The sequence below is a fragment of the Pyrus communis genome, chromosome 11 (genome assembly GCF_963583255.1).
Source record: "Pyrus communis chromosome 11, drPyrComm1.1, whole genome shotgun sequence".
Lineage (NCBI taxonomy): Eukaryota > Viridiplantae > Streptophyta > Magnoliopsida > Rosales > Rosaceae > Pyrus > Pyrus communis.
Genome location: NC_084813.1, coordinates 25,302,287 through 25,365,806, shown reverse-complemented (window position 1 = coordinate 25,365,806; position 63,520 = coordinate 25,302,287). Strand labels below are relative to the sequence as shown.

Here is a 63,520-nt window from a genome sequence, read left to right as displayed (position 1 = left end):
ACGTGGCCATTTGCCATGAAATTGGACTTTTCAAGCTTAAACGAACAAGACGTCGGCATAGAGCCATTGACGTCGGATATCACTTTGCTCAAGTTTGGAGCCATTGAAGAACGTATAACTACGAAACAGGGCGAGAACGATATATATTTGTGACGAGATCGATCTTAGGCTTGGGTTTTAGTGTGAGATGGATAGAAGAGTGGGTTTATATAGAGAAATGGATTAGGGTTTTTGAGAGCGGAGAATCAGAGAAAGATATCGGAAAGAATCTGTGATCAATTGCTTGTTTGTGAAGGAAAATCCAAAACTTGCTACTTTAGTGACGGTGCATGGATGAGTGAATATTTAGGGTTCATTTATAGGCAGTGCCAAGTTGGTTGGTCTCAATGGCTCCCATTGAAATGGCAAGTGTCCAAGTTTTGGTTTGAATATTTAATAATTTTGTATATAATTTATCAAAGTTGTTTGCCTTTTCAAACTGAAAATTAACTAAATCAACCGAGTGATATCGATGTGGGGTATACTTTTGTTTAATTTAAATAAATGAAGGTTTTAATAAGGTTTTATGTGATACTTTTTTTAGTGGGATTTTCTTAGATTATCCATAAGAGCCTCCTAATTTTGAGAAAACTTTAGTATTCTTACAACACGAGCTGGTATACCACATGTTTTTACGTAAATAGAGGAAGTTTTATTTTTCAATTGTTCCTTCACTTGTATAATGACACGTGATGTACCACTCTGTATTAGCACACTTAAAATTCTCTTCCTAATTTTGGAAAAAAAAAAATTCAGCATACAAGGAGCACGGTTTGGTACACTAAGTTATAATACAATTGATTAGAAACTTAAAAAAAAAAAATCAACGAATTTTGTTATGACACTTAATGTACCGAAGTCTGTTCCTAACGCACTGAAAATAATCGATCTCGTATGCATTGAATTAAAAGTAACAAATGTAACATCAATCAATGCCATAATTAGTGTCTTCTTTTATGGATTAAACGGTTTATCGTCCAAGAACTTGTCGCTGCTTCACATCAATTTCTTGGCGTAAATATTTATTTTATTTTAATATAAGTCCATATTTCATCCTTAATTTGTCTTTAAATTGCCATCAAAGAGGGAAAAAAAACATAATATACTGTCTTTAAACCGTTTGTGCGTAACGATCTAGTGGCAAAATGGGGTCAAAGTTTCTAGAGACATAACGACAATGTAACTGCAACGATCGAAAACATAAATAATATGATTTAATGTAATTGAATACGGTCGGCATTCATTCCATATGTATGCATATTTGATTATTTTCTGTTTTTCCATGATTGAGGAACACTATTTTTTTTTTTAAATGATTGAGGAACACTTTGTGGACAACAACTGTGACCCTCAACTAGATAAGAAAATTATATAAAAAGTGTAGCATGCCTAAATCTAATTAGAGCTCGCAGTGGTGGAGGGACTATATCGGAAAAGAAAGAGCTTCAAGTTGTAAGATATTTAAAGAAATTGTCGTTAGAATTGAGATCTTGTTCAAAGAGAAAGATATCAATTATCTGGAGTTTCATTTTATTACAGTGTCGTGTATTTTAATTTCTTGATATAAATTATTTTGGGGGTGGATCTGTGGCATTCTGTTTTTACACAACTTTTGATATGTGTTTTTGTGAGACCTACTCCGTGATGAATTTTAACAATTCAACTCTCTATCTTTTAGAACATCATTCATAGATCATCCTTGCAAAAAAAATTAGACAAATCCAAAACCATTAAGACATTCACTTGTTGTGAATAAAATGGACAAATACGGTTCTACAAAGAAACTTTAAACCCTTAATCGAATTGTCATATGGTTTCAGATTTGAGTCATTTTTGGTAGAGATGATCTTTGAGGGAAGATCTAAAGGACAGACAATTCGGATCGTTGAAATGACATGGGCCCCACAAAAGTGTATGTAAAAACTTGTTAACAAAAAATAGTGTCACTAATCGGATCCCATTATATTGTTATTTAATCAACTTTTTCGAGAAGATATTTAGTGTAATTGTGACATTATCATGCGGTATTATTAATTTACTCGTGTAATAGAGTTTAGGGTTTAGGATCTAACCATTGTCTATATAACTCTCACCCACATTAATTATAACACGTAAACTAACAACACTTCATAATTTTGCAACCAGTCTAGTCAAGAATATATCAAATTTAATCTTTACGAATCTCTCTTAAACCATACGCCTCCGGCAGAAACAAAAAGAAAATCTTTAGTACCCTTTTTAAGGTAATTATGTATTTAGAATTCTTGACTTCCAAGTTCCAAACCCTAATTAAGCATCGAGATCTATTGCTTGACTGTCGCTAACAAATGGTAATCAAAATTCGAACGAAGATCTCCATGAAAAAAAAACGAGAAGAGTATATGCATGGTATGATAATGCTGAGAGAATTTTGCATGTCAAGTGTTAGGGGAACAACGAGAATACGTGCCTTGTAGAACTTTTGTGGAAACTGGAAAATATTCTTCATTGTTTTTGCTTTTAGTTTTTGTCCTGGGTTATACTTTATATACTTTTACATTTTGTGCTTTTGCGGTGCTGTATGGCTGGAAATATGGAGTTGAGATTCTTTTCGGATACGTGTAGAGGATATCGAAATTTAGGCCATTTAAGATAGAGAGAAAGAGATCGGAGCTGTTTAAGTTTTTGGGTTTTATGAAGTGGATAGATCGATGGGCTAATGGAGGCTTTATGATTAAAATTATGTGGTCCAGATGGTCCTTGGGATTCCAGACACAAAGATCTAGAGTGAATCTCAATTTGGAAACTTGGAGTTTAATTTGTCCTGGGTTGTACTGTCTATACATTCACATTTTGTGCTTTTGGCATGATGTATGGTTGGAAATTTGGAGTTGAGGTTCTCTCCGGATTTATGTGTTAAAAGCCTAAACACTCCAAATCTAGGTCCTTCAAGAGAGAGAAAGAGATTCGAACCGTTCAAAATTTTCAATTTTTTGAGGTGGGCACTAAGATGAACTAATGGATACCATGCATAAGTTTAAAATTAAGTAGTTCAGGTCTATCGGTCTTCCAGATCTGAATATAGATGTGGAGTGAATCTCAATCCAATGGGCCCAGCATATACTAGAAGATGTGATTAGGCTCTAGAGTTTGCAATATACTAAACATTTGGATTCCTTTTGTTTTTCTTCTTCTCCTTTTTTCCATTTACGTTGAAAGGTAGGTTTCGAATTTTAAACTTAGCTTTCTATGCATCACCGATCGCTCTATTTACCCTCATCACTAGGCTAATAGAACTCCGTTGATTTTTTTTCCGTTTTTCTTTTTCTCGAAACTTAAGCATATTTACATAGTTTTTCTTTTCTTACACTTAAATTGCACACAACTCACAACTTTCTTTTTCTTTTTTTTCCCTTTTTTAGCACTCATTACAAACATAAATCCGCAATTATGTACCTACTTTAATTACATTTTTACTTATTACGAATGAATTTGAAATAATAAATATTATATTTTTCACATCATATTATTTATTCGATCCACAAACCACTAAATGAAAAAACAAGTGAGTTCCACACTAAATTTAAATATGACATATCGAAAAAAAAAAACAAAAAGTATAAATTAACTAACAAGGTTTTTATTTCAAAATTTACGATGAACCGGAATTTTAAACAGTTAAATTATTTGGACTTTTCGAAAAGAATAGAACAGTGAAAAATCTAGGCCCTCTTTTAGCTTTTTTCCGAATAAAGTACAACCTTCGTTCCATTTTTTTTTTCCCGATTCTTTTGATAGTGCATGCCTTTATCTCGCCATCTCTTTATTTTGTTTTCACAAAATTAAAATTAAAAAGTAAAAATATTCTTACTGAAAGCGCGTGAGCCGCCCCCTTCTATTCAATCCCGATGGAGTGCCAACTGTCCCTTATTGCCACGTGTAAACATCTTAGGCGGTAGCTCCACCGACCTTAAGCTCCTATATGGTTGATTGGTGCCACGTGGGATGTCTAGACTCTGCCACCGTGGACGAACTTCCTGAGCAAGAAATTGAGGTTGGAGAAGCTACGTCGTTTCTGGAGAATCCGGAATTTCTGGAAGGACCGCCGACAGTCTCCCACGTAAATGGTCTGGTTTGGTAAACGCACTTTTGGAAATAGTTATTCCATTCCATTCCGTCTATTATCCAATAAGCAATAGTTACGTATAGCGTCCACTCCATCTCTCATCGGAAAGTTGGAGAGAGTTGTGGACTACTTATCCTTGCAATTAGTTTCGAGTTGAACTTTAACTTTCTTCGTGATATTATAACATATTAGTTAACATGTGAAGTTTAATAATCTTATGAAACGCATGTTTACGTGTTTGGTTTGTAATACACGTTGCATAAAATCAGTGTTTAATATTTCTCCAAAAAAAATTAAGTATTGATAGAAATGGGGTGAAACGTAAACTTCCTTATATATCAAGGAGATATAGGAAAATCAATAAATATCAACGATATTCAACAATTTTGCCATAATTCATTGCAAATTTCAAACTTTTGAACTTTTTAAGAAAATTTTCTCTAATTTTGACTAAATTTGAATGAGTTACTCATTGCAAATTTCCATAATTTCATTCGTAGACAACTAATATCAATATCAATTTATCCATCGATATTCCCATCTAAATCGTTATTTTGAACACTGCATAAAACTTATAAGATAAATAGCTTCTTTTGGCTCTCAACACCTAACTTCTCCATATAAACAAGCTTAGGCTGGTTTGCATGTTTTTAAAATGACTGAAAATGACTTCTAGAGAAAATCTTTTTGGGTTCTAAAAACACTTGAAAAGCTTTCAGCAAAAAACATCAATTATATGCTTATTTCAGGAAACACTTTTAAGATTTACTTTCCTGTGTTACTAAAGTTGGTTTAAAAAGCATCTTCAATAAAATAATTTTCTACTATTTTAGAAGTACTTCCAAATAAATTCTATAATTAAACAATTTCACCTACTTTTTGCATAGGTGTCACTCGTTACAAGTCGGAAATGGGGAAGCAATGCCCCAGCTTATCCGTTGTTTTATATATATATATATATATATATATATATATATATATATATATATATATATATATATATATATATTAAAGTTTAATAAATCAAAACAGTGGATTCTGAAGATTTCATATGAAATGAGTCGGTCAAAAGTGATTAGTCCACACCGACCAGCTTCAACAAACTTATCTTTGCCGTCTCAGTCAAACCAATTCTCTTTCTATATCGATCTGCTGGTTTTGGTTGGCAGACAACTAATTAACACGTATCCAATTAACGGAGGCCAGAGGCAAAAGTTCGTGGTAATGGTCAATGGGGCAGGTAAACAGGCTTAAGACTTACACAAATGAGACTTTGCGGCGTCTCAAATCTATACTCATTGTCGTTTTAACTTCCTCACATCGCGCCGTTTGCAGTTTGAATTATTAGTTTGAGACATCGCCACTTTAAGCTGTCCCGGTCTCATGTACAACAGTACAAGTCATTCTCGGAAAAAGGAAAACTAGTGAGGCATACAAACACTTGCCCTTTCAATAAAAATACAAGTTATTCGGGTTAACCGAGTACAAGGAATCCACGGTGGCTCCGCAACTGCAGGGCTGCAGAGGCGGAATCTCGTGGTGGGTTCTATTGGGGAAGATCCAAGGAAATTGAAAGAGAGACCAAACCCTAAATATATACCATTACATCTGAAATAGGGAGAGTTGTAGTTCCTACTTAACAAAAGAATGAACTGGTTTCCTTTTGTTGATTCTATTCAATGGGATTCTTATTTTCCTTTTTATTTTGTACGATAGACACTCCCCCGACCCTCGCAAAGCGGGGAGTCTTTTTGGCATGGGTCGTCCTTTCTTGTTTCTAAAAAGAATACATACCACAGTAAACACCCTTACCCCCACAAAATTTACACCACCTCCTCTTTCTTTTATTCCTCTCATTGCAAATCTAGTCAATATTCCTAGCATATCCACTACACGGTTTAGCAGAAAATAACTTAATCATTGCTCCGGTTAAGTTCCAGTGCAGTCTGTAAAATCGGAAACACAATCATGTTGATGAGGATGAGTATTGGCAAAGTAAAGGTCGAGGAAAACCAACATGATCACTACGACTTAATTCTGAAACGTACCGTGTTAAGAAGCCTGAGAGCAGCAGGCCGGGTAAATTTTCGAGCAAAAAGAAAGCACTGAGATGGTTTTCCCTTGCTGCTACACCATTCTCTCCGGTGCTCAGTCTCATAGTAGACATTATCTATCTCCTGAACATAAATCCGTCAAATCAGCTGCAAAGCTACTATGAAATTCAAATGATAATCGGGGAAAAATCTCTACGGATATCAAAGATGTGCATACATTTAGACCATTGCATGAGTTTAATGGTCTCAAAACTTGTGAAAGAACGACAAACATTTGGATTCCGTTAGTCTCGTTTAATTTCTTGTGAAAAATTAGTGAATGAACAGGTTAAAAACTTTGTCGGACAACCTTGTCCTTTCCGTCAACTTGACTGTATTATTTTCCTGCCATTAAGCCAGGTAGTAGAATAACTTTGTGCCAGATAACTACCGCTAAAAGGTTTCTTAATGACTTGGATGGTTTAACATAATGGTTAGGAATGAGATCCGTCATTGTGTCGTTTATCCAACCTTTACTATGTAAATGCTAATGAACAAGAAAAACAGATATATACCTTTATAGATTTAATAAGCATGGGAGTAGCATCTGAAAATTTGTAAGTCAAAGGGTGCCATCCACGGCGTTCACGGTTTCTAGAGGATGATAAATCCCATGCCGTGTGTGTCAGCGATCTACGTGTGAGTTCTCCCTCAAGGCCTTGTTGCTGAAATTTAAAATATAGCTTTCTTAGAGAGCCAAACTATTATGGCGATGAAAAGAGCTACCATCACCGCTTTTTTATCTCTCCAAAAGAAAGAGTGGGAAATTTATCTTACAGCCAGTAATGTCTGAACATAATGCTCGTCCGGGATACAATTGTGCTGCTTGGATGTATCAGCGGGCTGCATAATTGCATAAATTATCAGATTACAAAATCAAACTTCATCTCTTGAAAGCAGTGTCTGCAAATTTACATTAGAATTTTTGGTATTTCAAGAAGTGAGTATTGGTGCCATACTGCTTTGACCAGGAAGCAGATGTGGTAGTCGAATTAAAAGTTTAATTGTTTCCAAGATGAATAAGAGCACTTACAATGGGACGATTCCGCCAAAACTCAGGTAGCGATTTTGTCTGCATGATTTCCACACATAGAACATGTCAAATACGAGAAAAAAAAACAAACAGAAGCATCAATGTTTAGAAGGAACTTGATAAGATTACAAAGAAAGGAAAAATAGGGTAACGTGTCAACTGGTAACGCAGAAGCTCATTGAAGAATGTCCTTCCAACACAGAGTAAAGCTTACGTGTCCATTAGGAACACTCGTGTAGGTGACTTTATTTGAATTTCTTTTTTAGAATGGAAAGTTCAACAATATATACCGACTTTTCTAGTTGATAAAAAGCAGTAATTGTTCTATGATATTTACATTCTGTGATCGTATATGATATATCTAATATATAGATTATCTCACAATGATACCATGTTTACGGGAATAACCAAGAAAGCTGTAACTGCAAATGGTCATACAACAATTAAAAGACGAAGTACCTTGCAATGCAATTGAAACATAGGAAAGACTGTTTCGTCTTTCACTACAACCTGTGCATGCTTCCTGGTCAAGACAACCCACTGCAGTGGGAAAAATAAAACGACAAAAATAAGATGAACTGTAGGAAACTTGCATAACAGAAATAAGCAGGTTTTCTATTTAGTGTTGCACTGAAATTCAAGAGGCAATTAATCCATCATACGATCTGTACCTGTGATCCTTTTCTCCAGTTATGAGCAGGAATAACAGGATGCATTTTTGGATTGTAGCGGGCCTCTTTCGTATCAGCAAAGCTGCTCCCAAAAGTTAAAAGTTAAAACGCTTTCAAAACTTTCTGTCATAAGTAAGATACAAACATACAGAATCGTACAAATTTTTAGGCGATAACAAAAAATGATTCATTACAAAATAGATTCACATTGAGATGCAGCTCACGTATACTATGTATACACTATGAAGATGAAACCCAAGTTTCAATTATATAAACGCAGATATTGGTTGAGAACCGCAGACCACAGACAAGCAATTCTTTCAAATATACATAATGCATATTTGATTTGGTTTATTCACCTGTCTACAAAACTGGTTCTCGTTGACATGATGTAGTCATATATGTAGCTGAAATTGTAAAGGGGAATGCAGCTGAAAAGTGATCAAGTAACTGAAATATTGTTAGACGATAAAAAATCACCATATTTATGAAAAGAAACTAGCAGACCAAAATTTATGCGACCGCAACCTAGTGGGAAAAAACGTCAAGACAATCTTCACCTATCAGAAACAAAGGCAAAGCGTTGATTAAGAGGATCCCCGAGTGCATGTCTTAGTAATATGCGTTCTGCCTCAATCATGCTTGCTTCTCCCCAATCTACCTGGTATGGAATGAAATAAATATAACAATCGCAATAAAAGTCACGAAAAAAGAAATCATCTGAATTCACATTGCTCATAAAGTCATACCTATCTAATCTCAATCCCTGTAATTTATCAGTTATTCGATAAGAAGCCAAGAAACAAATTCAAACATTTCCGGCATCCAACAAGCATGGTTAGGACTGTGCTTCTGGAATAACTAAAGACACTATAAGCGCTTTTGGGTCAGGGTCATAGAAGCACTTCCAGGAGAGGTGCTTCTACAGAGGCACTTCCACGTGCTTTTTCAAGAAGCACTTCCACTTGGAGTTTCAATTAAAATTTCAAGTTTTTCTAATAAAAGTGCTTTTAGAAAAGCAATTATGATACACACGACATTGTATCTAACAAAAGCACTTCTAGAAAAAGCGCTTATGATACATATGACATTGCATTTCCAAATTAAGAATTCAAGTTAGGAAATAGAATAGTAACTCCCACCTGTATACTATCATTGACTTGACGATCCAAGAAAAAAACCGATCTTGTGGTGGCCTTGTTGAACAGAAACCCCGGCCTTGAGTGAACATAAATCGAAAACCTACTCTCCCCTCCCTGCAACCAAAAACAAAAACAACAAAAGCTCTATCTTTAATACAAAACGCCAGACTAATTACACTCCTAATCACGCAATTAGATTAAAAAAAAAGTAATTAATAAATTAAGTACCTGAAAGAAAACATCCCAAAGAATGTCCAACGGAATGCGATTGCGAGCGATGAACAAGAAGGCGATCTTGGGCCGTTGATTTTGCTGAGAATTTCGCAACGAAGCGAGCTTCATAATCCGACTGTACTGAGTGTGCATCAGCAGCACCAACATCCCGAAGCAGATCCCCACCAGAATCAAAGTGAACAGCTTCCTCTTCCATTTGTGCTGCGCTTTCTGCGGACCCGCCTTCCGCTTCATTAATCACTTAACTAACAAGCTGCTTTTGCATCAAGCACTTTCTCAGCTCCCAAAGGAAAAGCTTCAGAAGTAGCTCAAGCTCTCATCTTTCGTTCTTCCACGTGAAACCCAGAATCCAGATCCGCTTCCTTCAAGCTCTGGATTCTGGGATTTCGTAGCGGTGGAGGACTATCAACGTAATTAAGCTAAATTAAGCTGCTTAATGCTTAAAGCTCGTAGCTTTGAAGAGAATTCTAGAGACCCAGAAGAAGTAGAAGTAGAGATTAAGCTGAATTAAGAGAGTGAATGGGATTTCAGCGTTTGCAAGTGGAAGGTGGGACTTCCATTTTTGTGATATTCTTGGTACGCAGGTCGTTGTCATAAAGTTGGGAAGTGTTAATGGTAGTTGACAGGGTTGCGTGCGATGTGGGATGGAATAGCAACACTTTATTGTGCCTTTTACATTTGTTTGATTTCTGCCAAAGATAGTGTTTTCTCCTTTTCTGTTTGCCTAAATTGTGGATTACTAGTTGGTTTAGCGATATCTCGTCTTTACTTGATTATCTTGTTACGAGAATTATTTCATTAGTTACATGTACGAGAACTATTTCATTGAAAATTATGTCTGAGTTCCTATGTGATTAGTCGATTTGGTAAATTCTCATCTTCACTTGGTTACATGTGAAAGAACTCTTTTATTGAATTTGTCTCTGAATTTGCATGTGATTAGTCAGTTTGATGAAATCCTTGCATTTACTTGGTTACATGTGTGAGACGCCGAGAACAATTTGTGTTTATAATGAGTTTAATACTAAATCGTAGTTCATTGCAGCTTGTTGTGGTCATGTCTCCCGCGGATGGTTTACTACCTAAGTTTGATATTTAGTTAAGATTCATATGATTACAAATAACAAGTATCTTCTTTATTAATATCTTGTTGTTTGCCAAAAATAAAACGCTTTTTAGACAAAATAGTAAAGATTGTCATAACTTCTCATTGAGATTTAAAATCGATAGAAGTAGTCTTTAAGATTGTCTACCGTCAATCAATTCAGTATTTTTGTGTAAAATTTCCGTTAAATTGAAGAAATCATTAGTTCAAGTTAAGGAGTTGATTTTGATAAAATAAAAACTGTATCTGAATTCAGATACTACTTCACCAAACCATCAAGTTAATTCGATAAAAGCATTATCATAAGCAACAAATTAATTGAACCAAAATAATTATAGTATAAGTTAAAACATGAGTCAACTATGAATATGCTGCAACCGATAGCAAGGCGACGGCTGCGAGTCGGTGACAATGATTTTTAAGCCCCTTTTAGGCTGCACTTTACAAAAAAAAAAAAAAAGTCATACTTTCTTGTACAGACGTTAAATTATGAAGTGAGGCAGTTTAATTTGGTACCGAATTTGTCATTCACGAGATTTGAACTTAAGACTTCTTACTTTTAAGCGAATATGAATAACACCAGATCGTAATACTGAATAACCAATTACGTAGTGAAGATTTGAACTTAATATTTCTTTCGTATTATTTTTTTTTTTCTAACAACGTCAAAAGATGATATGATTTAAGTGTCGTTTTCGATTAAGAAATGAGATTACTTTTGTTTACATTATCCATGAAAATATACAAAAAATAAAATAAAATAATTTAAGGTGACAAAGAAAGTGGGAAATGCAATAATATTATTAGGGTCTGTGTGTAAATGAATATTGACTAGTGAGACCGTGAAAGAAACATAACAACCACCAACCAAAAGTTGTTAGTTTCAATAATGATTTATTTGGTGAGACTTCATCATATGCACGGGTAATGGAAGAATATTTTTGCCACCATTCTTTTGTAATGGTGATGTTAATCATCTTTGATAATGTAAATTTCGAGATTCATGTAGTTGATAGGTATAAATCTCAAAATTTAAACTCGTTTAACGATAATAAATATCGTGCATTTTTGCTCACCACCCTATTTATCATCGTTAGATGAGTCTAAAATTTGAGAATTGTGTCCATCTACTATACGGATCTCGAAATTTAAAGTCATCAAACGATGATAAATAGGGTGGTGAGCAAATATGGACCCAGAAATATTCTCTTACTAATATTACGCACATATTGCTTCTTTTTTTTTAGTACATCGATATTTTTACATTAAGGGATGGGGAGTTTGGCTAAGCCATACAATAGGCAGCCTAATTTGGTATCGAATTTGCCATTCACGAGATTCGAACTTAAGATCTCTCACTTCTAAGTGACAAGGAATACCACCAGATTGTAATACTGAGTGTCAAAAAATTCATTTTGTAAATGTAAGCAACTAAGCTGCTAAATAATAGTTTCTTCTTTTTCTTGATAAGATAATAAAATAAAGGTATATTTGTCGATTTGCTCCCTAAACTTGTATAGAGCAGTTAATTTACCCCCTGAATCCTTAATAGTACACTATTAGTAGAAGCCGATGTCTCAGGGTCCCGGGGACTCATTCTGACTGAAACAAGGGGTGGGTCTTTACCAACTTAAAATAGCTTGTTACCCTTTTTACTTTTTATAAATAACCAATTTTCCCTCTAACACTAGATTTTAAAATTTTCATTATTTTTTATCCATTTTGATCCGAGGACAACACATGACAACTATATATGAGCAAAAGGAATGAAAAATTGGATGGATGAAAATTTAAAATCTTAACACTAAGGGGGGCGAATTGGCTATTTATAAAATTTTAGGCGGATTATCGGCTAAAGTTAAAGTTCAGGAGGAAAATTGGCTAATTATAAAAGTTCGGGAGTAATATATTAAAATTAAAGTTCAAGAAGAAATTGACATATATATACAAATTCAGGAAAAAAAACCGACAAATACTCTAAAATAAAAAAATAAAAAATAAAAAATAAAACCATTAAATTACAGATTACGTGGTCCTTTTTGTTTCCTTCGACACTTATTTCCACGAGCCCAATAATAATCGGGCTTGGGCTTTATGAGCTGAGAGAAGTCTCCAGGTCCAGGAATGTTCTTCTCGGTTACGAATTTAAAACGACGCCGCCCCGCTCACTGGTAAACTCTGTCTTCCTGTCACTGGACCGTTGAAGTTCTTCGGCTCTTCGCCCCCAAAACATGTCGGTTAGGTCGTTATCCATCAGCCCCCAATTTACCGCCAAAAGGTACAAATCTCAAATCCCTCCGTTCTTTTCTTCCAATCCGCGTCGCATTTTGTGTTTTTACATTTTGTTTTGCAGTCGAAGCTCGCCGGCTGGCGAAATCGGAGCAAGCCCTGGCTGCGCAGTCCTCAACTTCTCGAATTTGCAGAGAGGTCCCTCAAGAAGTAGAAATTTGAGTTTGAGGTTGTGTATGGGTAGCGGCAATGGAGGATTCGGACAGAACCCTCATGGGGTCGGCGACAAAGATGGCGTCATCATCGTCGACCATGGTTCGCGCCGCAAGGAATCAAATCTCATGTTAAGTAAGCTAATCAAAAATTAAAATTATGGGTTGTTAATGGTTAATTATTATTATTTTTTTTATGATTAATGTAGAAAGTTTGGATTTTTAAGCTTGTTAATTGGAATTTGAACCGTATGAACTTTTTTCAGATGAGTTCGTGAGCATGTTTAGAGAGAGAACTGGGTACCCAATTGTGGAGCCTGCTCATATGGTACAATAAATAATTAATTTTTATTAATTGATTTCCATAGTTTCAGTTGAATGTTGTTCACAATGCGTTTCTTGATCCTCTTATGTTGGTGAAGTCCTCATTGTGTTGGTAAATTTTCGATGATTAGGAGTTGGCGGAACCATCAATTCGGGATGCATTCAATTCGTGTGTTGAACAAGGGGCTGATCGTGTAATTCTGAGCCCGTTCTTCCTCTTACCGGGAAGACATTGGAACCAGGTAGCTCAACTAACAACATAATATCCTATTGACGGGGGGGTTAGTGATTATTAATTATTGGGCGCAGTTGAATTTTGTTTTCGACAATGTCTCTATGAATGATTAAGAAAACATGATAAAATGGGTGTATTATTTCACAGGACATTCCATCCCTGACAGCTGAAGCTGCAAAGGAGCATCCTGGTGTCTCGTATATAGTAACTGCACCCCTCGGCCTCCATCCGCTACTTGTGGTATGACTATGGAGTTCCCTTAATATTTTTTTCTTTTTGTAAACGTCACAGATATTCTGAAGCTTTGGCTGTCAATCAGTGGTTTTAGAAACAGATAGATTTTTCGGTATAGAGTGTCCATTAAAGGGAGATTGTGCTTGTTATATTTTGGAGAACTTCTTGTGCACCATATAATATGAGGTCCCTGACTCTCTGGTTGCAGGATGTTACGAATGATAGGATCAATCACTGCTTAAGCCGTGTTGCTGGAGATGCAGAGGAGTGCGCCGTTTGTGCTGGAACAAACAAATGTCAGCTCCATTGATTTATGCAAAGCGAACAAAAAAATAGGATGGCACACGCAATCAAGGGACCATTTCAGCTTTAAACCAGGAGAATGATTCCTCAACTTGGCTAATCATATAACTTAGCTAAGCAGTTGTTGTGGCTGGGATTTTGAGGGCGTGGCATTGCGTTGGAGGACCCGGATTCACTTAACAAACTCCTCACTTCCCAAATAGTTGGAACAAGGCTTTCTGGACCATTGATTGTTTGATGGATGGCAAGTCGATTTTTTTCATCAAGGATCAAACGGAAAGATCGATGATCTTGCAACATAAAATGATGTAGAGATGTTCCAGATGTTATCTTAGGACCTTAATTATGAATCCCTTCTATATATTTTGTCAATCTGCATGTGTTGAAGGCTGCGTTTTTGTAATTTTCAGCAGTATAAAGATTTTCTTGCAATCCAATCACAGAAAGAAAACGTCTCCAGACGTTACGCTGAATCTGACCGTGAGATCACAGAAGAAAACTGAGTAGCTGCTATTACCAGTGAATATGATGAATTCTATGATGTATATACAATATATATGCACAAATGTTCACTAGCTGCTAATTGTAAGTATAAAATGGTTGCTTCTTATTCCCCCTTTTTGCCCCAGAAAGGCTTGTTTTGCCATTGCCAGAATCTTGAGAACCCTTCCATGTTTATCTTCCTGCTCGCGTCCTCCCGAGCCTTGGCTTGCGCAGGGGTTTCTTCTTCAGCAGTCGCACGGGCTGCAATTCATTATTTTGTGTGTTCAGAAAATGGTGGAACATAAGTTCAGGTAATTTATCAGAGTCAAGAAAGTTCTTACATTTTCTTTGATTGTTTTCGTTTTCGGCTTCGTCCTGCCATTTTTGTTGTTGTTTATTGTAAGATTTAGCAGCCATGAAAACATTTGCAGGTCTTTCCCACCCTCCTCCGAATATGCCATACCCTTCCGTCGGCTGAGGCTGACTCAGGAACTCGAGCACCGGCAGCTCTTCCTTCTCCACCCAATGAATGCAGTTCACAGGACACGAATCTACTGATACCTGCAGTAAGTTTAATTCCCACTTATCCTCTATCGGTCATCATAGAGTAATTAGCGCGATACTGACGGGTACTTTACCTCAATCTTTTGTTCATCGTCACCATATTGAACTTTAACCCTAGCACATCCGAGAGCATCATCGAACATGAAGGTGCTACTTGCATGGTGTACACATTCTCTGCAACCTGCCGGAAATTCAGTTGCGATTCAATGTACTTAGAAACTAACACGAATCTAGGTACGTTTTTACGCGAATTAGACATACGAGTTGAATACCTATGCAGGCGTTTTCGTCAACAAATAGAGCTTGGGGTCTGAAAGGTCCATTCCATGAAGAACCCAAGCTTGACGATGGTGTGTTTCCTGCTCTGAATCCAGCTACTCTGACTTTACCAATGGATGCATCGTATTCCTTCCTCAGATTCTCTCTCATCAGAACTTTATACGCTTCATTCAACTTTAGCGTATACTCGTGGCCCTGCTTGGCATAAAAGACTTAAAAGCGTTTCTTGATCATAGAACCGCTTTCTGAATAAACTCAGGAATCACTTCTAAGTACTTTTATAGGAATCATTAGCGTATACTCGTGGCCCTGCTTAGCATAAAAGACTTAAAAGCATTTCTTGATCATAGATCCGCTTTCTGAATAAATCCAGGAATCACTTCTAAGTACTTTTAATGGAATCACTTCCAGTTTTTAATTTTAATTTTGACGTGTTTATAACAGAAACACTTATGAGCAAAAATGCTTCCTACACAAGCAGTCTCAAACGGACCCTTGATTGGATTGGGATTATTACCTCTTGGCCTGCAACATCTGGGTGATATTTCTTCTGCAATTTCCTATAAGCTTGTCTGATTTTCTTCGGATTTGAATCAGCAGAAACACCAAGCAATTCATAGTAATTGTACTTCTTTCCCGTTACCATTTCCTCTGCTCCCTCTTTCTTACATCGGATTCTGCTAAATATTCAAGTATTCCAACCTCAAAATATCAGAAATTACTATGCAACTTTCAACTTGTTAGAAAATTTAAAATCTTTTTAATTTGATTTAATAAACTTCAAGTAAGCTTAATTATGAGTAGCATGAGATTAAACTAATTACCTCCAGATGGGCTTCTTGTTCTCATGAACTTGGAAAGCTTTTGGTACTGGAAATCTGGAAATGGAGGAGACTGCCCAGACAGCCATGTTGGATATTCCAATTGTAACCTGAGTCTCCAATTTCTAATATTTTCAATGAAAATATAAGTAAAAATTCTGACAGATATTTCTGTCAGATATTTTCTTAACCATCCATCCAGGACTGATAAGTGTCTTTCTCGGATATTGTCCTGAGCTAACCCCCACCGGATGGAGGGATTTTTTCAATGTGACTGTCACACGAGGTGGTACATTACGTGTCATTATATAAATAGTTGGATTTGTGTGTTAAAAGGTTAATAAGTTAAAAAGTAAAAATTTCCACTACTTATATAAAAACAGGTGATGTACCACCCGTGTTCCCGTCAGAATTAAAAATTTCTCTACCGGATGACTCAGTGATTGAGACGAATTTTAAGGCCGTATTTTGCATAGTACGTATTTGGTTTGATTCTTGCCATTGGTAAATTAGTGGCTAGGAGAGTCTAAAGGGGTGTCTTAAATTGGAGAAAAACTTGTGTAGAGCTTGGCATGTCACTGGACTTTGCTAAGTAGTACTACAATCCACTCAAAAATCACTACGTGACAAGTCTTAAATATAATTATTTTTTTCACTAATTAATATGCATCAATTTAATGGCTTATATTTTTTTCGTCCCCCCCCCCCCTTTCCCAAATATTCCCTCCGGTTTATGTTGCAAGGCATGCCTGCCTTCTTTAACTTCCCAAACAATCTCATTGTGTAATATTATTTGATTTATCTCTTCGAATATGCTCTTTACGAAGACTGAACCCTTTCCTCATAGCATAAGCATTGCGTACTTGAAAGGCTTCAATGTCATAATTCACCAACATTCTAATTTTTACATCTTCTTAAAACTTCATTGTCTCAGCAGCAACCTACCAATTGAAATATATATATATATATATATATATATAAAGAAAAAAAAGAGAAGACTACCACATTAATAAAATACTCATAGTAAAGAACGGAAAAAACTATTGTATAAATATGTGGGTAATTCGTATCAACATATTAACCATAACATTGATTGACATTTGAGCCCAAATATTAGATTAACATGTTAACGAAAACAAATAAAAAATTAGGCTAGCCCTAATACACCTATATATGGGTTATTCATGTCAAGTTCACATGATCAAATCAAGTATTGTATAAATAACGAAAAAAACTTAAAGATGATTGATTGATTTCCATGACAAAAGTTGGAGAAAGTGATTTTGTTTAGGGTACAGAATTTTTTCTGAAGAACAGTGAGAGAAAAAAGTCGGAGAGACAAAGAAGTGGGAGAGAGAAGAAAGTGAAAGAGTACTGCAACATAAATTGGAGGGAATATTTGGGATGGATAACCGTATCTTGTCACCAATTGTTCCTCTTTTTTTTAAAAGAAAGAAAACAAAAAAAATATCCATTAGATTGATGTATATTAATTAGTGAGAAATATAATTATGAGAATCCTAAATATAAAAGAATGGGGAAAAAAAATTACATTTAAGACTTGTCACGTGACGATTTTTTAGTGGATTGTAGTGTCACTTAGCAAAGTACAGTGGTAAGCCAAGCCCCACACAAGTTTTTCTCATTAAATTGGGAATTTGATAGATTTTAATAGATTTATAAATCCATGGGTTTTTATCGAGTTTAATTGATTTGTAGAGATTCTATGTAAAATTTTGATTCAATTCACTTGAAATCTCATGGTAGATATGAGATTTGTGGATTCACTTGAAATCTTATGAGAGATGTGAGATTTGTGGATGCTTAAAATACACTACCAAATTTCTCTAATTCCTCAACTTTTCCAAAATTTTTAAATTCAAGTTCTAATTGAATACACCTAAAATATTATAAACTTCTTTAAAATTCTGAATACATTCGGATTTCTAAGGATTTTAATAAACTATCTTAAAATCCTGATTGAATACACATTAAATTTTAGATAATCACTTAAAATCTTGATTGAATACCCATAGATTCATTAAAAGAATTAAAATCCCTCAAAATTCCAATTGAATACTTGCATATGTGAGTCGCTGTGGTTCTTGGAAGAGTGGCATGTGGTGGCAAAACTACCAGTCTATTTTTTTATATAAAAAAAAAACATTGTCCTGAACTGCAAAAGGACCAATTCGCAAATAGAAAATAATTTTAGACAAGACAAACGACTTTGGGGTAAATTCGTGAATACGAAGAATACATAATGTCGATTCCACCCTTAGAGATCACGAACAACATTAAGGGCATTATTGGCTTTTAGCATTTCCTTCCTGCTCAAAGTCGTCACTCTATTTCGGAAGATGTCGTCCAGTTTTTCTTAGTACGGCGCCGCGCCGCCGAGGAAAGTAATTTCAAAGCAAAGCGCCGTCGTCTCCTCCACTAAAGCGCCCATAGATGGTAGTAGCTTCGTAGCAGTGCAAAAATGGCGTCCGCTACAAAACTTCTTTCTCCGTTTCGGAAATCCCTAAGTTCACTAATCTCTTCCCGCTCAATCTCTCCTTCCAGGCAATTCTGTAAGTATTTTTTTGGATGAAATTTTGTCTAATTTTGTATTTAATTACAAATATTTGATTATTTGGGTGTAATTAATTGTTCAGATTATGCCAAGTTTGAACCGATACAGCGGATTCGCGCCTCAACGTTTCATCGTTCCTTGAATTTGCAAAACAATTCTCTTCAGAAAATCTGGTTTTCAGGTTCGATTTTGCTTCGAATTGAACTTCATACCGTAAATTCGATTCGGAAGCTGTAAATTATTGGTAATTGATCATCTTTTATGGCGCCAATTTTCGGTTTTGGTTGTTGAAACTTGAACACGTTTGATGGCATTCGGTAACGAACCCAAAAGGAAACCAACATTACAGTTTAGAGAAAAATACTTCAAACCGAAAATTTTAGGAGGAAAAATAACCAAGCTAACTTTGTAATGGGACGGTATTTCAGTGCTACGAATCAATTAGAGCGTCGCGAGTGGATAGATGATCGCGTTTTTCTATTTCTCCAATTGAGCTCTTCAAGTGTTTTCTCTGTAGCTTGTATGGTGTTTAATTGGTAATTTCCATAATTTTGCTTTCAGGAAGTAAGTTGAGATATGGAAGCATTCTTGGTGTGACAGTTTTGTTTTGGTCAGTCAGCTTCTTGCCAAATGCTGCATATGCTATGGAAGGTGAGGGAAAAAGAACCAAGCACCCGATTTTGATGTTGTAAATTCTTTAGACGGCGAAGCATACCTCTTTACTAACTTCCCTGAATTGAATTTCGATTATGTAGGCCAGGATATGTTGGTGAATGATCATAATTTGGAAGCGTCGGGTGCTTTGGATGTGGAGGAAGATCGACGGGAATTCAGGAAGTTTATGAGGAAATTATGGCTGCCTTTCTTTTTCTGTATTACTGTGTTGGCGTGCTGGGATCATCATATTACACCGCTTGGATTGAAGCTTGCTCTTTTCCTCCTGAGCACCAAGCCTAATCCTTTGTCAGTTTATGTTTTTGTGGAAGAGGTAAGGAACCATCCCACGGTAATTTTATGTGTTTACTAATCTCTTACCACCTAATCAATTGGGGTTTGTCAACCTGCTACCCTATTCGAAGACAAACCATGTCTCGTGTTTGCCATTGAAGAATTGCAGGAGCTGCTTTCTTTTAGAATCGGATTGGGGTGTGTGTAGTTTAGATGGTAAGAACTAACGAGTCTCCTATTTTTCAGTGACTATAATTCTCAGAGTGGTCACTTTGTTTATGGGTTTATGATTACTGCAACATTTTTTACAGTGACCAATGCATTATATTGGTTAATGCTTTAGCGTTGATGGTAATAGTAGTTCTTGTCAGGAAAACCTTATTCGAAACTTGATGTTTTGCAGTTATGTCATCGGCTCAAGCGCAAAGATCCTTACTTGCATAACAAGGCAAGTGTCCCATTACCATTACAAAAAACTAGAATACTTAAGTATAACCTACTTCTAAAAGCTTCTGCTTCTTTCCTCTACAGCCATTGTACGCGCGTAAGGTTGAAGTTGAAGACTTTAAGCTTCTATGTCTTGCTAAAGTTGAAGTGCAAGACCAGAAGTTCACATTGGTTGGAATTCTTGGTGGTTGGTGGTCTGTGCCAACTTTGGACGCAATCAAGGATCATCTTGTATGTTCTCATAAAGCGGTCACTAAAGCATATATTTGAAAGGCAAGAAAACCGTGTAAGTTCAGTGTCATTTTATCGGGCTTCAGGGATCTCAGTCGATCACACATGCAACATTTTTCTGGTTTTCTTCCACCCCCTCCCCCAAGTGCATAGAAAAATTCAGTGCAACGAAAGAGGCGGTATGCCAACTATAGTATAGTAGCTGCCAAATTGTAGTCTTATTCAGTACTTTTAGAACAACAATGTACCCATAAATGAAGGCCAGTCATATTCTGCAGAAAGGCTAATTTATGTTACAGGGCTTCTTGTTTACAAACTTTTGCTTTCTCCATGGAACTCGAGGCTCGTATCAATTCGAGAATTCTATTCGATCAAGTGATAATGGTTTGTTTCAGTTTCTGGTCCGCTGAGATGATCGCCATAGCTATAGGAAGGGCCGCAGAACATTCCACCCCACTGAGGGAAGTAGATGAGGGAGACCGGGAGGGTGCACACAATCATCATCACACCCATCAGAGAAATGCTCGTCTGCTTGGAGAATTCCGTGCCGGAAAACAACAGCAGCTGGGTTACCACCGCCCCCATCGTACCTCCGCCGCCTGTGATCCCTGATACCACTCCCAGTGACCTGCATCGTTAAAGTTTGGATTTTCAGTCATTAAACTGATATGTTTACATGGTAATGGTGCTAAGCACTATAATTAGTCATTTTGTTTCTCTAGGGAAGTATCTAGCTAGTCACTCCAATAGAGTTGTGCTACGTCAATCGTGATCCTTGCGTTTATGGGTGTTTTTTTGCCCATTGGTGTGAGATGATTGTTGGTGTTGACGGGGCATGTCACCAGCAGCTCCCATCAGCACCAACAATCATCGGCCACTCAAGTACGTTATCAATTGATCTTAGCGTGAGTGATTTTTGACCATTGGTAAGATGATTGTTTGGTGCTCGTGTGTCACCAACGGATCCCATCAACACCACCAATAATAATCATCGCATTGGCGACTGATCTTAACAAAACCCTTACGGGAATGACTAATCATCGTCTCGTCGCGTCATCAAGAATCAAACGGTAGAAGGGGGACCAACACATAGAGGGGAATATGACTCATAAATTCTAATTAATTACTAGACAACATGTGGAGTGTCGTTCCATCGCTACGTACCTTTTGGACACAAACGGCACCACGCCAAACGTGAGGCCAGCAGCAGCTTGTACAAAGATAGAAAACGCACACATGACGAGTATGGATCCCCAGAGCGAGTTGACTCGCCCGAGTAACAAACACAACAACCCGGCCACCGTCTGCGCCACCCACAACCCCCACAACCTCCCCCTTATCCCGAACCTCTGCGCCAGCTTATCGGAAACCAACCCGCCACTCGGCCTCGAAAAGAAATTCGCCATTCCGAAGCTGGCCGCTATGATCCCAGCCACCTCAAGATTCACGTTAAATCTGTCGTAGAAATATTGAGCTATGATATTATCAGTCGTCAACTCCACTCCAAAACTGAAGGCATAAGTCAACGCCAAAATCCATGCTCTATAATTCTTGACCCCGTTAGAAATAACACTTAACAAGCTCTCTGTGGACTTATTGTTGACCTTCTGAGAGCGTTTGTAGCTCCCAGAAGGTAGGTCCTGACCAAACGTCAGAACCAATATGGCCGTCACAACTTGAAAAACTGCTGGCACGATAAATGCCAGCCTCCAAGCTGCGAAGGACGGCACGTTGAATGACATGATGAGAGAATAAATGAGTGGCATGACCAGCTGGGTGACGCCAGAGCCCATGTTGGCCCAGCCGGCGGAGAAGCCGTTGGCAAGGCCGACTACGCATCCCGAGAACATGCAGCTCATCCAGAACTGGTTGGCGACGAAGTTGGCGAGGGAGAAGCCGGCGATGAAGCGGATGGCGATGAAGGAGTTAGGGGAGGAGACGAGGGATGTGGAGAGGATGACGGGGGCGGTGAGGAGGGAGAGGGTGGCGATGGCGATACGGGGACCGAGGAGGTCGCATATAGGGCCCATGGCAATGCGGGAGAAGATGGAGCCGAGGAAGGCAGCGGTGCCGGCGTGACCAGTGTCAGTGTCGGTGAGGTTGAGGTCGTCGCGGATAACGGCGAGGAGGGGAGGGATGGAGAAGGTGGAGAAGAAGTTGGAGAAGAGAGAGAGCCATGCAAGGTGGAAGGCCAGCATGTGGGGTGGCGCTATTGAAAATAACCTCAACTCTGTGGCCTTTTGATCAGCATCTACTGGTAATGCAAACATACTACGATGATCTTTTAGTATTTGTTCTTCGTCAGCATCTTCAGTTTCCATTGCGGCAGCGGTTGTTAATTATTAAGGCAGCGGTTGTTAATTATTAAGGCAAAGAAGGAAAAAGAACCAGAAGCATTGCTCGCAAACCTGTCTGATATTTCTTGGGTGCTTTAAGATGTTGTGTCTTTTGCTTGTACTTATCACAGTTATATATTGGGTTATCCACACACCCATTTTTCTTTTACACACACTCCTTTCAGTTTTTGGTTGTTCGATGTAATGGATTGAAGAAGATGGATGGCCATAGATTAACAAAAGTGTGCGAGGTAAAAATAAGTGTGAATAACACTATTTTATATATTAGTCCTTAGCTAAAGTTAAAGACATTTTTATATCAAGAGCAACTTTTACATGCAACAAGTTTATCGTCTCATGACATTCTAATTTAATAATACAGTGACATGTAGAACAAAAATTACACGTACCATTATATTATTAATTTGAACACCAGAATGTCAGTGAACTCATTCTATATAAGTTTTTCTTGTTTCAATCCCTCACGTATACAACAACAACAAAGTCTTTTCTTACTAAGTGGGGTCGGCTAGATGCAACACAAGGACTTCCAAGGAAGTCATCCATCCTAGTACTACTCTCGTCCAAGCTTGCTTAACTTCGGAGTTCGGATGACATCCGATGCATGTGAGTTAGTATGATCACATCTTAAGGATTCAACGTAACATAGGAGTGCCAGCTGTCGACTACCTAATGCCCTCCCCCTCCTCCTTTATCCGGGCTTGAGACCAGCAATGCAAGATAAACTTTCAATCCCTCACGTATGAATTTGCAAATTAATTTGCCTTCACTGGTTCCACCCTACGCTTTCAAAGTGTTCAATTCGTTCTCTTGGAATTATGAGGACAAGGACAAGAGAAGAAGGGGCCACTCACTTCCAATAACAATATTCATTACGTTTGTCCAACCATCGTATAAAGTTCAGTTGTGTCTTGTTAAAATCCTTTTTTTCAAATTTACGAGGTGGAGAAAATCTTGCATCCGACAATTAAATCAAACACAAAGAAACAAATTATTTATGTTTAGGTACCACTTAATTTTAATCAGGTACAAAACACAATGCAAAGGAAGAAGAGAAATGTTGCGGAGACACTTGAATTGGGATTCTTCGTGAATTCTCTGACATCTTACAGTTTAACGTCAATTTTCGTGCTAATATTATAAAATATTGTGCAAAAAACATGAGGCAATAGAAATTTCATGAAGAGTTTCACTTTTAAGAAAATCTCCTTAACTTTTATTGAGGAAGAAAATAAGTACAAAGCCCCACGCAAAGTTTTCATTCCTTTGTGAGTGGATCAGACTTTTACATAATCCGACCATCGGACACACAAGAATTTTTTCAAGACGATAGTTTTAAGCTCACAACCAAGAGGAATTGATTACTGTGAGACAAACATGTATTGAATAGCGCGTTTTATCCTCTCAATTGGTGACAGAATTTTGACTTTGTTTGGTCAGTCTCGACCTTGATTTCTAATCAGGACGGTTCTATATACAAATTGGAATTTTTATAAAGGCATGATTGTGGTCTTGTTTTTCTTCCGGGGAAGGTTGCAACTGCTCTTGTTTTCTTAATTTCACTTTCAATTTATGATTTATTGTTTTTTCATAAAAAGAAACAAGACATAACAACATTGTAATTTTTGCAAAGAGCGTTTATCTGTGTAATCGAGATTTTAAGTTCAATTTCTCTCATGTTGATTGTGTAAAAGATGAAAAAGATGTAAATTGAGGATTCTTAATCATAAAATTCTTTGCATAAAAAAATCATATCTTAAGTGAAAGTAAGATGATTGATTCTGTTGAGAGTATCATTCCACATCGGGAAAAGCGGGATCTTGCATGTGCTTATAAGTAGTTAGGTTACTCTCCATATTACCAATTGGTTTTATGGTGAAACTCCATGCTTCATTGTATCATAGCAAGTTATCTCGCGTGTGAAGCTTAATAGTCACACGTGTTAGGTTGAAAAATTCGTTACACGTGAGGGGTGTGTTGAGAGTATCACTTTCACATTAGGAAAATGAGGGACCTTGCATGTGTTTATAAGTAATTGAACTACTCCCTACATTACCAATTGGTTTTATGGTGAAACCCCGATCTTCTTCAGATTCATAAATGTTCTCTCAAACTCTAGAGTCTACAAAAAACTTGATCACTCACTGTTCAATTTTAATTTAAAGATAGCTGATCATTTATAACGGTCTTCCAGGGTCTAAGAAAAATTTAAGGGAAAATTTGAAATAGATCCAATTTTATAGATTACCTTTTGAAATATGTCCAATTTTTAATGACTTTTGACTTTTGAAATAGGTCCAATTTTTAGTTACTTTGGACCTATTTCAAAAAACCCCAAAATTTAATCACTCCTGTTTGATATTAATTCATAACTGTTCTCTCAAACGGTAAATGAACACGGTCTTCTAGGGACTTACGATTGATCAAAGTAAAAGATACATTCGAGTGATATTGATTTGTGGTCATTGCCGACATAAAATATGTGTAGAAGAATGATACAACGGGGAAAGATTACTGTTTGGCATTTCCTTTCTTGCGACACCTCTATTGCGTCCAAATTATGATCTGAGATTTTTCAGTAAATGGAAATTTCATCACATCATATAACAGCGACAAAATTAACTAAGAAGACTAAAACACCCTTTAAATCATTGAGCCTTGGTAGGGATCGACAACTAACTTTGTCGTGTTAGAGTAGAATTAGCGAAGGTGGCAAGAGTAGACAAGCATGTGTAATGCAAACAAATTCGAGGTTGGTTAGTTACTTCATCACGTTTTTGAGTGAGAAACACTCACATAAATATTTCAACATTTTTCTAACACATAGTGTGATTCACCAGCGTCAGGAATCGAATCTTAGTTGTGCCGTGTAGAATACGAGTTTGCAATTCTTCTCCAATCAATGAGACATCCCGTAGTGGTTAGTTTGAAATTGGGTTGGATATAGATATATTGCTTGAATCCATTATGTAATGGTTGGAGTTGGATGTGAATGTATTGCTCGGTTTTAGATTGGGTTGATGCAATGTGCGGACTTGGTTCTACTGCTGACGTCCTCCAGATAAATTCGATATGCATGCGCCGAAATTGTTCCTCCATTTTGGTATATTTTGCCGAAATTCGTCAAAGGGTTCAGCTCGTATCACCGTACAACTTTTCTATTTAATAACTGAACCCAGATCCTCTTTGGATCCCAAAAAACTGAGCTTAAAGATCAAATGATCCATGCCGTTGAAATTTGATTCAACGGCTACAAACAGGGGTGCTCCTAAAAGTTATAATAATTGAAACTGTTGGATCAAATTTCAACGGCCCGAATCATTTGATCATTAGACTCAGTTTTTTGGGATCCGGAAAGGATCAAGGTTCTTAATAACTCAAGCTAATTCGAAACCACGTGTCATGGAGACACTTGTCGAAACTTCACAAGTACACGTCAACCATGGTCCGAGGTTTCTCTCTCCTGTCTTGCCTACTCACTATATAAGTCTGCTGATTTGAAGTTGGCTCGCCCGCTCGCAGGATGAGTAAGTGCCATCAACTTCAAAACCCTCTTCGGCACTCTCGCAAGCAAAAATCTCAGAACTTACCTGCAAACATGCGGCTCCTTCCTCAAAACCCTAACCGAAAACCGCCCGAGTAACAAACACAACAACCCCGCCACCGTCTGCACCACCCACAACCACCACAACCTCCCCCTCATCCCAAACCTCCTCGCCAGCGTATCGGAAACCAACCCGCCGCTCAGCCTCGAAAATAAATTCGCCATTCCGAAGCTGGCCGCTATGATCCCCGCCACCTCAAGATTCACGTTAAATCTGTCGTAGAAATATTGAGCTACGATAGTATCAGTCGTCAACACTCCACTCCAAAACTGAAAGCATAAGTCAACGCCAAAATCCATGCTCTATAATTCTTGATCCCGCTAGAAATAACACTTAACAAGCTCTCTTTGGACTTATTGTCGACCTTTTGAGAGCGTTTGTAGCTTCCAGAAGGTAGGTCCTGGCCAAACGTCAGGACCAATATGGCCGTCACAACTTGAAAAACTGCTGGCACGATAAATGCCAGCCTCCAAGCTGCGAAGGACGGCACGTTGAATGACATGATGAGAGAATAAATGAGTGGCATGATCAGCTGGGTGACGCCAGAGCCCATGTTGGCCCTGCCAGCGGAGAAGCCGTTGGCAAGGCCGACTACGCATCCCGAGAACATGCAGCTCATCCAGAACGGGTTGGCGACGAAGTTGGCGAGGGAGAAGTCGGCGATGAAGCGGATGGCGATGAAGGAGTTAGGGGAGGAGACGAGGGATGTGGAGAGGATGACGGGGGCGGTGAGGAGGGAGAGGGTGGCGATGACGATACGGGGACCGAGGAGGTCGCATATAGGGCCCATGGCAATGCGGGAGAAGATAGAGCCGAGGAAGGCAGCGGTGCCTGTGTGACCGGTGTCGGTGTCGGTGAGGTTGAGGTTGTCGCGGATGACGGCGAGGAGGGGAGGGATGGTGAAGGTGGAGAAGAAGTTGGAGAAGAGGGAGAGCCATGCAAGGTGGAAGGCCAGCATGTAGGGTGGCGCTATTGAAAATAACCTCAACTCTGTGGCCTTTTGATCAGCATCTACTGGTAATGCAAACATACTACGATGATCTTTTAGTACTTGTTCTTCGTCAGCATCTTCAGCTTCCATTGCGGTGGCGGCAGCGGTTGTTAATTATTAAGGTAAAGAAAGAAAAAGAACGAGAAGCATTGCACGCAAACCTGTCTGATATTTTTTTGGTGCTTTAAGATGTTGTGTCTTTTGCTTGTACTCATCACAATTATATATTACGCTATCCACACACCTATTTTTCTTTCACACTCTTCTCAATTTTTGGTTGTTTGAACAAATAAATTAAAGAAGATCAATCGTAAAAGATTAACAAGACTGTGTGGTAAAAGTAAGTGTGAATAACACCATTTTATATATTAGTTCTTAGTCAAAGTTACATGCGTTTTCATATCGAGAGCAACTTTGACATGTAACGAGTTTATCATCTCATGACGTTCTAGCTTAATAATGCAATGACATGTAGAAGGACAATTATACGTACCATTACATTATTAAATCGAACACCACCATAACAATAACTCGTTCTATATAAGTTTTTCTTGTTTCAATCTCTCAAGTATGAATTTGCAAATGAATGTGCTTTCACTAGTTCCACCTTTTGCTTTCATAGTGTTCAATTCGTTCTCTTGGAATTATGAGGACAAGGACAAGATAAGAAGGGGCCACTGATTTCCAACAACAATAATCATTACGTTTGTCCAACCATCGTATAAAGATCAGTGTGTCTTGTTAAAAGCTCTTCTTTCAAATTTACGAGGAGGAGAAAATCTTGCGTCCGACAATTAAATCAAACACAAAGAAACAAATTATTTATGTTTAGGTACCACTTAATTTTAATGAAGTACAAAACACAATGCAAAGGAAGAAGAGAAATGCTACGGAGACACTTGAATTTGGATTTTTTGTGAATTCTCTGACATTTTACAGTTTAACGTTAATTTTCGTACAAATATTATAAAACCTTGTGCAAAAAATACGAGACAACAGAAACTTCATGAAAAGTTTCACTTTTAAGAAAATCTCCTTAGCTTTTCTCAAGGAAGAAAATAAGTACAAAGCCCAACGCAAAGTTTTCATTCCTTTGTGAGTGGATCAGACTTTTACATAATCCGACTATCGGACACACAAGAATTTTTTCGAGACAACAGTTTTAAGCTTACAACCAAGATGAATTGATTACTGTGAGACAAACATGTATTGAATAGCGCGTTTTATCCTCTCAATTGGTGACAGAATTTTGACTTTGTTCAGTCTCGACCTTGATTTCTAATCAGGACGGTTCTATATACAAATTGGAATTTTTGTAAAGGCATGCTTGTGGTCTTGTTTTTCTTCCGGGAAGGTTGCAGCTGCTCATGTTTTCTTAATTTCACTTTCACTTTCAATTTATGATTTATTGTTTTTTCATAAAAAGAAACAAGACACAACGACATTGTAATTTTCGCAAGGAGCGTTTATCTGTGTAATCAAGATTTTAAGTTCGATTTCTCTCATGTTGATTGTGTAAAAGATGAAAAAGATGTAAATTGAGGATTCTTAATCATAAAATTCTTTGCATAAAAAAATCATATTTTAAGTGAAAGTAAGATGATTGATTTTGTTGAGAGTATCGTTCCACATCGAGAAAAGATGGATCTTGCATGTGCTTAGAAGTAATTGAGCTACTCCTCATATTACCAATTGGTTTTATGATGGAACTCCATGCTTCATTGTATCATAGCAACTTGTCTCGCGTGTGAAGTTTAATAGTCACACTTGCTAGGCTGGAAAATTCGTTACATGCACGTGAGGAGTGTGTTGAGAGTATCACTCTCACATTAGGAAAATGTGAGACCTTGCATGTGCTCATAAGTAATTTGACCACTCCCTATATTGCCAATTGGTTTTATGATGGAACCCCGACCTTCTTGAGATTCATAACTGTTCTCTCAAACTCTAGGGTCTAAGAAAAACTTGGTTACTCACTGTTCAATCATAATCTAACAATAACTGATCATTTATAACGGTTCTCTAGACGCTAAGAAAAATTTAATCACTCACCGTTTGATATTAATTCATAACTGTTCTCACAAACGGTAAATGAACACGGTTTTCCCCTACTCATGATTGATCAAAGTAAAAGATACATTCGAGTGATATTGACTTGTGGTCATTGCCGACATAAAATATGTGTAGAAGAATGATACAACGGGGCAAGATTACCATTTGGCATTTCCTTTCTTGCGACACCCCCTTTGAGTCCAAATTATGATCTGAGATTTTTCAGTAAATGGAAATTTCCTCACATCATATAACAGCGACAAAATTAACTAAGAAGACTAAAACACCCTTTAAATCATTGAGCCTTGGTAGGGATCGACAACTAACTTTGTCGTGTTATAGAGTAGAATTAGCGAAGCTAGCAAGAGAGGACGAGCGTGTGTAATGCAAACAAATTCAAGGCTAGTTAGTTACTTCATCACGACATTTTATATTTTTTAAGTGAGAAAGATTCACATAAATATTTTAGCCTTTTTCTAATCATATCGTGTGATTCACTAGCGTCAGAAATCAAACCTTAGTCGTGCCGTATGAAATACGAATTTGAAATTCGTCCCCAATCAATGAAACTTCCCGTAGTGGTTAGTTTGAAATTGGGTTGGATATAGATACATTGCTTGAATCGATTATGTAATGGTTAGAGTTTGGACGTGAATATATTGCTTGGTTTTAGATTGGGTTGATGTAATGGGGACTTGGTTCTACTGCCGAAATCTTATCAACAAATTCGATATGTATGCGCCGAACTTTTTCTTCGATTTCAGTATATTTTGCCGAAATTCGTCTCATATCACCGTACAACTTTTTTATTTAATAACTCAAGCTAAAGAGATTTTTCAGTGTGACCGGTACACAAGGTGGTGCACCGCGCTTCATTATACAAATAGTAAGATATGTGTGTTAAAAAGTTAATAATTTAAAAAATAAAATTTCTCATCACTTATATAATAACACGTGGTGTACCATCTATATTTCCATCAAAATAAAAAATTTCTTCTCAAGCTAATTTGAAATCATGTGTCTTGGAGGCACGTGTCGATACTTCACAAGTACACGTCAACCATGGTCCGAGGTTTCTCTCTCCTGTCTTGCCTACTCACTATATAAGTCGGCTGATTTGAAGTTGGCTCGCGCGCTCGCAGCATGAGAAATGCCATCAAATTCAAAACCCTCTTCGGCACTCTCGCAAGCAAAAATCTCAGAACTTACCTGCAAACATGCGGTTCCCTCCTCAAAACCCTAACCGAAAACCGGCGCATCGCCGACGGAATGGCCCTTCACGGCCATCTGATCAAAATTGGTCTTTCATCGGAGAGATTTATAGCCATCAGGCTTCTAATTATGTACTTGGATTCGAGAAAATCTGATGAAGTTAGTGAGATCGTTAAGGGGTTCGATGGGTTTGATTCAACGGTGCATAATTGCTTGATCAATGCGAGCATTCAATGGGGAAATCTCAACGAAGCACGCCGCCTGTTTGATGAAATGCCTGAAAGAAATGAGGTTTCGTGGACTGCGTTGATATCGGGGTTAATGAGATGCGGAAGGGTGGACGAGTCAATGTGGTACTTTGAGAGAAACCCGTTTCATAATGTGGTTTCTTGGACAGCTGGGATTAGCGGGTTGGTGCAGAACGGGTTGAATGTTGAAGCACTGAAGCTTTTCCTGAAGATGCTTGGTTCTGGGGTCAGGCCTGGTGATGTTACATTTACCTCTGTTGTTAGAGCTTGTGCCGGGTTTGGTGAGATCGGTTGGGGGATGAGTGTTTTAGGGTTGATTGTTAAGACTGGATATGAACACAATTTATCGGTTTCTAATTCCTTAATTACATTATGTTTGAAGATGGGCGAAAAGGCCTTGGCTAGGAGAGTATTTGATCAGTTGGAAAAGAGAGATGTTGTATCTTGGACCGCAATCCTAGATATGTATGTTGGGACAGGAGACTTGAGAGAAGCGCGTCGAATCTTTGATGAGATGCCAGAGAGAAACGAAGTTTCTTGGAGTGCAATGATTGCAAGGTACAGTCAAAGTGGACATCCGGAAGAAGCCTTGAAACTGTTTCTTCAGATGATTCAAAGTGGATTCATCCCAAATAGGTCTTGTTTGGCTAGCATTCTTAGCACGCTGGCCACCCTCGAGGCTTTAAGAGTGGGAATGAACATCCATGCACACGTTGTGAAAATTGGATTCGAGAAAGATGTCTTTATCAGTAGCTCTCTTATCGACTTGTACTGCAAGTGTGGAGAAACTAAGGATGGACGTACAGCATTTGACTCGATTCCAGAGAAGAATGTGGTCTCATGGAATTCTATGGTTGCCGGGTATTGTCTGAATGGACAAATGGAAGAGGCTAAGGTGTTGTTCTATAGCATACCCACACCAAACAATATATCGTGGAATATTATGGTAGGAGGTTACTTAGAGAACAAACAATTTGACAAGGTATTTGAAGTGTTTAATGAGATGCTTTTGTGTGGTGAAACTCCAAACATATCCACCTTCTCAAGTGTGCTCTCTGGTTGTGCGAGCATAGCCTCGTTGGAGAAAGGAAAGAACCTCCATGGGAAAGCAGTTAAACATGGAGTTCAATATGATGTTTTTGTAGCTACGGCCCTAGCTGATATGTATGCAAAATCTGGGGATATTGAGAGTTCTAAGAGTGTGTTCGATAGAATGCCCGAGAAGAATGAAATCAGTTGGACTGTGATGATTCAGGGGTTAGCAGAAAATGGTTTTGCTGCAGAATCTCTGTTTTTGTTTGAGGAAATGAAAAGAACTTCAATTGTTGCTCCTAACGAGCTCATGCTTTTATCTGTTCTTTTCGCTTGTTCTCACACCGGCTTAGTCGACGAAGGATTGCAGTACTTTAATTCGATGGAGGCTGTTTACGGTACAAAGCCAAAGGAAAGACACTACACCTGCGTGGTGGATATGCTGTCCCGTTCAGGACGACTTGTTGAAGCCGAAGAGCTTCCGAAATCCATGCCATTTCAACCCGAGAGGAATGCTTGGGCTGCTCTATTGAGTGGGTGTAATAGATATAAAAACGAGGAGATAGCGGAACGAACAGCCAAAAAGCTTTCAGAATTAGCAGAAAAGAACTCTTCAGGCTGCATAATGTTGTCGAATATCTACGCTTTGGCCGGAAAATGGACCGATGTTGTGGACATTAGGAGATTAATGAGGGATAGAGGATTGAAGAAGAGCGGTGGATGCAGTTGGGTTGAGGTGAGAAATGAAGTCCACTGTTTTTATTCAGCAGAAGCATCATACTGTCAGTTAGCGGCAATTTACGATCTGTTACAACTTCTACGAGTCGAAATGCTGGCTATCGAGGAGTGAAGAAGAAGAGAATCTACCAAATACCATAAGTGCGCTAGCGTCTACTGAACGCTGATTAATTCAAGCCAGAAATATCTTTCATTAGGGGTGAGATTCTACTGCAATATACAAATCTAAAAGAACAGAAACTGCCGCATTCTTTGTGTGTATGGTTAGGGTTTATGTAAATTCCAGTCACCTCTACAGAAACAAGTGTTTCACCGTCCTCCTCCTCCTTCGCCTCGGTCTGGCACAAATGTTGCTCTATGCGTATGATTGAATCAAAAACTGAGTCAGTTCATTCTCCAGTTCACCTCCGCGTCGCTGCTCCTGCAACAATTATAACTTCATCTCGATCAACGACCATAAATATATGAACTCCCAAATCGGGTAAAAATCTAGAGAGAGAGAGAGAGAGAGAGAGAGCAGTACGTACATCCTTGAGTTCACGCATACGTTGTTGCATCTGCACAAATTGCAATGTCATGTAAATTAAGAGACTAATAACATGAAAAACCAAATTACTAAACGCAACATAACTTGAACTACCTTCAAGTTAAGTTCTTCAATCCGTTTTTCCGCCGCGAGCATCCTGCAAGTGACAAAAGAACTGAGAAATCGCAAATTATAATGTACAGATATCAGAATTGTTCTTCGACAAGACAATTGGTCTTCCGCGAAGCCAGGTCGGAATAACATAAGTGGTTTACAGATTAAAGTTACAAATGCAGCAACCAAAGTCACCAGTAGCTCACCTAAATCCATCCTTAGAAATGTTTACGTATATGATGAACTACCGTATTTGCCTTTTACTTACTCTGACCGAAGCCTTCTGTTTTCTCGAATCAAAATTATCTTCTGTGAAATTTGCTTCGTGTTCTCGATGCTATTCTCAGACTGCCAACAAAATACATCGAGGACCGGTACTAAGTATATGCTACTTACAGTAATAAGTTTGATTCTGAGTTTTTGGTTCAGCAAACCTGTTGAGTAATGTACTGGACATCAGTTCCGTCATGTCCCATGTGCCTTTTCGCAAGTTGTGGTTCCAATGGCGTATCAAGATCCTTCCTCTTTTTGACGTTTCCTGCTAACACAGGAAACGGATTTAGTAGACAAGAAAAGTATGAAATTAATGCAATTTCCGATCGTTCAAAAATTATTGACTGCATAGTTTCACCTTCTGAGGAGATATCTGCTGTTATTTGCAGTCCACTGGATGAAGCATCTGATACGGCGACTTGGGGATCTTCTAAGGATCCCGCTGCACCAGTAGATGCTTCATGAGAACCGTGATTCAGTAACAAAGCTAGGTGCAAAGAATTTCTAGTTCTTGAAGAAGGTGATTTTGGACGACGCAGTCTCTTAGAACGAACTTTTTTCACAGTCTGATAACCGGCGACTTTGGAATATTTCTTCCTGCCAAGGTAAACAGAAAATGCATCAAACAGGAAATTACAATTCTTTGTCATTGTATAGACACCGGAGTTCATATATGACAGTTCGCAAAGTTAATTTATAGGCTCATAAACTGCTCTATGAACCAAATTTTTCCTCTTTAAAAGTTGAAGTAATACAAACTTGAGCCAGACAATATTTACAGAACTAAGAAAAATCCGATTAATGTCACACCAGTACTCCACCGTCATTTGCTTTAAACGATCTTCAAGCTTGTGGAAGAGGGAAGTTTTTTCAAAATCTTGCTTATTGTGAGTAGGCTGAATAAAATTTGGTTCCAGGACACCTACAATATTATCACATAAATCAACAAACACATACAACGATTTGAACTAGATATACCTTTAAACAAAATCTTGAGAACGAGATAAGTGCAGTCAGGAGTTCTCACCGACAACTCCTCTCCCGGTACTGCCTGTCATTTGTTTAAGTACACGCCAAAATGGCTGCAAAATATTAATGAATGAGGAACAAGATTACATGCACACATCCCCCGTCGTTATAAATCCTGGAGTGCAATACTCAAATTTATACAAATGCCATATCTAATAATAGTATCATTCCTTCCCTGAAATTTGCAAACAGCAATCCATCCCACGGCATTTCATAAACATAGTTGAGAACTCTATACTACGTACTGAAGGCTTACACGGAACATTGAGGGTTCTAAGGAGGTTACAAAGCACATGTAGCAGAAATAGTTAATGCAGTTCACTGACTATAAATCAGCAACACTTTTTTCACTATGTAAAATATCAGAGATAGGTTGGTGAGTCTTATTACCAAAACATGCGTAACGAACAATTTAAGAGAGCAAAAAGTACCAGTATCAGACGATTCCGATGGTAGATATTGAAACCATGAATATTAGCACGTGCAGCTTCCTTCCAAAAACCTATTGCGGTAATATATTCAAGCTGAAAATTTAAGAAATTACGCATGGTAAAGCCACTGGATACCAAAAAAATGCATGCTCACAAGCGCATGTGGGGATGAAAAGGATTGAGACAGAGTTGCTGATCACAAAAGATTTTTATTAATACAGATCCACTTTTTGAGTTATAACTCTCAAACCATAAGCTACCAGTATAATGTTTAAAACCCTAAGAAAATTGTGAACCATGAAGCTGTTGGATACACATTACGCACATAGACTAGAAGACTCGAGTCCACGACTACTCTTCAGACATGTTTTATTAAGAAGAAAAGTGAACCAACTTCCTCATGATGTTACAGAATTATGTACGGTCATGTTGTCTGTAGTAGTAAGAAGAAAAGATGTAATCTGTATAATTTGCTCTATTGGTAAGTATCAAGTCAACCGCTTTAACTAACGGAAAAATGAAACTGACGTGATGCATAAGTTCAGATGTGTCTGGTAAATTACAGGGTGCAATTAGTAGCAGCTAAAAATTAGCATGGAGGTGTGGAGGTATTGTAGACGGCACAAACCTCCAGATTTCCATCAGTTGTCGGCCTATACTTGATAGTTCCTTCAGTTTTCGGCCTATATTTGATTAACTCAACAAAATTGAGATACAAGGCAACATTACGGCGCTCAACATCTTGTCCACGCAAAATTATCCGAAAGTTCTGTGGTAGCTGCCTATACAGGACTGATGCATATGCCTATGGAGCATGAAACCAGGCCATCATTAATAAAGACAAACTTTGTGTGGTCAACTTCAAAATGTGAACACCATACTTACACGGAGAGAGTGCCGATACAGGTTAGCAACATGCTGAACATGACGTTTCAAATTGCCAAGTTCTTTGTAGCCATTAATACAAATATCCTGCAAGAACAAGAACAAGACTACAGTAGCAATGCGTCCAATTTGATTCAAAGTAAATGAAATGAAGAAAAGGGATGAACATAACCTCAGGATCAGAATTAAAATCTAGTTCCATATCCCCATCATCATTTAGCCAAAGATTGTAAACGACAATTTTTGTTCCATGATCCCCTATATCATCAAACTGACAATTGGGTTAATAAATCACACACGTATATATAGACTTAAGTGCATATCATGTCTGCATGAATCCATGTATACACATGCAAGGATGTAGGGTCTAAATAACCTCTGTAATAAAGAACACTATCTACTTTAAGGGAATCAACACATAGGAATGCAGCAGTATTTGTCATGAGATTTTTGTCTCGTGCTAAGATTAATGACAAATTATTTTCAAAGGCTTACTTGCTTCAGCAGCTCCTCTTCTGTTGAATAAGGAGACCACTGCAATAGCATGGTCAGATTAGAAGAAAAATGGTCATCATCATGCAGAATTATGGGGCCAAATGTTCCAGCTGATGAATCAAACTCATAATCCACCTGCAGTAGTGGAAGAACCACACTGTGTTCTGAGTTAAATAGTTATTGGGATTCCTATAATGGTCTGTTAGAGAAACTGAAAATGCTATCAAAGTTGATCAATGCCTTCCCTTTGGATGAATCAACAAAAAAACTAAAAATATTTCACCCATTGTAGACTCCACAGTTTGGCATGAATATCACCAATCTTAGTTTGGGTGAACTTGCAGAAGATTTTGTCAACATATAAGAGGATGATATGAAATCAAACTCACCACTGGTACAACTATCTTGTTGTAGCCCATTCGAGTCAAAAATGTATAAGAAAGGAGTCCAACACTTTGAGTCAGTTTCCTGCGAAGGTCATAAACCAATCAAAACAGAACCTTACTTATTGAATTGTAAACCGGTCTCTCTCTCTCTTTCTCACTTATACCAGCAATAGTTATTTAATAACAAGGAAAATGTCCTACAAACAGAGTAAGTGAAAACATATGTTCTTGGGCCAGACCTTGACTCCATGTGGCGACTGAAGACAATAACATCTGCTCCAAGTCTCATAGAGCTGGTCTTGAAGCCATTTCCATCTGAAAGGCAAAAGGGTTCCCAATTAAAACAAAGGAGACAATATATCATGCAAAAGATTCAGTGAACAAAACGAAGTACAATACATACATTGTCCAATGGTGAACTCTGATTTCTTATCGGAAAATCCAAAACTTATGCAGCACCTTAAAGCTTCAGGGTCCATTCCGCCACCATCATCTTTTTGTTGGCCATTAAGTATCATAATCCAATATTGCATATGAGATGTTGTCCTGGTCCATATATTAATGCAAAAAAGGTACAAAGGATTCATAGGCCTACCTTGAATTACCAAAGCTGTATTCCCATGCCGTGGGATCGACATCTTGTCTATGCTAACAAAAGTAGCTCCATTTTGTATCTAATCCACACAGACAAAGGTTGTTACTAAATTATTGTATTCCCCGGTTAAACAGAAATCAAAGGTAGCATAAGTAAGCACACTCAAAGAACCTTTTGTTATTATTATTTTTTTGTTTTTTTAGGCAATAGAGCAAATGAAATCAAAGTACGATACAGGTAAACAAGACACATCGTCCAACTTTCTACTGAAATTCAAATGCAAGAATACTAGCAATCAATACATTGTGTAAAGAAAATAACGAACACAAGGGTGATTCCCTAATCAATTTACTCTGTCTATTTCCCACAACCAGAATATAGAAGAGAATCATGAGATGGAAAGGAACTAATGAACATTGCAAAGACAAAAACAGAGAAATCAGAATAATAATGGTAAGGGGGATTTGGGCAATTACCTCATCAACTGCATTGTCGAGCAACTCTGCCATGGCTGCAAACGAGTATCAGAAAGAGCACAAAGAAGGGGGTACATGGAGAAACAAGAAAAGGGAAGCCAACTACACATATAAACTGAAAATACCTCCAAAAGCCCACTTATGTGAAGTGGCATTTGAGTGAAGGAACTTAGGATGTATGTGCATACGGTTTATTCCATCTGCAAACCAAAACTTGTAAATAAAATGGTCTGAAGATTTTAGATTTTTTTTATTTTTTTGCAACAAAGGTAGGAATCATGACAAGAACATTGATGGGAGCATGCAAGCAACTATATTTTTCATATATGGGTTCTTCAATTTTTCTTTTGTAATCATTTCTTGCCCATTTCACAAACAGAAAATGTTTTAGTTCTTAATTTTTCAGCCCAGATAATTACTCTTCCTAGTAAAAAATTCGACAGCTCCATATCAACCATTCAAGAGGAGTCAAAACTGGAATTTAATACACCAATGAATTTTACAACTTTTAATCTCTTCAAAGTCCAGTTAACAGCTTTAAATACCCAATTACGGTTAAATGCAAACACCTCAATGATAAGAGTGCATTTTTGCTCACCACCATTTATGTGGTGTATGCTCACCATCCTATTCATCAACGTTAGATAAGTTTGAATTTTGAGATTTGTATTTATCCACTACACGAATCTCGAAATTCAAATTCATCTAACAATGATAAATAGGGTGGTGAGCATACACCACGCTAAATGGTGGTGAGCAAAAATGCCCCCCAATGATAATAGCAATCGGAATATTGCAAAGGATCTGGGCGTGTCTACTATTGCTATTGATCCAACCTCAAAATTCCTTTTTAAAAAGCTAAGAACATCATTAAGGAGAGGGCTTTTGCCGGCTAATCGAGTGCCTTTACTAGTGTGCTACTTTCTTGCTTTTCAAATGACCTGTATCGACTTTTTCTTTTCTTTGCTGATTCCTTTCGATGAAATTTGCCATGTGAAAAGATGATTGCCCTGGCGGAATGCCATTGAAGCAAGGGGCACAATTGAAGAAGGTGGTGTGATGCAAGAAGTTCAAAACAAAGTAATGAAGAGAAAACAAAATGAATAGATAAAATAAAAGCAGTAAAATATTTTACACTGATTTGCAGCTTGGTTCCCCTTTCCCTTCCCTACTTCGTAGTCTCCCGCTTTCCAAAATTGCTTACAAATCGGTGTTGGACATACCGAGTCTGAGGGTGCAGACTCAAAGCCAGGCTCAGCCTCCCTTCTGCAGTTTTCCATACCCGACTCGCCCATTTCATCATCACTGCATAAATCTATGATTTCTGAAGTGCTCATTCTGATCTGCAAACCAAAACAAATAGAGTGAAATCCAGGACCCAATAGAGAAGAAAACTAGCACAAAATGACTCAACCCAAATAATTCTCACTAGGATCATATTGATTAAACATGTGTGAGAGATGTATGCATATATCCTACAAACAAACCAAAAGCGCACAAAAAGTGCAAAGAAGAAGCGACGGCGGTGCCAAGAGAGGATGAGCAGCTGCAACAATTCTAATGCAACTAAAGAGAGGAGTACTACTTTCAACGTGATGCTAAATGAAATTGAAGGTTGTCAAACAATGACCGTAGTAAGAGAGTAATATATGCAGAAAAGAGAGCATCCAGCAAAAAAAAATAAAACCCCCCAAAATCTTCACCGACGGAAAAAAAAAAAAAAAAAAAAAAAAAAAAAAAAAAACCAAAATCCAGAGAATCAAGCAAGATAAATTTTGTGAGCTGCATTGCTAAAATCTAAGGCCATGAAACGGATACACAGAGAGATAGCAGTGACTAGTGAGGCAGAACCAAAGATAATCAAAACCCAGCTCAAGATACACAAAATAAGCACGCATGAATAAGAAGATGAAACGGGAGTTGCTAAAAACGCATGATAAATAATAGCTTAGCGCTTAAAAAACAAAAAACAAATGTAGAAAAATAGCACAAACAAAAAACCCACATCGAAGAAAGCTCAAAACTGAAAACCCACATCAGAAAAAGCTCAAAGATGAAGAAGGAAGAAACCCAACCCGGAAAGAAGGAAGAAAACAAGATTTGAAAGAAAACCCAGAAGTCTGAGCAGCTAAAACCCAGGAAACGAAGGCCCCCAATAGCTCACCAGGAAGTTCGCAAATGGAATGAGGGGTTGAGTGGAAGACTGTAGTGAGAGGAAGAGAGAGAGAGAGAGAGAGAGAGAGAGAGAGAGAGAGAGAGAGAGAGAGACCAAATGAAAAACTCCGGTTGACAAGCATGAAGGTTTAGTGGGAGATGAAAAAGTGTGTATTGTGTACCGAAAAAGCAGAGGTACATGCCAAAGTTGACGCCTTTCGCTTTCCTTGTGATGGAAGTTATACATTAATTAAACAAGTTTTATTTTTTATAGGGTAATTAAACAAGTTTTATTTTTTATAGGGTAATTAAACAAGTTTTATTTTTCTTTTCAAGAGAAACATGACCCCTTTCTATTTTGTTATTTCGTATTTGCCATTACAGGAAGAAAGGCAAAGGCTTGACACTCATGCTTTTTCGTTTATTTTTGGATACCTTCTTTTTGAGTTTTTACGAGATTTCTCTACAGTTAATGAACGGAGTACGTCATCAGAACGTTAGTGGTGTGTTCATTTATAATCTGAAATAATAGAAGTACAAAAATAATTCTCTATTTTCTGATCTCTTCTTCCTCTCTTTTCTCTCTTCCTTCTGTTTCTCTTCTCTGCGCAGAGTTGTGTGTGTCAGCTCTCCTTCTTCTCATTCATTTTTATAAGCAAAAGATTACTGTAGCAATACTATTTACTTTACAAATTTTCTTCAAATAAATGGTGAAAATATTGTGCATGAATAGTAACTCATCCGTCTTTCTTCATATAAATAGTTTGATTTTTCTTTGAATGAATAGTAACAAACCATTCATATAGGTAATCTACATATTATATTACAATAACAACAGAAGTATAATTTATCACATCCTAAATTTGCCTTTAGGCTAGAAATTAAATTTATGGGAAATAATTCTCGTATGTCTTCTCCTTGGAGATGGAAAATAAAAAGTTTTAGAAAACTTTAACGAAAAGTTCATAGTACTGTTCATTTTAACGAAAAACCATATTTTTACACAATTTCTCATTTCGAAATCTTCTTTTCCCGCAAACCAAACGATTGGCTAAGCGTCAAACTAAGGAGGAGTCACATTAGTTCTTTAGCAGGAGATGCTGTTAATTGTGAGCGGTCAAGCTTTGTTCATATTTTTTTCTACTTTCTTTCTTGATGTCTGTAAATTTTTGGCCGGCAGGGAGAAAAAGATAAAAGAAAGCTAGAAGAGGAAAGTAAATAAAGCAATTTGCGAAAAGGAAGTTGACATATTTCTGAGAATTTGATAGCACCTAACAAAGGCTACTATTTTTGCATTTTTCACTGGCCATATATGGGAAGAGGATCATCTTTGGATTTACTTTGTGGAGATTATAGACATTACTACATTCTAGTCATTTATCATACATTGTGAGGTTAAATACTATTTGTATTTAATTTTAAATAAAAAAATTAAATAATTTCTGACGGCATAATACATGATGAATGATTAAGGTATGGAAATCCTAAATCCCTAAAATCTTCGTAAAGTTGATCCGGATGAGATTCAATTCCCGCATATGTAATCCAAGTTAAAATTAAGCCAAAAAAAAGTAAAAGGAAAAAGGAAATCAAATGAAAAAATGGCAGGTACTGCCAAAAGTGGGATGACCACCACCAGCCAGCGCGTAATACTTTATTTTTGTCGCATTTAATTCACACGGCCCAGACTTTGTGCTGTCGAAATGACAAAATAAGCAAAAACAAAATTCAATTGTGAAATGACAGTCTAGTCTGCAATTCTGCATAAACCCAAATATAGAATGCCAGTTGGGAGTATTTACTGTTGAATAGATTTAAATTTTGAAATCTGTATGTAGTAGAATATAAATTATAAATTTTAGGGTGCGTTTGTTACATCTTCTTAGAAGGGATTGGCTTGGATTGGCTTAAGTAGGATTATAATCCTACGTTTGGTATGTTTTTGGGCTAGAATAAATGAGACTCGCTTCGACTAACAGTCCATACGCGCTTTGTTAAAGCACATTATTTAGTCTAGAGCTTTCGCTTGGTATTAAGCGGGACTAAAATGGAATATGAGGCCAACGCCTGCTACACCCTGACATCCACTCTACCTTCTTCTTCTATTGCGTCGTCATTATGGCTAGCTCGTCGGCGGTGCTTTCTTTTTCGCGGCCCAAGCCTGGGAGAGCTAAAGCGGCGCTGTTGTAGGCCAAAATCGCGAGTTGATGGAGGACCTGGCAATGCTACCATCGGTGAGCGTTGCTAAAAAGAAGTTGACGATGAAGGTTGGGGAGATCTATTCAATTTTATGCAATTTGATTATTTGGTTACAGGTTGGGGAGATCTGTTCATTTTTCACGTAATTTGGTTGCTAATAAGATTGAAGGAGAAAATTAATTAGTTTTTAAAAGTTAAGATAACTATAAAATAAGTGAGAGAGATGGTGAGATTGTGGAGATAAAAAGGCAAGTGGAGGAGCTTACCGAAGAAATTGAGAAGGGGAAGAGCAGAGTTTGCTGGGAGAAGGATTGTAGGAAGAAATTAATTTTGATAGAAAAGAAATTTAATTTAATAAAAATTATAAAGTACTTTTTTATTTATAATCCAACACTACACCAAACGCTTGATTAAATTAATCCAATTTAGTCTAGTATAAGCCAGTCCAGCTTAATCTTTGAAACTAGTCAAGTCCAATTTAGTCCAGTGCAACAAACACACCCTTAAATGACTAACTCATCTAATGGTAAGTATAGTGGTGAACATTATCACCACTTGGAAAAAAATTTCAGCATGATGGGACCATGGACTGATACACTAAGTATCATAATACGAGTGATTGTATATTCGGAAAAGAAAAACTTTCAACCACTTGTATCATAACACTTGGTGTAGCTGTTTTTTATGTTTACTAAAAAATGTCTCCACCACTTAAGGATGGTGAGCATTATTACCACTTGATGAGGGTGATGAGCAAAAATACATAGGAAAATGATAAAAGCACATCTATTTTAGTTTTGTCACACATTTTTATTTTATTTTGTTATTTTTTTGTTTATTTTATTTAATTTTATAGCCCAAATTAAATATGCGTATGTGAAAAATTAAAAAGAGTGTGAAATTGTGACATCCCACATCGCCCAGGGGAGTGATCCTTATATGTATATTCGCATCCCTACCTAGCACGAGGCCTTTTGAGAGCTCACTGGCTTCGGGTTCAGTAGGAACTCCGAAGTTAAGCGAGAATGGGGCTAGAGCAATCCCATGATGGGTGACCCACTGAGAAGTTGCTCGTGAGTTCCCAAAAACAAAACCGTGAGGGAATGGTAAGCCCAAAGTGGACAATATCGTGCTACGGTGGTGGAGCGGGTTCGGGAAGTGATCCGCCCCGGGCTGGGATGTGACAATTTGGTATCAGAGCCTAATCCTGGCCGCGTGTGTGCCGACGAGGACGTCGGGCCCCTAAGGGGGGTGGATTATGACATCCCACATCGCCCAGGGGAGTGATCCTTATATGTATATTCTCATCTCTACCTAGCACGAGGCCTTTTGGGAGCTCACTGGCTTCGGGTTCAGTAGGAACTCCGAAGTTAAGCGAGAAGGGGGCTAGAGCAATCCCATGATGGGTGACTCACTGGGAAGTTGCTCATGAGTTCCCAAAAACAAAACTGTGAGGGAATGGTAAGCCCAAAGCGGACAATATCGTGCTACGGTGGTGGAGCGGACCCGAGAAGTGATCCACCCCGGGCCGGGATGTGACAGAAATGAATTGCGGGCAAAATCATACACAATCTAATAGCATAATTTGACTTCATATGAATGTATGTTCGAGTTGAGTTCATGTGAATTAGTGAGCCGTTGAGAAAATTAAGTTGTTGAATTTTATTTTAAAGTTATTGTCTATATTAGGGGTGGTTCGGTATGAGATACCATACCAAAACTAGTATCCCGAATCCCAAACCAAAATTTTTGGGACAGGAATTTGAAGACCAATCCCAAACCAAATTTTTGGGAATCCCGAAATATTTTCAGGATTTTGGGACAAATCGGGAATCCCAAATTGAAATATGAAATTATGAATTGTTCTTCAAATATATAATTCAAGAACACATTCATGAACTAGGAATTTCATTTCATTCACACTACCATTTAATTGAAACTGACATGCCTGACTGTTTTTATCATAGTCAAAATTCAAATTAATTAAACCCTTTTTGCAATCTGTTGAGAGACAAAAGAATCAAGTCTTCTGAAATCATCAGCCATGGCAGAAGCAATAATAAAATCCACATGAATATCAAACAAAACATGAAAAATATGCAAGGTGTAGGGCATTCCAGGTTGCAGAGCATGAATTAGAAACTACTAGCATCAATTATAAAAGAATAATATATATGTATAAATATATATATATAATAATTAACATTATATATTTTCGGTTCGGTATGGGATTCCCGAAATATTGAGAAGCCAATCCCGAATCCCATACCGAAATTTTGGGATCGGTTCAGGATAGCATCTCGAAAATTTCGGGAATTTCGATTTGGGAAATTTTTGGTTTGGGATCGGGATTTTTTCGGTTCGGTTTGGGATTTTTGGGAATTTTTTCCACCCCTAGTCTATATAATTGGTAAGCATTTCTAGTGAGAAGATGCAAATCTGATATGCAAAAATTAATTTATATCGCATTTCATATTTTTCACATATGTATGTGAATTGTACTTCGATAGATGTATAAAATCTCATTTGATTTTCTTTCTTTAATTGATGAGAATCATCACCAAAAAAATTTAAAAGAAGATGTGAACTTACGTTTTTGTTTATATTTTTTTGATAAAGATGAATATTTTGTTGAAGTTCATATGTTCACAAAAATCCACAATATTAAAGATGCGAATCCGATTCGACTGTGGCATGTCTGCTTAGACTGCAATTGGAGTTGTAAGACTGCGTAATGCATTGTTCAAATCAATTCAATTCTACAGAACTTATGGAGAAGAGATTCTCTTCAGATCTCTTTCATTAAGGTTATAGGATTAAGTGATCCGGACCTTTGAAATTTCATCCAATAGCCCATCTGTTTTGACTCCTTAAAATCTATAATAATTTTTTACCGTTGGATGAAATTTCAAAGGTTCGGATCACTTGATCTAGTGACCTTGGTGGAAGAGATTTGGAGAGGATCTCTTCTCGAACTTCTGTATGCCTATTGCCTAAATGGAGAGAGGATCCGGCACATCCATATATCGTAAATCGTACGGTCAGTTTTTGTCAAGTACTGTTTAAATTCAATTTTAAATATAAAAAAATTATAATGATTTCTGATCACACGATATACGATGAACGAATGTGATTGGATGATCATCAGAATCCATTCGGTGAGAATCCTCCTGGGCCTAAACGCAGTCTTTATAAAACTCACCTGACATCTAAATTTTTGCTCATTTTCTTTTGCCAGAATAATTTTCATGTAGCAATGTAAAATTTCACTTATTTTCTAACCGTCACATTAGAGCATCTCCAACGGGAGCCCAATTATCAGGGCAATTGGATTAAATCACCCTCAGACACCTAAAAAAGGTAGGGTAGAAGCCCATTGGGCTGCCCAGTCATAAGCTGCCGGGCCTTGAGCCTGACGACAGTGGCTGACGACGTCAATGACGTCGCGCAGCAGAAGCCCGGCCCCACCCATGTGCAGCGAACTTAGCCAACGACTCGTTTTTCCTGGGCTGACAAGGAGACATGCAACTCTAGTATGAACAAGTTGGTTTGATTGGTGAGGGAGATTTTTTTTTTTTAACAAACGGTATTATTTACATTAACAAAAAATGGGTGGATTTAACCTCACAATGAACTAGTAATAATGTGATTTCTTGTTTACATTTTTTAACTTCTCACCCACCATCATTTAATTTCGTTTATGTTTGATTTATTAGTTTGATAGAAAAAAAAATAAAGAGAGATGCATGACAGGTTAAAATACTGTATGAAAATCATGTCTCTTAGGATTAGTATATAGGTTAAAAACACTGAAAATCATCTCTCCTAGATGAAGAGTTTGAAGAAGGTAGAGGTTAGTTGATAATACTAAACGTCAAATATTTGAAGACGATGCTGCCAACATTCGAGAAGATGAGGTTGGTGCCAAAGCTGAAGAGGATGAACGCAAAACCATCACACACCAAACAGTATTTGATCACGTACGTGAAAAAGGCAAAGAACTTGGGAACTTCCTTGTCTTGGTGGCATCAAATGGTGTGCATTCTGCATCCTCAGAGCCCTTGGTTTTGACAAGAAAACGTACTCGTGAGAAGCAGCTCGAACCCCATAGCGAATTCGAGGTTCTGCAAGAGTTGGAATGCAATAAAAATTCCAAGACGGACTGCGGTGAATCCATCTTCAGAACCCAAAGAGGCAGAACAAAAGCAACATAACATGAACAATCTCCCTACTCCCAGAAGCTCAGCTACCGCGAACCTGATGGATGACAGAGGTAGGATCGTTACCCGAATACACACTCAAACACATACTAATCACTCTTTAGTTCTTATATATGTAATGTGGATGTAGAAGCTGGTCTTCCTCTTGAACCTGAAGATGGAACTTTCAAAACTTCAAGAGAAGAAACAATATTTGAGCACAAGGTACAGATTTATCCCTTCTGTTGACCAGCCTGCGGATGTTCTCACCAAAGAGCTTCTGAAGCCGTGCTTCGAACTTCTGAGGTCCAAATTTGTCACTCTAAGACGGCCAAGTTTGAGGGGGGTTGTTAGTAGGAGAATCCGGTTACGATTTTGTTGGGCTAGGTTTTGTAAATCCTTGTGGACCTAAGTTTACTTGTACTATAAGTCGCTTGACTAGCATATATTTGTACTATTGTGATATCAATGAAATCAAGAGAATACAATTCTACACATTCGAACAAAAGCTAAGAGTTTTCCGGTGACCAATAAATCGAAGGTGGCGGATTCTGGTTATTCAACCAAGAAAGAAGAACATCCTCCTGAGTTGAGTGTCGATACTACTGGCATGCTAGTAGGAACAAAGTCAAATACCGTTCCGATAGACACTTCACTCGTCTCATATTCGGGAACCAGGGGAGTAGACACATTTCTTGGATTTGAGAGAGTATATTTTCGTTCCTATGATGTTTCGTCCGATGAGAAATGCTAAGGATGCTCTCTTAAGGTGAGACTCTTCATCTACTCTTTGTCACCTTACAGTTTGACGTTAATTCTCATATCAACATTATAAAAAATTGTTTAAAAAATAAAAGGTGACAGAGAGTACATACCGATTTCTACTTTTGAGAGAGTCTCCTTAGCATTTTTCTTCTTCCGGTACATGAAAACGCGAGCATCGAGTCGCAGCCTTGATTTCTGATAGCATTTAGAGCCTGATGATTGCAAACTTCAATTTAAGAGTTGTAGCAGCTTTTGCCTGGCCAAGATTCTCTAAATGGAAGTTGTATCACATGTTTTGGCATGAGAAGTGACTTTCACATTCGTAGTTTCTAGTGTTTTTATCCTTTAGTTTCTCTCTAAAGTTAGATAAAATTGAAGAAGTGCATGCAGAGAAAATGCGGTGGGAAAATCATTTTCTATACAAAAGATAGTATGTGTAACACTACACTACTTATAATTGATTAGTAAATGTGGCGCAAATAACATATTTTAGTGTATACAATTTGAAATTTTTTATTTCGGACATTATAATACACAATAAACAATAAAATGCATATTAATCTACCAAGCACCGACCACTTGACAATACAATTAGGGATTTGGATCCTCACCAGATCCCCTCCCTGAGGATCCTAGGGATCAACGAACACAGACCGTTGATAAAAAATCGTCCGGTCACAATTTTTTCCTTTTTTATTATTTTCAAGCAAAACGATGGTGCTTTACTTTTTAAAATATAAAAAGCATTTAATTGAGACTGCATAATTTTTTATCAACAATCCGTGTTCGTTGATTTCTAAGATCCCTAGAGAGGGGATCCGGCTACGATCCAAGTCCTACAATTAGTAGTATATGACAAAAAAGTCAGTGTGGCGTACCAAAAAAAGACTTAAATGCACGAAATATGCCATCCAATTTAGATACGTTCAAGTCTGTAGCTGTAGGTTGTTATTACTATTTTCTGGGTATTTTTTATCTTCTTCGTTTTTTATGGAAATATTTTTCCTTCTTTTAAGAAGGAAAACAAAATTCCGAAAGAAAAAAAAAAAAAAAAAAAAAAAAAAGCAAATTAATCCCAATGGTGTGGAGTGTGGACATCCATTTGGGATGCATGCATTAGAACACAAGGCCCTGTTGTGGAAATCACCACGAACTTATTGCTCTTTATTTTTTAAGGAGTGTATTTTTGCTCATCATCATAAATTATGGTGTATGCTTATTATCTTATTTATCGTCATTAGATGAGTTGAATTTCAAAATTCGTGTAGTGGATAAACACAAATTTCAAAATTCAAACTCATCTAATAGTGATAGGTAGGGTTGTTAGCATTACCACTATTTAAGAATGGTGAGCAAAAATGCCTACTCAAAGAAAAAATAGGAGTTATAACTCAAAACTGTTCGTTGCCAATTCGTATTAATGATATGAACATTCCATATTATATATCATTGTACAAAGATAATCAATTAAAACTAAGATCGTTTAATCATTTGAATTGTATAAAAATAAATGAACGATTGTGATTATAAACACAAAATTCTGTGATTCAAATGCTAAGAGATTTGAATAGAAGTTAGCGTTGAGTAGCCAAACATATGTCTTATTTTTCCCTTAAGCATTAAGCAACGACCACCAGCACAGCCAGCAACTTAAGCAAAAGCAGTTTTACTAAAAGCATCGGGATTCGGAATCAGTCTCAGAGACGATGAGCGACGGTGACGAGGAAGCACCGTTCGATCCAATGGTAGGCATGCCCCGATCAAGCTCTTCCCACCACCTTGATGATCTCCTCGAGATCCCACTTCATCTCCGTCGTTTGCAGATGGAGGTAGCACGACGGCACATAAGGCGCTATTTAGAAGCAAGAGACGACAATCTCATCCATGCCAATATCAATTATTTCAACCATAACATTGGCAATCGTTTTCGTCAGCCGTCGTCTGCTGCGGTGGCGGCATCCAAGGCGTCCATAGACGCCATGCCGAGAGTGACGGTCACGGTGGTAGGCGCCGACTGCGCCATCTGCATGGGGGACTTGGAGATCGGCGGTGAAGCCAGAGAAATGCCTTGTAAGCACAGGTTTCACTCGCCTTGTATCGAAGCGTGGCTGTGCCGGCGAGCGTCCTGCCCGCTTTGCAGGTTCTCTGTTCCCAAGGAAGAACACCATTAGCATTAGGCCATGCCATTGTGAATTTGTGATTGTGGTTTGTTAATCTTGATTAGTCCCTTGATTAATTAGCTAATGTATTAATCTTTAGTTTTGGAATTGTCATTTTCTTTCTTAATTTTTTTAAAATGCAAGTTATCAGTTTGCTATTAATTCAATCTAGGACACAAGGTTTTTCGTCCCTGTAGTTTTCACAAGGTTTCATTTCGCTTATTTGATTGTTGTGTTGATTTGGCTACTCACTAGCCTGGTAATTTCTTGAACGACTCGTGAAACCGTCTTAAAATGATACAAAATAACAGATTTGGGATAAACCTCTTAACGAGTCGTGTCGTTATCGCATTATCGGTAAGAACCCATCAACGAGTCGAATCGTTATCAGGTTACTTGTTAAGAACCTAATAAGATATCGTTTGCGAGAACTAGACATTTAACATGATAATTTCTTGCACCCGTTAAGCGAACACGAAAAAGACAAGATCCTTTAACGAATTTGGTCGTTATCAGGCCTACTTCTTTTGTTAAGTATCATTAAAATAATAAGTTTAACACGATTCATTAAGATAATGTGCATGACACGAAAATGATACAAACACGACAATACTAATTTACCAGGCCTACTTCTCACTCATTGAGGTATAAGGTTCAATTATCCTTCTCAACAAGTCAATATAGAAATACAAAAGAAATTGTCACAAATTGACGACTAAGCTCAAAGTGTCAAGTTCGATTCTCCGTCAATCAATATTTTTTATACAAATTTAGTCTATTTTTTTTTATTAAGAAGATTTATAGAAGTATTTCAATTTTTTGTGATTATCATCATGTAATTTATCAATGTTAAAAACTAAATACAAAATGTGGCGTATGCAATACGTGAATAGAATTCATCTTCATCGCGAAACAACCCCGTAATGATTCTCCATAAGTCCATATAAAAAGTATGAAAATGACGACGTGTCAACTTGTTATGTCACCAACTAACGACAAAGCTCAAGCAATCAGGAGCGTTAATATGAGTTGTTAAGTTTAATAGTCAAAAATTGACGACGTGGACTTGCTATGTCACGGCTGACGACGTGTTTCCACACATGGCAACGACGTGGCGCAATTCTGAAACCCGAATCACGTGCTTGACGTAGGAGTCCATAAAGGTTAGGATCCCCTGCTGAATGCATCAGACTAAGACTCATCATATCGGGACCGTTGATTGCATTACCCTGAATGCTCTCTTGGCCAAATCCAGGTACTTTCTTTGTCCTCTTTAATTTCATTCTCCCTCCTCATTATTCATCTATCTGTCTACGTCTAATAAATTAAGGTGTCTATATATATATTTGGAAACGGAAAAGGATCGTCGTCCGATCCCTTTTACGGGGATTAAGGAGATTCTGTGATATAGACCGTTCATTGTATATCGTATGATCAATTTTCGTTATGTACTATTTATATTTAATTTTAAATTTTAAATTTCAAATGATTTATGACCGCACAATGTACGATGAATGACCTGGATCCTAGGAAAAGGATCCGGCGATGATCCTTTTCCTTTAGAAACTATACTTATTTTACGGCGAGAGATTGTGCGTTTTTAAAAAGATTTTATTAAAACTTTAGTTTTAAACTCACTCACCCTTGTTTTTCACTCTTCCAGGAATTAATGACAAAGCTATTGTGCTGACGAAGATTTCTAACAAAAAGTGATATAGGAGATTACTTCCAATGGTATAAGTCTTATTCTACTTTTATTGTACTTTACATATATTCTGACGTCTCGTGTGAAATGAGTTAAATTCCACTCCGATGCACAATCTTGTATTTAGTCATTTTCAGTTTAAATTTATTCACATTTTCTACATTACCACATTTTGTGGCTTCTTCACATTCCTGATGTCGGCTAGCACAGCTCAATTCAGAGTTTAGATGGACATTACCAAGTACAGTGAAGGAGAAAGTACGTGGGGTAGGACTTGGGCTGGCCGTTGGATGTCTTTGGAAAAAGATCCACGGGAATAACCAGCGGAGGACCAGGGTTTTATGATCTGCTTGCTTGATCGAGGTGAAATCAGCACCGTTGTTGCAGATGTTGGTGACTAATTAAGCTCTAATCTATTTGTTTGTTAATTACCATGTTAACTACTAATTACGCTCAGATCGATAGGAGAGACTGTTTTAATTGTTAAGCTCTATTTTGTTTTTAACTGTTGTAGCCTTGCCTAAATAGGCACACGCTGTATTAATTTACTAACTAATTAACGCTCTAACTAATTAATGCTCCGAGTAATATTTTTGGTTAATACATGGTATATGTGTTTGTTTACTTTTCGATGTGAGACAAATGTTGACGTCCTCCCCCATCAGAGAGGATCGTCAATTCGTCACAACAAAAATGTAGCATCCGAAATTCGGAGTATCTGCGATTTCAATCGGCGTTGTCAAACTTACATGGCAGAAAAATGCTAGAAATTGAAGAAGGAATGCACAGCCTAATACACCATGCCGCAATCTGCATTGCCAAAGTTAGCCGTAACAGGCTTGCCGGAGAATCTTATAAGTCACCGGGCAATCTCGTCTCTCTACATCGCTCATCACGTGATTAGTCTATCAATTTGACGCGACTTCCACGATTCAGATCAAGAGAGATCAGCTGAACAAGTTGCTGTGGAGTAAGCTGGTGACGAAAAATGGGTACTCAGGTTTGAAATTTGGAACCTACTTCTTCTGCGAAAGTTCTTGAGTTCTTGAATTCCCATCCGAGCTTGGCGTGCCAGAGGACTCCGTGGAGGTGTAGGAGGCTTCAGGTTTTGTTAGAGCATTTGACACGGAGCTGTTTGCGCTGTACAATCTAAATCTAGTGCTAACTGGCTCCAGGGTTGTAGAGTTCAGGAAAGGAGGCTGCTTTGGGCTCGGAACTGCTGCCATAATTTCTCTATCGGTTAGCATTTCGACCACTTCGGCCATGGATGGTCTCAGAGCAACCGAAGCCTGCGTGCAAAGAAGTCCGATGCGAAGGACATTGGAAGCATCTCCTGCAGGAAAATCTTCTCCCAAGCAGGGATCAACGACTTTGGCTAGTTCGTTCGATCTGTAGAGTTTCCAAACCTGAGATCAAATGAAAGTTTTAAACAATCTTTGTCCGACGGAAAGAAGACCTGGTGAGATCTTTGTTTCAAAATTCAAATGGTTCAAAACTTACCCTGTGTAAAAGTGAATCTGGGTCGGATTCCGATCTGAAGGTGTTGTTCCTCTGGCCAGACACAATCTCAAGAACTAGAACTCCAAAGCTGTAAACGTCTGCTTTCTCCGTAAGTTGCCCTTGAGTAAGATACTCTGGCGCCATATAACCACTGTAACATGATACGATTTAAAGAATTGGATACAATTTTAAGAATTGAGAACACATTCTACTCCTTAAGGCAGGAAGATTGCAGTAACTCGAGTACTAAAGTGTTCTGAATTTGCAAATTCTCATCAAGTGCTAAAAACTTACAATGTTCCAGCAATGCCGGTACTAATATGAGACTGCTCGGAAGCAAAACATCGAGCGAGGCCAAAGTCTGCAATCTTCGGGCTGAGATTCTCATCCAGAAGAACATTGCTGCTTTTTATGTCCCTGTGAATTATTCTTACTGCGGATCCTTCGTGAAGATAGGCAAGCCCTTCAGCTGTTCCAACAATAATATCAAACCGCTCCATCCAGTTCAGAAGCTGCACCTTGTTCTTATCTACATAAATTAGACGAATCACATTTTCTGACTTGACTCGCAAGTAACGCTACACAAATTACATTTTTCGACTTCCTTTGTTCTATTGAAGAAAAATCATCTAGCTAGAGAGATGACAATTACCGAAAAGGAAGTGATCGAGGCTCCTGTTAGGCACGTACTCATAAACCAGCAGGCTCTCGGGGCCTTCGATGCTGCAACCCAAAAGCTTCACGAGGTGTTTGTGCTGAATTCCGCTGATCAAATTCACCTCGTTGAAGAACTCATCGACCCATTGCCTCGTATTGTAGATCAATCTTTTAACAGCTACTGTTTCACCATTCGGAAGCGTCCCCTTGAACACAGAACCGCCTCCCCCTTGCCCGATTTTTCTCGAGGAATCGAAATAATCAGTGGCCTTTTCGAGCGTTTCGTACTTGAACTTCAAGCTAGAGTACTTGTTGATGCTTGTTGCGGCCAGGCCTACATTGCTACGCTCTGGATAAATAATGGCATATGTTAAAACATCTGGTATGTAATTCTCATAATTTAAGATCTAAATCTATATATGCAGACGTGGCCGTAGCCGCATTGACTAGTGCAGATCTGGTTCCTTTATGCACTCGAGTTTGAATTTTCAACTCCCGTCTTAAATATTAATTTGAAGAGAATATCGTTTGTATCGGAAAAGCTAAAGAATGCCAAATTGTACCTTGTTTAATCCTTGCCAATTTTGCGTAGCCTGCATAAGCAGCAGAGAGAGAGAGCAGTAGGAAGGCAGCTGCTGCCAGAATTACTGCTATGATGATTCCTCTGCTTACTGACAGCCCTGCAAATACAAAAATGGAAAATTGGAATTGAAGATAATTGGATTATAAAATTAAAATATAATACAATAACAGTTCAGTCGAAAATGTCTAATCTTTTAAATTCTGTTTGGTCTCCCAGAAAATGAGAAGAGTGAGGTTCAATTTCTAAAGAAGTGAGAAAATAACACTTCCTTTAAAATTGCTTAGGAAGGTCAAAAACGCTTTCACACAACCGTACCAAAAGCATTTACGTTTGACTTAAAAATGAAAATAAAAAATTCCAATCCAAAAGCTCAAGTATATTTAATTAATTCAAAAACCCATGGAATAAAAAACCCTTTAAAATAAAATATATAAAATAAAAAACTTTAACTATAATTACCATGGCCTTGATCTGCAACCTGCTCTGCTCCTCCGGCATCGTCATAAAATTTCTCAGTCGAATATCTCAGGTAACACCCAGCATTCAAAGCCCTCCCTTCCTTGCTGGGTGCACACCCCATCGCCGCCTTACTTCCCTTCTCCAGGCAACTTTGACACCCAGCACTCCCCACAGTCTTCCAGCACTGCGCCAGAGCAAACACCGACCCCTTCACCTCCGCCACTCCAAACCCGCCATTTCCCGCCGCCGCCGTTGCATTCCCGATCGCAAACCCAACATTCCTCCCAAACTCCTCCTTTTCGATTTTGTCCTGTTTCGACGGGCCGCAGACCACGGTGTCGCGAGAAGAGTCGGTGGATTGGCGGTAAAATCTGTAGGAATCGTAACGAAGGAAGCACCCGTCGAGAAATATGGTGGCGGAGAGGGAGGGGAGGCAGCGGGGGATTTTCGTGCGGCTGGCGGCGTAGCAGAGGAGGCAGTCGGTGTGGGAGAGGTCATTGAAGCATTGGGCCAGGCCGTACATGGGTGTCGTGGAATTAACAAAGTGGGTGCCCCAACGGTGGGTCGATATCTGCTGAGAAAGACCCTCCATTTCTTTGACGAAAGTTGGGATAAAGCTCGGGTTCTGCCCCGGTTTCCGGCTGCCGCAGTAGAGGCCAGCTTGGGTCGTTCTGGGATCGCAGACGGCGGAGGAGAATATGGAGAGGAGGAAGAAAACCCATGTCAAGATTTTGGTACACATGACTCGTTTTGGTGACAAAAATCACCAACCAAACACCGCCAACAAGACGGAGGAGCTTGGTATATGAACTCAAACGAGCTAAATTATCAGCAACAAAACTTATTTAACAATAAATATGTCGAATTTCACAAGACCAACTCCAAAGAACAATACGCAATTGTTGGGTGCAATAAATAAATAAAGGGCTATAATTGGTGGAAGTGAGTGAGTGGATGAGATCATCCTTTTCTTCTTCTCCTTTTCAATGCTGGACCAGGGTGGTAGTTGCAGGTATGGAGGCTGCCGCTCCCACCCACCAGTGCCACGTGTGCTACATCTTTTGGGTCCAAAATATTAATAAAATAAATAAACCAAATTTATTTTGATGCTTTCGTCTGAAAGACTGAAAGCTTTTGCGGAGGAGGCACCGTCTTTGGTGGGGCCATTTGTTGGACTTGCACCTGTATTATTTTACAGGTCGGTCATAATTATTGCCACGTGTACTCCTGGTTTGTTGGGTGCTTGAATTCTTTCATTGAGTAAAAGCCAAAAGGTGCGGCTTGTTTTTTTTGATGGGGTAAAATTGTATTTAAAATGCATGTTTACTTATTTAAAATGTAAATTATGTTTAATATTTTAGTTGTTAGATTGCGAATTTTAATTAACACATACGTGTTTGCTACATAAAGAAAATAAGGGTAAAAACTTTCTCCCTTCTTTCTCTTCGATGTGAGAGTTCTTTCTATCCGAAGTGAGAGAGCTTATGTGAGACTATCAATTTCCAGCATCCCCGGTGGCACCGGCTCTAGCTTCAGCTGGGGTCGGTTGTTGTGTCCTTTTTTCCCTTTTCACCTTCTTTTCTTCCTACATCTACTGTTGGGTATCCCCAGTTTTCAATTCGGCCTATCCAATTCCTCCAACTTCGTGGGTATTCCTTTTCCTGGTTCTTCCTTGCTTCAATTTTCAACCATGTCCTTTTGTGGAGTTCGTGTGTAGAGTTCTGGAGCTTTCACTGGCTCGGATGTTTTCAACAACACCCCGTTCACCTTTGTGTCTGCTGTTTTCGGCTGTGTTGCTCGAGAATTTTTCTGAGCTTCAAACTGGTGATTAGCGTCTTTCGCTTGGATGCCAATTACCCCTTGCTTATGGCTGTGCGCAGGAATCGTCAGAGAAGGAGATGATCGGCGGTGGTCGGAGAATCAGCTGGCTGGAAGGTCCTCGGATCGACAATGGAGAATGCAATGGGTGCTTCTTGGATATTCTTTCGTTTTGGGCTTTTGGGCTCATTTTCTGTTTCTGTTGTTTTTTTTTTTCTGTTTAGGCCTTTTTGGTTGTTTGTAGGTGTTGTTGGTCTTATGTCTGTTTGTAAGTTTGTATATCTATGCGTTTGGTTGGAATAACATCTTCTCCTTGACCAAAAGAAAAAAAAAAGAAAAAAAAAAAAAAAGAAAATAAGGGTGGATTGTGGCACAATTTTTTTTTACATAATTTTTTACACACGTTTTTTTTTGTTTTTTTTATTCTTAGTCGTAATGTATTTGAACGATCTGAATCGTTTCTCTTTTAAAACATCATCTAGATCATTTTGTTAAATAGACAAAATCCAAAACTATTAAAACATTCATTTGTAGTGAAGGAAAATGAACGAATACTCCAACGGTCAAATGATTTCAGATTTGAGTGATTTTTTTGGTAAACATGATCTTTTAGAGAAGACCTAAAAGTTAGATAGTTTAGATCGTTGAAATATATTATGAAGTGAACCTAAAACAAACTTATGTCAAACGTTGTATAAAAAAATAGTGTTACAAATTCGCCCTAAAGAAGATTATTCCAATACACAGATGAAGATTTGGCTCAAATATAAATAGGGTAGAAATTTTCACTCCCTACGCCCTCTTTTGTAACAGTTTTGAATTAAACAAACAAATGAAAATAAACAATTAGAAAAGCGCAAAAAGAACAAAAAAGATGTTAAAAATAAAAACATTTACCTGTAAAAAGACGAGCACGCTGTCATGAACTTGTAATTTACGTTCCATATCAGAAAGGATGGTCATGGTCCTTTTGGTAGATGGACAAAGTTGGACATTGAAACATATAATCATGGGAACTTCAACGAAAAGCTCCAAGTACTGTTCATTTTAACGAAGAACTACATTTTTACACTAAAAAGTCAATTCTGGTACTATTTATTTTACCATTTATTTTATCCTTATCGTTAAAATTCAAAATTTTCAAGTCATTTTCATTAATTTTTTTTTATAATCATATATGAACGCAGAAATGTCTTTTACGGCTGGACATGAGAATTCAACAACTTTTGAGAAACGTGTATAAAAAATGTAATCATCCCAATTGTGGAATTTAGTAATAGAGATTGTGCTTGCTTTTGGAATTATACCTAACTCCTTTTCCCTTTGAGATTTGATTTGAATTTTCTTTTCACATAAAGGTCGTGTTGGACTTATGCTACTACTATATAGTTTTTCAACGACATCGGTGTTATCGATTTACTCGTGTTATTATTATATATTTTGTTTTTGAAATTTAATTATGTTGTTTACTCTATGCACGTGGATTGATAACCGCAGATATCGGTAGAATCATCAAAGCTTGAATATTTATTTCCTTTACAAGACAATTTTTGGGATGCCAACCTATATATTACCTGTTTTCAAATAAAAAATAAATAAAAGGACAAAAGTGGCTTTTGAAAGGAGTATATTTATATGAGTGGAAAAAAAATAGTATTGAATCTGTCGTCCACAAATTCCAATCTAAACATTACTGAGTTTTTCTTTGAGAGAATCTCGGCAATATGTGGAAATCATTTTGTTTTTAATTATAAACTGCAACCCATGAGATTTAAACTCTATACCTCTTTGAATAAAATAAAAATAAAGTGACGAATACACCAAATTTATTAGTAAGGGAATGGAGAATAGTTCAAAACTATTGCAATAATATAGAAGTGAGAGAGTTTTGAATCCGTGAGGCATGAGCAGAAACCCAATACCTTATTCACTAAGGTCACATCCAACCGAAAAGACTAAACATAGTCCTGCCATAATTATAGCCTTGCAAAAATTATTTTTAAATTAATAGTGCCAGACCACTCATACCATCTCCAACCGAATGAGCTAAACATAACCCTTTCAACAATTTATTAATTTTAAGTTTATATTTTAAATTTATTGGTTAATTAGGTTAAACTACTATTGATTGTTTTCAACTCTAACCGTTGAATTTAAATCAATTATCGCAACCGAAAAGATGAGTCTCCAAAATGAACTAAAAGGATGCTACACTTAACAAATCTGGCAATTTTTCAACTTTTGGACATTTTGCCCTCCCCAAGTGGAAATGGCCTAAGATATTGGACTAAATGATCATGTGGTATCCAGCCTTCTTAGGAAAAGGAATTGTTACTAATCATATGTATGGCTTAAAAGGTTAGCATAGAAAAGTCTTGAACCATTTGACATTCAGTACCCTCGTTTTGCATAATTACAATAAAATACCCCAAATTGGTTCTCTCTATCACATCGTTTTCAGGCTTTTTGATTCAAAATCACAATTCAGATCAGGATCAGGTTTAATTCAGTGACAAGAAACGTCTCTTAATTTGGTGGGATTTCAACAGACTTCCAAAGATTTTGTGCTGTTAGTAAAACACCGTCTCTCACGTAGTTGTTAGTAAAACACCAACTTTCAAAGATTTTATGCTGTTAGTAGAACATCGTCTTTCACGTCGCTGTCAATAAAATACCATCTCCCATGTTACGTCAGACGGTAGAAAATTTCATTAAATTCGAAGGCCAGTGTTTACAACAAATTTTTCAGTGTCCTCAAAACAGACATATACGTTTTATGTCATTATATTAGTGAAAGAACACTTTATAAGAAATTCCTCTACTTGTATTACATATGACGTACCACCCCATCTTGCAAGCACGCTGAAAAATCCCTCAGTGTTTACATACTTCCTTATAATGTTAAACAACATCAATCTCTTGAGTCTTGAAAATCCGTCACCGCAACATACCCTAGAAGTTGATTGTTAGAGTCCAGAAGTTACACTTAAAATTTTAGGAAGTCTTAACGAAACATTCCTGGTACTGTACGATTTTTCCTCTATTTTAGGTCATGTGTCAATCAATACCCCACCATTTAGACAACCATTTTTCTAATTATTACATTTTTTGTTAATTTTAAATGAATGTCTCACTCCATAACTTCAAGACCGTTCTTCAAATCAATGTAACACATCAATCAAGATCCTCGTACATATAAATGGTTGATTTTTCAAACTTGTTGAGATTTGATTAGTTCAACTTTCTTATCTTTTGAAATTTCTATGGAAGAATAATCCTCCGGATGCCAAAAAATCTTTTGGTATAGCCAATTGATACGATAGTCTTCGTTCCTAACTTATATTGTATGCATGTTGACTGTTGGGTATCCCAAATCCATGAAGTTTCTTGATTCACCAAGCACCCACGTGCGTCCAACTACAACCAAACTATTGTGTTTAGTTTATGATTCACTAGCCTTCATGCACTCGCGTGCAGAAGATATTTTTTGAATCACGGCATGCTACGCGTGACTTACACATTTTAAATGTATTTATATGCGTAATTTGACAAAAGAAAAGTCAAATATTTAAAGTAAATAAATAATCTTAGATCATGACAGAAGAAACCCCTCATAAATCAATTAAAGTAGATGAATCCACATATAAAATCGGTCTCTATTGAATTTATATTAAGAATAGAGAAAATAATATTTAACAAACAATTGATTGAATCACATTATTGCTAGTCCATTATAAGACACTGCCCACTCCCCTTTAAAGAAGCCTTGTTGGACCATGCCGGCCCATCCACTTTGGCACGTTGAAGCTTCAGAGTACAGGGCTTGGCCCAAATCTACAGTTACATGTTCTGGCCCAAATTTCATCACACAACATCGAACCGTAGAGGTACCATAAGTGAAAAAATAAACCTAGAGCAGGAACGTATAAGCAACAAAAAATGTGGCAATAAGTTCAAAAGCTTTGCGGAGACTGATCGGAAACCCAGCTACCGCCACTGGCGTTTCCAGATATGATACTCGAAAGTAACAAAATCTTCCAACTGGATTATATGAAACCTGCGTGAGCTCCCGCCACTGAGACCAGAATTACCTACCTCAACATGATTTACCATGAGTCATCTACGTGACAAAATTGTCAAAAAATTAACGGCCTGTTAAATGCTACTCTTCATCATCCACCGGAGACATTACTGGAATCCCCTTGACTGAAAAACTAACACATTCAACTCGCAGCTCGTCATTGACTTCAAAGTCCGTCCTACCATTTGTCTGCATGACAGAACAGTGTTAGGGAATACAGGGCTTACAAATTAAAAGGAGCCATTCTTTTGGTTGAGTTCATGGTCATGTATAAAAAACAAGATGAGACGTACCTCAAACCGATACATTCCTCGAAGTCCCCCACCGAGGTCAAGCACCAACCCTCCTGTACGGATCTGATAAACCTTGGCAGTAACTTTTGTTCCTATCTTCAGACTTTTTTCAGTTACAAAGCCTCCAACTTCAGCTTCCTTATCTCCCCCCTTCTGTGAGAAAGACTTTGACGTCTTCAAATTACTAGTTTTTGACTTAGTAGTATCAGAGTTTTGAACCAAACCAGCAGCTTTTTCCACCTCGTCACACTCTGCAGCACTTCGAATTAGAATCGGAGTAGAGGAAGCAGATGAATTTATCCCGCCAACTTCACATTTGTTCGCTGGCAATTCCTCAGATGACGAGCTCTGCTTTTCTTGTCCATTAGACGAAAGGTCTCCAGCTGCTGCCCAAATACTAGGTTCTTCTTGGGTTGATGAACTGGATTCCTCAACCGCATTATTTGTCTTGGATCCAGATCGAGCTGAAGTAGCTTTAAGGGATAGTTTAATGTTACCGCAAACATCCTGACCTATGCACATCAAGGAAAGCTGTTCTCCAACAGCTACCACATCTGAAACCCGAGATACCTGATAAAGGGAATGCTGTAAGTGTCAGAAAGATATCGATGACAGAAGAGAGGTTAGATATCTCCAGTGATATGTATAAAGTTGTTCCATAAACATTTTATATAGAGCGGGCGCAGGGAGGAATCGGTATTCTAAAGGAAAATGCATTTGTTGTACATACTGGTGCATGGGACAACTCAGAAATGTGCAGAAGGCCTTGCTGACCACCATTAAACTCCACAAATGCACCATATTCCTTGATTGAAGTTACCCTTCCCTTATAGATCCCACCAATTTCGATCTCACGCCCAAGTATAAAATCAACCTGAAGGACAGAATAAACAAAGATCCATCAGATATATAAGGCTTCCATTCCAGGCATAGAAAAACAACATTATAATCAACTCAAGAAATATAACAGCGAATTGAGTGGCAGAAATACCTTTTCTAGTACTTTCTCCATTATAGATTGATTCTTAGCAACTATGGTCAGTGTTCCATCACTTACAGAAATCCGTGCACCTGCAGTGAGATTGACAGAAGTATCAATCAGAGACAGAATAAATATAATTCTAAATAAACAACATTTTGTACAAAGAAGTGCAGAACATTGTTGTTGTTCTCTGTTGATAAGGAAAGAAAAAATAAACAGACCAGTTTCATCTTCAATTTTTCTTTTTAGAGCACCGAGAGGCCCAAGCAAGCGACGAAGTGCATCATTACTGTACTTCAAGGTAACTGCACCATCAATTTTAGACTTGGAAGCTCAATATACACATATATATTATTGCCCAAGTGATGTCAACTCATTAAAAACAGAAGACAAAAATACATAAATTGAAAACTCAACCTAATCGAGGAGAATTTCTATCATCCTGAGTGCGTGGCGTACTGATCTCTCTCTCCATGTGGTCAAGAATTTGAATGCGACCTTTGCGTGCAGGTTCTAAGCTTTCACAGACAATATCTAAAGGAATTCCAGCGGGTTTTATATCCAACTGAATTGCTGTAACTCCATTTTGTGTGCCAGCAATTTTAAAGTCCATGTCCCCCAAATGATCTTCCAGGCCCTGAAAAAATTATCTTTCTAAGGCGACTAATAATGTAAATAATTTATAAATATATTGGTACATTTCGTAAAATCTGGAATCTCATAACCACAAGTAGTAGCTATAAAATGTTCAAATTAAAGGACAATGAAGAAAATAAGCAAAAAAATAAAATAAAAATACATGCATAATTTAGAAAGAAGATAACAAAGTGAAGGTTTGCGTTAGGGGTTTAAAGATGTATTCATTTCGAGAATAAAGGAAACCGTTGAGCATTTTCATAAGATCACCATGCAACAGGCAAAACTCAACATAAAGCCAAGTAAAACTCTCACCAGAATATCAGTCAATATACGGTAATCCTTTATTGAGCCAGTTGATTGATCAACTTCGCTAACAAGACCCACCGAGACACCAGCTACATGTTCACGCAATGGAATGCCAGCATCCATCAGAGCCATACTGCCTACAGAACATATGATAACTTAGAGCTATGCCGATACTATATTCAGGATCATGCATAATTTTGAAGGTTAAAGAAAGAGACTTATGGTGTTCATATACACAAAATGAACCTGAAACTTGACGAAAATATCTTTTTCTATCATGTCAATTATTTAGCGATACTATATTCAGGATCATGCATAATTTTGAAGGTTAAAGAAAGAGACTTATGGTGTTCATATACACAAAATGAACCTGAAACTTGACGAAAATATCTTTTTCTATCATGTCAATTATTTAGCACCAGAAAATGTACAAAAAATACTTGTTTGCAAGGATATAACTGTAACGAAAACTAGTTTGATAATAGCTGATAGAAAAGTAAACTCAAAAGCATACCTCCACAGACAGTTGCCATTGATGTTGAACCGTCAGAGGCCATTACTTCAGAATTGATACGAACAGTATATGGAAAATCATCTTCTGGAGGTAATACAGCAAGAAGAGCTTTTTCTGCCAGAGTCCCTACAATTCATTTAAAACCCACTACAAATTGTTATAATTATTAACATGTTTACATATCAAGCTTAAACTTTTGAGCTTTAGATACTGTGACTAGATATAAAAAATATAAATCAAGTTCAAAATTTAAGAATGGATGATGTTATCTCACATTCATGATCCCAGACAAACCATAGCCACTTATCTATGTGAACATATAAAATCATATTTCACTAATTTTAATGTGTCCTATTTAAAGAGTAGGCAATGATTACCATGACCAACTTCACGCCTGTTCAAGCCACCTCGTTTACCAACTTCGTTAATACAGAAAGGGGGAAAGCTGTAGTGAAGCATGAAACGTTTTGTTGGAGGCCCAACCAGAGAATCCAATCGTTGAGCATCACCAGGCGCCCCAAGTGTTACAGTACAAAGAACCTGTTTATAACACCAGATATGTACCATGAGTTGAAGCAAAAGTTTTAAATACTGCCAACTCCAGTGTTCTAAATCCATATTCAATACTGACCTGTGTGTCTCCACGAGAAAAAAGGGATGATCCATGCAGCATAGGCAAATTACCAGCTTCACAATACAAAGGCCTAACTTCATCAAGATGCCTCCCATCAAGTCTGACTCCTTCTGCAATAATT

At 37.7% G+C, this 63,520-nt stretch overlaps 10 protein-coding genes and 2 pseudogenes across 12 annotated transcripts in view; 3 read left to right on the top strand and 9 right to left on the bottom strand.

Moving 5' to 3' along the window:
• The window catches only part of LOC137708365 (probable galactinol--sucrose galactosyltransferase 5), a 3,774-nt gene extending 3,434 nt beyond the window's left edge, over window positions 1-340 (bottom strand). The window contains exon 1 of the mRNA XM_068447422.1: window positions 1-340. This exon is cut by the window's left edge and continues 1,090 nt beyond it. Within this exon, the coding sequence (XP_068303523.1) occupies window positions 1-104 (104 nt within the window). The 5' untranslated portion in view covers window positions 105-340.
• A 4,996-nt stretch (window positions 341-5,336) lies between these two features.
• On the bottom strand, window positions 5,337-9,902 carry LOC137708459 (glycosyltransferase BC10-like). Its single transcript, XM_068447543.1, has 11 exons — window positions 9,312-9,902; window positions 9,084-9,197; window positions 8,502-8,602; window positions 8,301-8,372; window positions 7,942-8,023; window positions 7,730-7,810; window positions 7,271-7,309; window positions 7,015-7,080; window positions 6,753-6,902; window positions 6,193-6,321; window positions 5,337-6,090 (listed from the first exon to the last, which is right to left on the bottom strand). The coding sequence occupies exons 1-11, from the start codon at window positions 9,549-9,551 to the stop codon at window positions 6,058-6,060; spliced, it is 1,107 nt and encodes a 368-aa protein (XP_068303644.1). The 5' UTR covers window positions 9,552-9,902; the 3' UTR covers window positions 5,337-6,057.
• Window positions 9,903-12,609: 2,707 nt separating this feature from the next.
• On the top strand, window positions 12,610-14,019 carry LOC137708251 (sirohydrochlorin ferrochelatase, chloroplastic-like). Of its 2 annotated transcripts, none has more exons than XM_068447291.1 (6): window positions 12,610-12,700; window positions 12,776-12,994; window positions 13,130-13,191; window positions 13,319-13,429; window positions 13,570-13,662; window positions 13,865-14,019. In XM_068447291.1, the coding sequence occupies exons 2-6, from the start codon at window positions 12,901-12,903 to the stop codon at window positions 13,964-13,966; spliced, it is 462 nt and encodes a 153-aa protein (XP_068303392.1). In that variant the 5' UTR covers window positions 12,610-12,700; window positions 12,776-12,900; the 3' UTR covers window positions 13,967-14,019. The 2 variants fall into 2 exon arrangements, with proteins under 2 accessions (XP_068303392.1, XP_068303391.1); XM_068447290.1 differs by having other exon boundaries at window positions 12,776-12,999.
• Window positions 14,020-14,353: 334 nt separating this feature from the next.
• LOC137708250 (chaperone protein dnaJ C76, chloroplastic-like) lies at window positions 14,354-16,285 on the bottom strand. Of its 2 annotated transcripts, none has more exons than XM_068447288.1 (6): window positions 16,110-16,285; window positions 15,803-15,965; window positions 15,279-15,480; window positions 15,081-15,187; window positions 14,784-15,003; window positions 14,354-14,703 (listed from the first exon to the last, which is right to left on the bottom strand). In XM_068447288.1, exons 1-6 carry the CDS (start codon window positions 16,193-16,195, stop codon window positions 14,567-14,569), a joined length of 915 nt encoding a protein of 304 aa, XP_068303389.1. In that variant the 5' UTR covers window positions 16,196-16,285; the 3' UTR covers window positions 14,354-14,566. The 2 variants fall into 2 exon arrangements, with proteins under 2 accessions (XP_068303389.1, XP_068303390.1); XM_068447289.1 differs by having other exon boundaries at window positions 15,803-15,962; window positions 16,110-16,283.
• A 2,188-nt stretch (window positions 16,286-18,473) lies between these two features.
• On the top strand, window positions 18,474-20,356 carry LOC137749374 (uncharacterized). Its single transcript, XM_068489469.1, has 6 exons — window positions 18,474-18,679; window positions 18,764-18,862; window positions 19,243-19,332; window positions 19,437-19,669; window positions 20,033-20,077; window positions 20,161-20,356. Exons 1-6 carry the CDS (start codon window positions 18,589-18,591, stop codon window positions 20,344-20,346), a joined length of 744 nt encoding a protein of 247 aa, XP_068345570.1. The 5' UTR covers window positions 18,474-18,588; the 3' UTR covers window positions 20,347-20,356.
• Window positions 20,357-20,506: 150 nt separating this feature from the next.
• On the bottom strand, window positions 20,507-22,654 carry LOC137749373 (high affinity nitrate transporter 2.7-like). The gene is made up of 2 exons (XM_068489468.1): window positions 21,472-22,654; window positions 20,507-20,935 (listed from the first exon to the last, which is right to left on the bottom strand). Exons 1-2 carry the CDS (start codon window positions 22,626-22,628, stop codon window positions 20,671-20,673), a joined length of 1,422 nt encoding a protein of 473 aa, XP_068345569.1. The 5' UTR covers window positions 22,629-22,654; the 3' UTR covers window positions 20,507-20,670.
• Window positions 22,655-23,173: 519 nt separating this feature from the next.
• LOC137709629 (5S ribosomal RNA) lies at window positions 23,174-23,292 on the bottom strand (annotated as a pseudogene).
• Window positions 23,293-25,924: 2,632 nt separating this feature from the next.
• LOC137709387 (high affinity nitrate transporter 2.7-like) lies at window positions 25,925-27,494 on the bottom strand (annotated as a pseudogene).
• A 2,961-nt stretch (window positions 27,495-30,455) lies between these two features.
• Window positions 30,456-32,654, top strand: LOC137708156 (pentatricopeptide repeat-containing protein At2g13600-like). The gene has a single exon (XM_068447164.1). The coding sequence runs from the start codon at window positions 30,456-30,458 to the stop codon at window positions 32,652-32,654; it is 2,199 nt and encodes a 732-aa protein (XP_068303265.1).
• A 59-nt stretch (window positions 32,655-32,713) lies between these two features.
• Window positions 32,714-40,009, bottom strand: LOC137708157 (protein MICRORCHIDIA 6-like). The gene is made up of 21 exons (XM_068447165.1): window positions 39,828-40,009; window positions 38,888-39,095; window positions 37,878-37,952; window positions 37,753-37,787; window positions 37,277-37,355; window positions 37,085-37,174; window positions 36,921-36,996; window positions 36,685-36,763; window positions 36,296-36,430; window positions 35,973-36,071; window positions 35,801-35,887; window positions 35,544-35,720; window positions 34,916-35,008; window positions 34,483-34,537; window positions 34,266-34,377; window positions 33,814-34,052; window positions 33,617-33,720; window positions 33,451-33,530; window positions 33,183-33,225; window positions 33,070-33,099; window positions 32,714-32,963 (listed from the first exon to the last, which is right to left on the bottom strand). The coding sequence occupies exons 2-21, from the start codon at window positions 39,087-39,089 to the stop codon at window positions 32,898-32,900; spliced, it is 1,956 nt and encodes a 651-aa protein (XP_068303266.1). The 5' UTR covers window positions 39,090-39,095; window positions 39,828-40,009; the 3' UTR covers window positions 32,714-32,897.
• An 11,508-nt stretch (window positions 40,010-51,517) lies between these two features.
• LOC137708812 (cysteine-rich receptor-like protein kinase 42) lies at window positions 51,518-55,013 on the bottom strand. The gene is made up of 6 exons (XM_068447963.1): window positions 54,133-55,013; window positions 53,654-53,770; window positions 53,086-53,439; window positions 52,728-52,962; window positions 52,434-52,584; window positions 51,518-52,339 (listed from the first exon to the last, which is right to left on the bottom strand). The coding sequence occupies exons 1-6, from the start codon at window positions 54,872-54,874 to the stop codon at window positions 51,950-51,952; spliced, it is 1,989 nt and encodes a 662-aa protein (XP_068304064.1). The 5' UTR covers window positions 54,875-55,013; the 3' UTR covers window positions 51,518-51,949.
• Window positions 55,014-59,599: 4,586 nt separating this feature from the next.
• The window catches only part of LOC137708244 (polyribonucleotide nucleotidyltransferase 2, mitochondrial), a 6,354-nt gene continuing 2,433 nt past the window's right edge, over window positions 59,600-63,520 (bottom strand). The window contains exons 7-16 of the mRNA XM_068447278.1: window positions 63,397-63,520; window positions 63,143-63,305; window positions 62,766-62,891; window positions 62,258-62,388; window positions 61,724-61,943; window positions 61,528-61,611; window positions 61,316-61,395; window positions 61,055-61,198; window positions 60,325-60,894; window positions 59,600-60,220 (exon numbers count right to left, since the gene is read on the bottom strand). The exon at window positions 63,397-63,520 is cut by the window's right edge and continues 14 nt beyond it. Coding sequence (XP_068303379.1) covers window positions 60,113-60,220; window positions 60,325-60,894; window positions 61,055-61,198; window positions 61,316-61,395; window positions 61,528-61,611; window positions 61,724-61,943; window positions 62,258-62,388; window positions 62,766-62,891; window positions 63,143-63,305; window positions 63,397-63,520 — 1,750 coding nt within the window. The 3' untranslated portion in view covers window positions 59,600-60,112. The remainder of the gene's footprint in view (window positions 60,221-60,324; window positions 60,895-61,054; window positions 61,199-61,315; window positions 61,396-61,527; window positions 61,612-61,723; window positions 61,944-62,257; window positions 62,389-62,765; window positions 62,892-63,142; window positions 63,306-63,396) is intronic.

Coding starts and splice junctions, on each gene's coding strand:
- LOC137708157 (XM_068447165.1), bottom strand. CDS start 39,089: ATGAGCACTTCAGAAATCATAGATTTATGCAGTGATGATGAAATGGGC. Junction 37,356..37,752: donor TCGACAATGCAGTTGATGAG/GTAATTGCCCAA, acceptor TGTGTGGATTAG/ATACAAAATGGAGCTACTTT. Junction 36,997..37,084: donor AGAGTTCACCATTGGACAAT/GTATGTATTGTA, acceptor TTTGCCTTTCAG/ATGGAAATGGCTTCAAGACC.
- LOC137708812 (XM_068447963.1), bottom strand. CDS start 54,874: ATGTGTACCAAAATCTTGACATGGGTTTTCTTCCTCCTCTCCATATTC. Junction 53,440..53,653: donor ATTGGCAAGGATTAAACAAG/GTACAATTTGGC, acceptor TTATTTATCCAG/AGCGTAGCAATGTAGGCCTG. Junction 52,585..52,727: donor ACCGGCATTGCTGGAACATT/GTAAGTTTTTAG, acceptor ATCATGTTACAG/TGGTTATATGGCGCCAGAGT.
- LOC137708250 (XM_068447288.1), bottom strand. CDS start 16,195: ATGGCTGTCTGGGCAGTCTCCTCCATTTCCAGATTTCCAGTACCAAAA. Junction 15,188..15,278: donor TGACGAAAACGCCTGCATAG/GTATTCAACTCG, acceptor AATTTCCGGCAG/GTTGCAGAGAATGTGTACAC. Junction 14,704..14,783: donor CGAAAACAATCAAAGAAAAT/GTAAGAACTTTC, acceptor AATGAATTGCAG/CCCGTGCGACTGCTGAAGAA.
- LOC137749374 (XM_068489469.1), top strand. CDS start 18,589: ATGGCGTCCGCTACAAAACTTCTTTCTCCGTTTCGGAAATCCCTAAGT. Junction 19,333..19,436: donor TGCTGCATATGCTATGGAAG/GTGAGGGAAAAA, acceptor TCGATTATGTAG/GCCAGGATATGTTGGTGAAT. Junction 19,670..20,032: donor TTTATGTTTTTGTGGAAGAG/GTAAGGAACCAT, acceptor GATGTTTTGCAG/TTATGTCATCGGCTCAAGCG.
- LOC137708459 (XM_068447543.1), bottom strand. CDS start 9,551: ATGAAGCGGAAGGCGGGTCCGCAGAAAGCGCAGCACAAATGGAAGAGG. Junction 7,811..7,941: donor ACTGGAGAAAAGGATCACAG/GTACAGATCGTA, acceptor TTCCCACTGCAG/TGGGTTGTCTTGACCAGGAA. Junction 7,310..7,729: donor TGTTTCAATTGCATTGCAAG/GTACTTCGTCTT, acceptor GAAATCATGCAG/ACAAAATCGCTACCTGAGTT.
- LOC137708251 (XM_068447290.1), top strand. CDS start 12,654: ATGTCGGTTAGGTCGTTATCCATCAGCCCCCAATTTACCGCCAAAAG. Junction 12,701..12,775: donor CCCCAATTTACCGCCAAAAG/GTACAAATCTCA, acceptor TTTGTTTTGCAG/TCGAAGCTCGCCGGCTGGCG. Junction 13,430..13,569: donor CGGGAAGACATTGGAACCAG/GTAGCTCAACTA, acceptor ATTATTTCACAG/GACATTCCATCCCTGACAGC.
- LOC137749373 (XM_068489468.1), bottom strand. CDS start 22,628: ATGGAAACTGAAGATGCTGACGAAGAACAAATACTAAAAGATCATCGT. Junction 20,936..21,471: donor GTGCCGTTTGTGTCCAAAAG/GTACGTAGCGAT, acceptor TTAACGATGCAG/GTCACTGGGAGTGGTATCAG.
- LOC137708156 (XM_068447164.1), top strand. CDS start 30,456: ATGAGAAATGCCATCAAATTCAAAACCCTCTTCGGCACTCTCGCAAGC.